Raw genomic sequence first — 72089 nt, 5'->3', positions numbered from 1 at the left:
ATGTGAATTACAGAGTTTTGTGATACAGGAGCAGCAAAGTAACTTGTTTTCCAAATTTGTACAAAATTATAATCAAATAAATGACAAAAAAATACTTGCTTCCTCAGCATACCACCTGTCACTTTCCTTCAATGTTAAAACCTGCATTTTTATTGATACAGCTACATGGCAAATACAGCTAGGAGGAGAATCAGAGAAATTTAGGATTACACACCATCAACACAAGTGGATATCATAGCACTGCACTTTAGTCTGTCAGTTATTTTACTCATTGTGTAAGAAGCAAAGCAGCAGGAAAGGATAAGTGACTCAGAAAACCAGTACTTTTTAGAACAAATGATTTGTAAAGAAAAGAAATAGTATCTGTAGCCTTAGACATTCGTATGAAGGCAAGCAGTTCAACAACTTTATACCAAATCATTAAAAAAAAAAAAAAGAAGAAATTATTTACACAGTCTTAATTTTTCGGTGTTAGATATAATTTCATTTCATGGTAACAAATTGCAACTACACCCAAACCCTTTTAATAATTTGTGATTCCTGACTGCAGTTGAAGGCTGGAACTGTGCTAGCTCCTGTGGTCCGTATTCCCAAGGATGAGGCTACAGCTGAAGCTTAATCTAGTATTTGGAAAGCATGTTTCAGAGTCAGCTGCCTGAAACATATGCACCTTTCTACCTCAGTCCAACCATCCAGCAATCTTGTGTGCCTTTGCTGGAGCGCTTTGTTCCTAAAACTTGGCAGTGAGCATCTTAGCAGTAGGAGAGAGGTTGACATTTTCTCATCAAGGGAACGATTCTTCCATCCATGAGTGTCTTTTACGTGTCAGACTTTCTAAAGAAGTCACTGCTTTAGGAACTAAAAAATGTAACCAGTGCATGCTAAAGAAGTCAGCAGCTTTTAAAGAAATCAGATTATCAAAGGGTACAGCTGAATCATGAAAATCTGATCTTTAGAAGTACTTAAATGGATGCTGACTTCTTACAAATCTTTTCCAGTTAGGGGTGCTACACATATAAAATTCTGGCATTCTTCTTTATTGAAAGTGTAACACAGCAGCACCATGCGGCACTACATGGATGCACAGAAAACCTTTCTTTTGGACCCACTCCAAATCCATGCAGAAGGGAAAAGCAGTAAACGCCCATTTGAAGAACTACCTGTACTGAACATATGTCTGCATACTTCTTAGAGTAATTTATTGAATTTAATATAACAGGTGAACTGGTGCTACTTGCTGTAATAAAGGTTTAAGAGGGATTATTCTAGGAGATATCTGCTAGTTTATTAGTGGATTTTATTGGGGCCTGGTCTGCACCTAATACATTACCTGAAAGCTTACCTGGTGCAAGCATTACTTAAAACCTACAGAAAGATTGCTGGCTTCACCGTGACTATGACCAGCTAGCTACAAAGTGTATGGAGACAAAAAACATAAATTAAAATATCCTTAATAAATATGAACAACAAATCAGCAAGGTACATCTTGTATTCTTTATACTGATATGAAATTCAATTCATGTTATAGTAGTCTGTGCATGTGTGTCGAAAATGCGTAACCATAGTCTAGGAATGGGGAAATAGTTCAGCTTTTCAAAAAATATAAAGCCAGCAAGGATTTATTTTTTTATTATTTAGAATTAAGCTTTGTTTTCCTTTGAGGCAGACAGGTTTGAAAGGACTGTGGAGAATCTTTAAAATAGTATTTGACCATCAAAACAACCCTGAACAGTTCCTGCCTTGTCCTTAGCTAATAACTCCCTCTACCCACACTGATACCAATAGATGTGTAAGCAACTGTCCTATGATATTTCAGCATTGAATTAACCCTCATACCAGAACAGAAGGGCTAATTTTGAATAAAACTCAGGTATTGGTAGCAAAATAAAAGACCAAATTCTGTACTGTACATCAGTGTCTGGACCCTGAATGCTAAACAAGAGAAATCGATACTGTTCATTTATGAAATGAGTTTGTCTTAGTTGGCCTGAAACCTGATGGGAATGGATACACATGATTGGATTATTAAAATGAATGTTGTAACCTCCTTAGGAAAAATGTAAAGCAGGTAAGCAGAATTAAGAAGGTAATCAAACAACTGCATTTTAGGCACTTCCTTAGATACTTATGAATGACATGGTCTCTTTAGGTTTCTTAAATTGTTAGATAAGACAGGAGATTTATGTTGATGCTTTGAATCCCTGTAGTGTCTTTTGTTTGAGTATAGGAAATGAGACAAACTAGCCTTCAAAATTGAAGACTTATTTTGGCCAATCTGTGCTATAACTACCCCACTGAGTAGAAGAATGGCATCATCTGTTTCCAAGTCATGACAAATTGCAAACAAACAAACACTAATGCAGGAATGTCCTAGTGGAGGAACAGGGGGTGTCCACTGCAGAATACTAAATCATATCACTTAGCAGTACCTTAAGCACATATCTGTAGCAATGGAGAGAGAAAGATTGTGTTAAAATGAGGAAGTTCAACCCCAGCTTAATAAAATGGGATTTAACATTGTAATTTCTAAATAAAAAAAAAAATAATGCAACAGAATTTAAAGGGAGGGTTACTCTTGTCAATGATAATTTTCTAACTCAGATAGTTGCATCTACCATAAAACGGAATTAGGGGACAGTGTCATATGAGGAAAAGGTGATCATAGAATTAAAACCTACAAAGATAAAGCAGAATTTGATCATAGCACATGATGAATAAACAATTTTCCATTTTAGAGCAACAAGAGGACAATAAGCAGCAGTTACGAAAGCTAGAGATTTTAAAATAAATAGGCATAGATAATTGATATTCAAGAGTCTTAAAAGAGTGGAATGAGCTTTTGCTTTACTGTCAATATAGATTTCCAATAAATCTGAGAAAACAAAGGAAGTTCCAAAAGAATGGAAGAATGCAAAAGCTCTAACTGTATTTCTAAGTGGTAAACAGGACAGCATGGATAGGCTTGTCAATCTGATATCAGTCTCAAACAATGAATGGAACACAGGCTAAAGTGATACATGGGGAAAAGGAATGCCAAGTGTGCACAGGGTATTTGCTGGGAGGGACTGAGGGTGAGACAAAGGGCCTATGTTGGAAAAAAACAGCACTTCTGAAAACCCATAGGCATCACTAAAGAGAATCAACCGAACAAAATCCTTGCTCAGGCCTGAGTGCAAGGCTGTGATCAGAAGGAATGTATGCTCACAGTTCCAGAGAGATGATTAAAACTTGGAAAAGGCTAACGGAGGAGTAACATGAATTCAAATGAATTTAAAAACATATATCACAATATCTACAAACCAAAAATTGGTAATAGAGGGCTCTTCACTGTAGCAGGCAACGTGTAAGAGATTCCGAAGGACAGCATCTGCAATGAGACAAGGAGCACAGAGGAACACAGTGAGACTGTTCTGGAACAATTTCTTACATGCTGTCAGGGGTTCCCTATAACAATAAATTTTTAAAGCAAGTGCGGATTTTTTGTTACGAATATACTACCGTTAAAATAAAAATTAATACAGGAAAAATTCATAGCCTGGGTGGTGTAGTAGTTAAGGATCCATGATTACAATAGCCAGGTCTGGGTTTCTAATCTACGAGCAGTGTTGACATTACAATTGTCATCACCAGGTATTTAACACCCCATGAAGATAAACGGTACCATCCACACCATTCCTTACCTTGCTGTTTCAAGCAGCTTAAAAATTCAAGAACACTGCTGTATTGGATTGCATGTGGGAAGATGTATTCATAAACAGAAAGGAAATATTACTAAAGGAAATGTGTTATTAATATTTAAGATTTCTATTTCAATAGCAGTTAACACCTGCAAGTTGAGGACTCTGTTCTACCATGCACTGTACAAAATCTATGTTGGTTAGTTTACAATGTATCTCACAGAACAATCTGAAGTCAACAGTAATTTGTAGCCAGGGAACAGACATAGCCATAGCTGTTGAGGGCACGCATCCTATTACTCTGAAACACTGTTCCACTAATTCGTGTGGCATCCATCACTTTATTACAGCATGGAAAAATTCTGGGTTCAAAGCTTAGCTGGATTCTGTCATGTAATTATTCTTGATTTTTTATTAATGTGCTGAGGCAAGTGTGAAAACACGAGTATGAAAGTAGTGACAGCACATTTACAAATATTTTGTGGTTTGTTTTGTTAAACAATAGTCAAAGATGTAAAATTTACAGTGTTTGGTAGTCCACAAAATATCTGTGTAGCAATAGTACTGTTATTTTCTTATTTGACTTCTCTGTTACATCGCACATGAGAGGCAAATTTTACAATGAAACAAAGGATCTCGCCTCTCTGGTAAAGTAAGAGATGTCCCTCACAAAATAGAACTGTTAGTATTAAACAAATGTACAATTCTTTTTCTTTTTTTTTTTTTTTTCTTTTCCTTCCCCCTCTCTTACAAATTTCGAGGGAAGACTCGAGTACTGTGTACAAAAATCTCAATTTGAACTAGCCTGAGCAATCTCTGTGTTCATCCTTTTCTTAATTGCTTTTCACCATCTTGTCCAAGGAACACTTCACAAGGCATAGCTGCATGGGCTATGATGTAATGAGATCTTGTTAGCTAAGCAAGACCAGACCTCAAGCTTAAGCAAAATAATTTTGGATAGGCTCTCTGCCCCTTGACCCAGCTGTTTTGCAGTCTTTGAACAGCAAAGAAACTCGGAATCTGGTCACAGATGCCAGTGTAAAATTTCCCCTGGCTGAAGGGAACTGTCAGGCAGTGTAAAACCAGAGGAGCTGGTTCCCACTGCTTTCTGTCTTGTCCAAAAAAGCGTGTTAAGCAAAAGAAAGGTTGGGAAACTCAGAGGGAAGAGGAACTGTATCTTTATTGTGATGATTTCTGGCCAGCATATGGTCCCTTAGGGACCAAAGCCAGCTTCAGAAATCAGAACCATATAGAGTTCACAAACTTATTTTATGTTGTAACTTCAGCTGAGGAGCAAAGCAAGACAGGACAGGGTAGGCTGAGAAAGAAGAAGCTGTAACTAGTTCTGACAGACCCTCCAACATTTCCCCTGAGCATATTTTTGGAGCGTATCAAATATGACCTTCTATAAAGCTTTTTGCAAACTCAGCATTGTTTGTCCCAAAAAACTACAATGATAAATGTATTTGCTTATAAACAATATGCAAATATTCAATATACATATATACAAATATATACTATAATACCTATATATAATAAATAAGAAATCTGAATAACACTGAAGAAAATAAGGATTCCAAAATAGAGGTAAATAAGCATTATCATGTATATAGTATTTCTAGTATGAAGTACAATTAAATTATCCTTTTCTGTCCACTGAAGATTTCTCTCTCTTCTCATTAATTAAAGCTTTTCACTAACAAATTTTTATTTGAGAGTAGTTGGAGGGACAGTGAGTCAGTGAAATCTTAAGATTATCTACAGCCAGATTACTTTAAAGATGGGACTGGGTATACTTACTCAGTATACCTGTAAAATCTGTAATTCTATGTAGGAATTGCTTAAATAGCATCTTTGGCTAAATATTTTTCTTTCAATAAAATGTTATAGCTTGGGAGTTTCAGGTTTTCTAAAAGAACTGAAAATTTTAGAGCTACTTGTCAATTAAAACTCATTTTATTATTAATTTATTTGGCTAAGAGGTGAGAAAGGATGTTCTAACCAATAGCTGGGATTCAGGAGGACTGATGTTCTCCCTGGCACTGATTGATGTTATGTAGCCTACTTTGCCAAAAAAGATAGTGTGAGGAGATTTAATTGGAATTTTTAGGATTGCAAAGATAATTTAAATCTATTTAACCCAGTCTTTGTATATGCTCTCATAATACACGTATTAATACAGTACTAGTGACAGGTTAATGTAGAACAAAGGAAAGACAATTAATCTTCACCCAAGTTCTTCAACTGTGCCGTTCAATACCAAAAGATGGTATTAAATACTTTTATTTTGAAAGGTCTGGATAGTTTCTCATCAATAGCAACTTGCAGATTTACAACTGGTGGAAGAAAGGTGATCACCTTCCTTATTCATCTCTGTGGGATTCAGAAATGCATTTTACCAACTTGTGGCTCAGAATTATACTGTTCTGATGGGAATGTGCTTTGAAAGAGGCTTCCTCCATCAGCTGAACCTTAATGCATTGACCATTGCCCCAGGTGGATCACCAGAGCTGGGCCATCAGTGCCCACATTTGAAAACAAAACAGTGACTGGAGGAATGGTCAGTGCAGAGACTCATCACCGACACCAAGTAACCAGATCACTTGAAAACAGTACTGAGATTACTATGGCAAATACATTTAGCATAACTAAAAATCCCAGAATTAACATTTCAGCCTGTAATTAGAGAGTGGATCCTCAGTTCTGGGAAGCACTGCTTCTCAAAAAGAGTTGGGGATCAGAGTTCATAGTCATTTGGGTATAATTTCCCAATGTGACACAGTGCACAAAATGTCTAATATGAGCTTAATAAATAGGCATCAGAGGAATAATGAATGAAGATAGGTGTCGAGAGTTATTACACTGTTGTTGTATTTAGCACTGATGAAATCATTACTGGAATATTTTGTTCAGTTCTGGGGTCCATGGTTCAGGAATATTGTTGCAGAAGTTCAGAGAAGAGTCACAAGCATGACTTGGGGACTGTTAATCATGCTTCAGGGTAAAAGACTCAAAGAGCTCCATCTGCTTAGTTTATCAGTTGAGAAGACTAAAGATTAATTTGGACCTAACCTCTAAGCAGTTACCATGGGGAAATATATAGGTGCGATTATGGACTCTTAAATCAAGAAAATACATGAAATTAACAATAATATAAGGAGATAAAATATAGGGAAATCTAGACAAATTCATGATAGAAATAAGGATTCATATTTTTGCCAACTGGAGTGAGCAACTTCCTAAGGTCTGTGGCAGATTCCTTCTCAATAGCAATTTTTAAATGTTTTTCTAAAAAATAGTTTGTAGCTCAAACAAGAACTAATGTAGGCAGCTCTAACAGCTTGCTCTATACAACAGTGCTTCTGGTTTTATCATCTGCAAAACTATGAAAAAAAAAGGCTGAAATACTGTGCTTTGGGACCTTGCAGCCATCAAAACAGAGGCCTCCAAATGTATCAGTACAAAACCTATGAGTCGAAGGAATGAAAAGGGTCCTTATTGGTAGCATATATTTCTCTGAATAATGTTTTATAGAGATACTACTGTATGTTAAAAAAGAAAGACCTTCGGAGAAACTGTAGGTATACCATTGGAAGTTGTTTTACAAACATTAAACTAGTTTGTTAAGCGTATGCTAGTGTATAAAGTACTAATAACCGTATAATTAAAACCTGGCACTTTCATATTGCTTTCCAGCAAAAAGACCTCATAGACAACAATTAATGAGTCAAATCACTCAGAAAACCTTTGAAGTTAGTAACTATTATTATTTGCCTTATACAGAGGACAAACCGAGAGACAGAGTGCCCAAGATCAGAGAGGAATTCTGGGACTTGTCTGGAAATGAAAAAAAAGCCTTCTGAGAGCTGTTCCTGTGCTTTAACCAACATTTTTTTTTTTTTTTTTTAACCACACAAGCTGTAAAGATCCTGGCAGGTGACATTCCTGTTCTTGTGTCGGTATTGATCCAATCCTGTGTCCAGTGCCAAAAGACACTCTGATGCTGAAAGTGCTGTCTCTTTCCAATGACATATATAAAGTAAAGTCTTGAGCACTTACCCTGTGAATTATTCTCATTGCACTCTTATAAGGAAGAGGTGATATTGATTTTGGTGTCTTGTCAAAATTCCGACTTGGGTCGGAATTAGTTTATTCTTACTTAAACTCCTTGAATTTTCCCATTGATGATACTTTTCATATTCCCCCTTGCAGAAAAGAATACCTGTACTATTACAATAGAAAATTTGCAGTATTAAATGAACCAAACTAAAAAGCAATATAATATGTCTTGTCACATTACAAAATTTTTGTTAAAGGACTCTGCAGGAAAACCGATTAGTAGTGCACCACTCATATTAGGGTATAAGGGGTGTAAAGGCTATAAGTAAAAACAAATTTTAAAATTAAATTTTAATGCAAGACTGTCCTGAACCCCAAATCTAAAATATTTTTTTTATCTCTGTTTTTAGAAAATTTAGGAATTGCCCTCATGATACCATATGTCCATTCTTATATGTATGTTATGGGTGGAAGGCATGATACAAATTTAAGGATAAATGGTGAAAATGACACATATTAAGCAACAATCAGTTTACTGCACTTACAACAAGAAAAAAAATGGACTTCTAGCAAGAAAAAACCAAGACCCATCTGTTACTAGCATTGAACAAAACCAACATAAAATGAACTAACATTATTTTAGTCTTTGATCTCTTGGATGCTTTATGACAGAGGTCATAAATCACATAATTATTATCTGATATCAAGACAGCTTGAATTAACCTCTTACATTCCTAAGGCAATGAAAGCCCTCATCACAAGTCAAAATCTGCTTGTGTGGAATAACTAACCTTACCAAGGGAAACAAATCCTCTTTCTCCCACTTTAGTTTAATCTGAACTTTTGAAAACTTTTTAGTGGTTCAGAGGTAGAAAATACTGAAATTCATCAGATCAGAGACATTTCTTGTTTGCTTCTAGAAGCTGTGGTTATAATTTGTAAATCACATCATCACTTGGGTTCTGGCTTCTTTTAATTGTAGACTTCCTCCTTCCTTTTGCTCCTCTTCATCAGTGGAGGTCACCTCAAGATGCCTCTATGTTTTGGCTGCTGAGATCCAGGAAAATTTGGAAGGCCTTTAATTCTGACATTTCATTCCTGCCATTGATATGAAACAGCCTATATTTGATGAGCTTCAGAAAACACAGCAGAGAATAGTACACACTTAGATTTTCTTTTTTTCATATAGACAGAATTTAATAATACTGGGCTTTGGTTTTTTACCTCCTTGAATATAAAATTTTCAGGAATGCCAGTTCTTTTTTTTTAAAACATTTTAATATTTTTTAACTGTAAATTGGCCAGCAGGAATGATGGGCACATCATGATTAAAACACCTTATTTTTATGTATACAGCAGACAATCATTTGCAGCAGGCACCATACATATATATTGTGAAAAACAGGCACACAATAGAAGTTGTCTCACAAAAGAAATGTACTTTTTCAAAAGAGTGATGTACCCGAAATACTGTATAGCAAAAATATAGCAGCTAGACTAAGAACATCAGAACCAGGTCACACAGAACCATGACCAATAATTCAGCATTTCTAGTACAAGGACAAGAAAAGAAGACAATACATAAGATTCGTAATGAAAAACATAACAGAATAAACAGAGAAGGTTCTTTCACTGGCAACACTGGGAGCTGAAAGGCAGCCAAAAGGGAGATGGGCTGAGTTTTGTGTGCATCCTCACAGGAAGGGCACAGGATTAGGTAGCCCATGGAATGATCTGTGCTTGAAAAACAGTTATGTACTGCTGCTGCCCAGCCACATGGCAGGTCCAGTTTTCAGGCAGCCTTTGCACTTGTTTCCCCACTGCCGAAATAAGAAGCTAACAGTAAACACCAATTTGAGAATCAGGTGGTGTTTTCTAGTAGCATGCCACTGTCACTCTAATCAGTGTCTTTATGAGAGATTTAACCACTGCTACTACCAAAATTGGCCGGCCACTTCTTTGCTCCACTCCACTTTTTGCTCCAATTTTCACTACACCTTAATGGTGCAGCATTATTATTTCTCCACTTTTTTAAATTTTGGACTTGCAATAATGAAGACAACGGTTCAAATTTCTCAGTATTTGGCCAGAATTATATACAGATACTGTATTAAATGTTCCCATCATGAAAACCATTGGCTCCATGGGCTTATGTCCAGCTGGATGATAAAAACTAGACCCAGAGCTCAACCTAGTATGTAAACTGTGCAGGATGAGCTCCCACACAGACCAGAGCCTTGAGCTATCATGGCACTGCAGGGGTAACCAGAAGCTGAGGTGCTGTGCAGTCAGGGCCACACTGAAACAACCCTTCTCTTTTATGCAACTCCTATTGCCCTTTTGTCCTGCATACACGTGCAAAACATGGGGACAGACCCATCCAGTTCACAAAATAGCCTGCCTACGAGGCACTGCGTGTGAATAATACATCTGATAGCTTCTCTAGTGTATGTGCAGTAAAGTCTTGTGCAAGTGAGCAAGCACAGTTCATCGTTTTGATAACTGAGACAGCAAAAAGTTTGAAGACTTTCCATGATATTGAAAGCTTAGTTCCACTGATTTATATAGATAATTCTGACATTGGGATCATCATCACTACCTCATGACTCAGTGTTCCTTCCTCATAGCAAAGGACGGGAAAGACAATGTATAGTATGGCATAGGATCAGGCATCAATCTCATACAGAATATATCTCTATTTCATTATATAATTAAATTAAATAAAGACAAGCTATGCAAATAATGCTATATTATACAGGTTATTATAACCAGCACTTAAATGGACTCACAGAAAGAGTAGAATTGTTTAGCAGGAATGGAAGAAAAAGAAGATTTCTGAAAAGTTCTACCAGCACTATTGCCTAGACATGACTTACCTCTTTTTTGAGCTAAGTCCACATTTGATATATCACTATAAATTAGGGTGAAATCCCCCAAAAACAGGAGAGATATTCTTAAAATCCTATAAAAATATATTAAATCCTATGAAAATCTAGAAAAGACAGGAAAATATGATTTAGGAATACAGCCATGTGAGACTGTAGAAATAGCAGTTCTGTCATAGTGTTAAATGTTCTGAGCAGGCTAACGTTTACCAGTGCAACTTCTTCCTGAGTTCCCACAAATCTACAGAGGGGTCCTTAAAAGTTCTTAATTCTGCTATGCAATGTATGATAGAAAAAAAAAATAAGAAAAATAAATGTGTAGGCGTTCTGTATTTGAGTCTGTGTAATGGTAGATCTCAGTGTGGAGTGTGATGCACAAGAAGCACATGGCTTTATGCCAGATTTATGTTCTCTTGAAATTGGGGTTGACCCGAGCATCAAGTTAAAATAACTTATCCTTTATGTAAGTTGCATTTAGTCTAGCTATAAGTAAAAATGAGACTAAGGGAAAAATTGCTTTCTGAACAAAATATTTTAGACCAATATATATCTCCTCAAGTTGCAAATATTCAGGAATTTCAGATGATCTCAGACTCCTCTAAAGAAGATAAACCAGGGTAGGCAGTGTCTTATGATTAGAATAAATAATTACCTAAAATCCCAATGGAAGGCTCACAGAAATCAACAGCAATCTATTGACTTCAGGGAATTTTAGATCATGCTCTGGAAGAACTCAGGGAAATCACTCCTCCTGCACATCACTTCATTCATCTGCTCAGCAACTACAACATACCTACACATTCTGTGACAAGGGAGAGTCTGTCAAGTGACTCCCACTACATTTTCCCCTTTCATCCAGTAAACTCCTTCATGAGAGATAAGCCTCTGTGCCCTGGCATCCATGCACCAGCCCAGGGGAGGAACCTGTTTGTAAACCAGATGCTTTGACATAGCTGGAAATTGGAGGGGAAGCAGAAGTACTTGGCAAACAAACTTGTAATAAGTGCACTTTGCTTGAAATGTTTATAATTTGTCCTTGAAAAATATGCTGAGAAGATGGGCACTAGACATACTGCTCGACTTTGAAGTTCAAGTCTGAAGGTAGGGATCCTGAGTACCTCCCAAGGAGGGAACATTTGAAAAAAACAACCTGGTGCTCTGTAAAGTAAAGAATGTGCTTGAGGAGCGGGGGTAGGGAGAGTTTGAAGTCCCATTGCCATGTCATCTGCAGAGAAATGATCAAGGTCCAGAGAAAGGCAGCTTCATTATGAGCAGCAACATGGTCATACAAGGCCTTCCTAATTTACTCGTAGATCTTTAGTACGAAGAACCCAGGTATATCCAATATCACTTCCAAACCATGTTAATACTTTTTTAGCAACATACTCAAAAATTAGGCAATTACATAAGCACAAAAGTAGTTTCACTGGCTGCCTTACATTTTCTTAAAATAAGACACATGAAGAAGGAGTTACTTTTCTCAGCTGAGATGCATGTCATGTCTACCGATGAGCCACAAAATGCTGCTCCCAAGAAAAGAACAAGAACTAGATCTCCTCCTGGAGACAGTCTGATCAAGGAAGAAAAAAAAAAAAAAAAAAGACCTTAGGTGCTCAAAATCTGAAGACTAACCTGAAGGTTTCCTCCCTGTGACAGTCTCATTGGTCTGAGGACAGAGAAGAATGGCAGGTAGACGTGTTGAACAAGGATGGAGGATAATCTGAACTATTTTCTGAAATCAGGCTTGCCAAATTCATTGACATTCAGAATTTGATTAAATAAAAAGGGAGAAAGGTATGGCACTTTCAGGGTTTATATCTTTACAATCAAATACATTCAGCTCAGTTTGGATCTCAAGCTGGGAGGGGATGCTACCACATGAAGGGAAGCCGAGGGAGGGTCAAAGCCCTCAGGAATTTTCTGTCCAATTCCTCTCTTCTCAGCTCCTTTTCTTTTCCCTTCCTACTTCCCTTTCCTTCCTTGCTCTCACAGAAAATCCCACAGAAAAGGTAAAGGGCTGAACGGCAGAGGCTTGGAAACCACTGCCCTAGAGCCTAAATCAAAAGATAGGTAAGATGGAAAGAGCTAAGAAGAATACATAGTGATTAGTAGTTGCATAAAAAAGCAAAATAATAAATCTTACAAAATTTTGTCTGTGTTTAATTAAGCATGTGGATAGTTTTATTTAGTGGGAATACATGTGAGTAAAGATAAACACAAAATAGAAACCTGGAATAGGAAATGGTGCATAAAACCAGGAATAATTAAAATAATTAATAGGGAATAAGAAAGGCTGAGGTAAAAGATAAGTGGAGAAAGAAAAAAGCAAAAGTAATTTTTGAGAGAGAAGCAAATTAGATGCTGAAAAAAATTTATCAATTATTATCTGTTGATGATTTAAGTATATAAAAATATATGTACTACTGATACTGCTTTTAAAGGCTCAACTTATAATATATTAAAGAAAGTATATTCAGCTTCCTCGGATTAGTAAGCAGGCAAGATTTGCATTTAAAATAAGAGTCCAGATCATGCACCCTCTCAGACAGGGTTAAACCAGACCAGAAAAAATTGCAGGGTCAGGGCCAAGGCAGCTGCCTGCATGCCTGTTATGTCTGTCATTGTTTGTTTTGTCTTTTTGGACTTGTAAGCTCTTCAGGCTAGGAACACTCCCCATGGGGCCCATCCAACCTCCACTGCGTTCAGTGGGCACTGGGTAAGGCTTTGTTTGCCCAGCATTTGGCTCAGAAGAGTCAGGGCCTGATGAAGACTTGGAAGTTACGGACGTAACACCAGCAAAACATCATCTACAGTCACTGAGATATGGCCGTGCCTGAATGGTTTTTCTTGTATTGGGACTGCGCAGCCATCAAGTTGCACACACATAGAGCAAGACAGAGCTTTTGCATCTTTGACACCATTATGATTGCTGAATGTAGTGTAAAAAAAAAAAAAAAAAAAAAAAAAAAAACAAACAAAAACCCAGGACAGATGAAAAGGCAGTTTAAAAGCAGTCCTTAAAAGTGCATGTGCTTATTTTCCCACTGGTTGTAATGGAATGAGCTGTGCTGGCACCACCGCCACGGAGCAAAGAGCAGCACTCAGAGGAGGAGAGGCCCGGTGAATCTTTTGGTGGGTTGGGGTATCTTGCTGCCCCGTTTCCACCTGCCAAGAATAAACAAGTATTAAGAGGGCAGAGAAGAGCTAAAAAGGTGCGAGGGAAACCCTGCAAGCACAGACACCGCATCCCTGGCACGGGTAAACGCTCCACGGCCCCCTGCCCCAAGGGGGGGGGGGGTAAATGCCCCTCAGCCGCCCCTTCGCCTCACCCCAACCCGGTGAGCCCCGGGGCTTCACCGCCGACCCACCCGCGCCGCTTCGCCGCCCACCGCACCCCCCCCACCCCACACACACAGCGGGCGGGGAAGGGGGGGGGCAAGCGCGGAACGGGGGGCGCGGAGCGGTGCGCGGCGAGCGGAAGAGCGGCGCTTTGGTGCCACCGCGTGGCTCACGGCGGAGCAGAGCGCCCCCCCCCCCCCCCCCCCTTAATCCACCATCCGCGACCATTCCCGGAGTTTAATTACTCCTTGCCGTATGAACGCAGCGGAGCAAGGACGTGTTGTTTCCAGGATGAGGCAGTGCGAGACGCACAGGGGAAAATTCCAGGATTCAGTAACACTTGACAAGAAAAAAAAAAAAAAAATTTAAACTTATTTATTTTATTTATTTTTTTTTTTTCCCCCTATAGAATTACATAAAACCTTGAAGAGCAGGGCTTGCTAATGCCGGAGGAGGAGAGGTGCTGGCTGCCGGTAACGGCGTTGCAGCCTGGCTCGGGCTGTAGCTGACGCGCCGGCCGGGGTCACTGCGCGGCCCCGCGGTACCGCGCCGCGCACTCGGCGCAGGTGATCCCCCCCCCCCCCCCCGGCGGTCGCGGTTCCGGGTGGGAGGTTTTGGGCAGGCCGCGATGCCGGGAGCGCAGCAGGCTGAAGGCGTCTTCTTGGTCTGCTTTTCTTTTTGTGAAGTACAGAGGCTCGTTTTCTGCAAACTGTATGTTCTCGGAGTGCGTCTTTCAGAACTGCTGCGTGCAGCGTTTCTCTTCACGTTGTGACAGGGGTCAGGAATTGCTTCTAAAATGTAACAGAACTAGAGAACTGGGAAGAAATCTCAGGTGAATTTTGACTTCTGGAATTGGAAGAGTTTTGAGGTGGATCAGGTGTGTGCCACCTCATGTTTCATCTGCAAGCCCTGAGCCTAATTTGGAGAATGTGTTAAAGGTGGTGTAATTTGGGCTGTTTCTCTCAGTTTACTGCGATAAAAAATGTCTGAATGAAGTGTAACAGAGAAACTAGGAATAAGCATAATGCTTGCTGGGGAAAGAAGAGTGGCCACTGATTTTGTGATACATCTGTGCAGAGAGTAGCAAAAGCGTCTCATAGTGCAGCCGTTCACCTGTCTGGCCCAGCTCTTCCCCTTCCTTCCTTCATGGCAATTAGGGTCTGAGGAGCAGGATCAACCTTCTCTTCACAGTTAGGGCATATAGAAAATCCTGCAAGCAACTGGTTGAAGGACTCTGGGGGCCCTGAATACTCTTTCTTCCAGACTCTGTTCTTGGATCTTCAGAGCTGAAATTATGGGTTCCTACTGCTGAAAGTATATTTCAAGTGTTACTTGCTGTGTGCAAGTATGTAGAATGTTAAGTGTAACTCAAGGCTGCCTTTCCTGTTTTTTTAGGATTTTTTTTCTTTTTCCTTTTTTTTTTTATTTTTAAACTCCTTTGCTTCTGAGCCTTATTTTGCGACTATGATCTAAATTTCAGAAAACAGACTGTAAGCTAAATCCAACAGTACAAAGTAAAACTTCCTGTGAGTTCAGTGGCAAATTTTGTTTGCACCCAGGAAATCGTGGTTCCATTGAAGGCAATGGCAGAATTGCTAGTGTTTTCAAGTGCAAGAATTTCCTGCTATTCTTTGTTTATATAAAACTGCCCAGAGAGACTAACAAACATTGAAGAGTTTCAGAATTATTCCTGGAGATAAATTGACCAGAAATCCACAGGTGTTATGTATTGTGCCTGTGTATTATTTCTATGTATGAATCAGTTTTGGGATTGAAGAAAAAGGCTCTATATTACTGATCCTAAGGTTAATGTATAGTACTGTAAAGGCTATATAATATCTCAATCCATGTGTACATCTAGAACAAAGCCACTTGTTCATGGCAAGGGAAAAATGCATAAAAAGGTTCACATTGAAAAAAAATTCACTGCAAGCCAAGACACCAATGCCATGTATTGCCTCCAAGTGCAAGGCAAAGACTTGTATTCTGGAATTCAGCGATGACCCATCTTGTGTGTCTGAAGATCTCCACACTACTTAGAGTTGGCATTAGCTGAGTCACTTGCTACTTTCAGTTATAGCTCCCTCACAGAGAAGGTATATTAGAAAAATCAATAGAGAAATCAATACATTTTACCCAGGTTATCAGATGTGCTCCAGATGCTTAAGTTGCTAAATAGCATTTGATTCAAATAAAAAGTATCTCACATCCTTTATATTAAAGTGAGAGTGGTCATATATTTCTCTTCCCTCCCCCTCTGTTCCCAGTTGAGTAGCATTTGCACTTTGGCAGCAATTTATGTGAAATTTCAATGTGTTTTTGAAATAAAATCGATTAGCATTTTCTCTCCTGAAAAACTGTCTCAGCATCATCCCAACAATTATGGGAAATTAGGTTGTATAAAAATACTTTTTAGTTTTATTTCCCAAATAAAGAAATAATGCAGCATAATGAAGGGTTGTGCAAGAGAGCTCTATGAGTACTTTGAAAAAGCAACAGTCAGTGAGGTGGAAAAATGAGGGAACAAAGACTGGATTTCACAGTAAACTGTTTCTATTGGATTTAATCTCTAGATATTACATTGATATTTTATGTGCATGCAAATTATATTCCATGGGAACACTATGGGGTAAATTAACAGTGCAGTGCACATAGATTAGACATGCAAATGACAAAAATGGGTGGTAAGTATGTAGAAAAGATATCCTTAAATCAGCATGTACTTAACTCATTGACAAACAGGAACATCAGGAAAGCATTTTAGGACATACTACATTTTGCAGGAGGATGCATAGCTTTTGGTAAAGGTATTGGTAATGCTCTTCTCAAATTCTTTCACAACAGTGTTAGTCTTTAATGTGAGACTGATAAGCACTTTTTTTTTGACAAGCTAATTCTTACAGTATATATATGAAAAAAAGACAAATCCAGGGGCTGCATGGTTTCATGGTAGTAATGGGACACAGTGCCTCTCATCTGTAGGTTGGAATCACACTTCGGTATCCTGTTAGTGAACTTCCAGTCACATGGGAGTTTCAGTTATTGCCAAAGTTTAATAACCATGTCACCAAAGAAACCCACCACTGCGATTTGCAATGATGATAACCCTTGCTGACAGATCTAACCAAGTGGCCAACATCTGAAGGAATGGGAACACTGACACTATGAAGGTCTGAGGGAAAGGAGGAGGTTACCTGCATGTGTAGTTCACCCATGCAGTATGAATTGCATCTGTTTAAACAGGCTTGCATCCCTGCAATACAACTGCAGTGATGTAGCTAGCAGGTTACTCCGGTGGTTTTACTCCATTGGAGTCACCAGAGCTTTCACCTTACAGTAAGTTAGCTAGTACTGATTGTTTCTGAGGCTGGTAACCACTGTAAACTCTTGTCCTGTCTCGACCAGCTGGTCTGTTTACCTGAATGGTCTTTACTGCTTCATCATCATGGCTAGAAGTTAAATCTCATTAAGTGCTGGCTCATATCTGCATGTCATATCTATATTTGTGCTTCCAGTGAGAGCTCTGTGAGCATCTCGAAGCTTTTCAGTTTCTTTGTAAAAGTAGAGACAAGGAATTAATGGAGTTCAGACAGAATTGCTCCAACATTTTAGAAGAAGTTGCTAAGAAAACAGCAGTGCAGTCTTCATTGCAATGTCATATAGAGCACTGCTGATACCAAGGGTGTGAAGATGTTCTCAGAAAAAGCTAAGGACTCGTCATGTTTGAGCAGTTATTTAGACTTGCTGACACAGACTGCTAGCATCAGCCAGGATCTTGTTTCAGACACAGTCAATGCACAAAGGATTGAGTCTCCCATCTCTAGTCTCTTGTGTCAGTCTTGTGTCACTTGCCTCCATGAAGAAGACTGATATCAGGCACAACTTTGGATATCAGGATGCAGTTGATTCACCCAGACCCAACTGGGACCTCAGAGGGTTTGACCTAGCACCCTCCCTTCAGACCTATTACCAACCAGGCTTCTGCGTCTGAAAATATCTCATTTTGAGCTGAATATCACTGCTGAGAGGACTGAAGAGCATGATTGCACATGCTTTAATTAAAGGTCACAGATCTGACAGGCTGTGACGTTTTATCTAATATATAGCTTTTCCTTTAGAGCTGAAGATCACCGTTTTGTGAGACGGTACGTTTTCTGAGCACTGTCCCCAGTTCCCTGACTCACACCATTGACACAATGGACCCAAAGTAGTGATGAAACTTTGTGAGAATGCAGTAGCTGAGCTCCTACTTGTGCCAGATCACTGCCACTCTTTTCTTCTGTCCTTTTGAATGAACAAGGTTTTCGAGAGGCAGCTGGAGTCTGTGATAAGCCAGAGTGAGCAAACTCGCTGATTTGGGAACGGACAGACTTTCTGCCAGAGCGTATCCCTTTTTACCCCATTTTCTCTCTTCTCCCCACTTGAACAAGTGCCCTCATCCCTGCCACAATCTCAGTGTAGTGGCTCCATCTGTATAAAAGCCTGTTTGTCAGAAGTTCTGTTCCTGGTTCTCTCAATTCCCCTGACACTGACCACGCTGTACACCCATGTGATAACTGAAAAATATTAAAAAAGAAAAAAAAAAACAATAGAAGATCATGGAGGCTTCTGAATCCAAGTCTGAAGTGAAGAGATATTCTCAAAGACAACAGTTCAAAGAACGTAGAAGAAAGAGGAAGGAGGAAAGGCTTTTCCTCTTCCCAGGGCCTCTTTTTGTGTAGGTAGCTGCCAGGGAAAGGGTGCACTGCAGCCAGGACTGAAGTCTTGCTGTGGCACAGGAAAATGCTACAAATGGCCAGAAAGGTGCTAAGGCAGCTGATGAGATAAAAAACAGGGAATCTTTACTGAGGAACATGCAACCACATGATGATGTTGTCCTCTGCATCTCTTCACTTCAGCATCCCTGGAAAGTCACATCAACCTCAGCCCTCACCGGCTTCCATTCAACAAACTTGGGAGCGTTTCTTTTGTTATCAGCCTTCAGTGCATGTGCTGTCCTTACTTCTGTTTTCCTTACAATATGCCTCCTTTTGACTTCTCCAATCAATCAGTGTCATTCAGTGCCATTTCAAGATTCTGTCCAGATCTGAAATATTTCCAAGAGGCTGAGACAATAAACATCTGTGAGGTGATCTGCACTGAACCAGGCCTAAAGCATTCTGAATCCTTCTTTTATTCAAAATTATGGTGTTGGCACTTTTAGGAAAATGGAGATGGTTTGTTTCAAGTGTCAGATCATGTATTTGTCAAAAAGCCAGGTATGTTGAATATGTTGAATATGTTGAATATGTTGAATATGTTGAATACATCTCTGCCACACAGTTAAGAAAATACACAGTTCTACATAGCAGGTACAGCAAACCCTTCATTTAGTCTGTCTCCTCTTGTCACATAACGTAAACATTCATAGAAGTATATTTGAAACTAATGTCTTCACTCACATAGCCACAGAGGGCCAGATTTTGTCCATCATTGGCATACAACCTTCAGTAAAATCCCATACACCATTATCTTGCAGTAGGTTTGCATATGTACTTCGACTGGAAGAGTCATTCCCCAGTGTAGACAAGTCTTAGGTATTTTGTTAAGATACTATAGAGAAGTTTGCTATCCTGCAGACAAAGAGGTAATTTTTCTTTTCAGAGTAGCTGCTGTAGTAGTTTTCAGAAAAAATGAATTTGCTTTTAAAAAGCAGTTATGTTTTCCTGTAGAATTAAAATTTTGTTTCTTCTGTTAGTATTTGTCCCCTGTAAGGTACTATTTAAATCACAGCATCAATTCACAGAAACATCTGCTGGCCGTGTTAGGCCATATTTCTTCTTTGGTCTTTCAGGTGAGAGAATTCTATTGTAAGTACAGCTAGAAAAATTAGCCTTTCCAGTTGCTTTTCATATATATACATCAAACTGCCATTCTATGAAACAATTCATTAGCCTGGCATGCTGGATCTTGGAAACTTGTCTTTGCTTTTGTTTGCTAACAGATTACTTTGTTAATTCCAAGGGTTTAGCAAGCACCTTGTTTTTTTCCAGCAGAGTTTCATTCATCTATTCTTGTTCTATATGAATAGATGTCTTCTGGTCACTAAGAGATAGGACTTTGCTTTCACATTCATACATTTTCCCTTGTCTAATTGTTTGAAATGTCTGATATCCCTGATGTACAAGCAGTCATTGGCTTCTGTGGAGTTTGTCAGATGGCACTTTGGCAATGGATTTAAGAAATGCACTTAGACATGTTTTGAATCTGTAAAATGATGTATTCACTGTAGTACATTGGGCCTGTTCTCTGCTGCCTTTCACAGTCATTCACACTGTCACAGAAATCAGAGCTGACTTCCATGAGTTAAGGATCAGACTCTTAAGGAAAAAAATAAATCATAATATGTATTTGACAAATGGAATTCCAGTCTGTATTCTCAGAATTATCATGACCAAAGTGGGATGGGGATTTTTGGTTGGTTGGTTGTTTTGGTTTTTTTTTTTTTGTTTGTTTGTTTTTTTTTTTAATTTTCTGTTGCTTAGATTCTTTTCTTAACAAACTACAGCATTACTGGCTATCTCGACACTCACAAGGCAGGTCTCCAGAAGACCAGATGATTGTCTTGAATACAGTCCGATTTGATTGCACTCTGAAACAATCAAAGAGGAGACAATCAGAGAAGATAAAAGAGCAAGTGAGAATCTGGCTCTGTGAGTATGTTTATGAAGCTCCTTTGAGAGGCAGAGAAGATCTCTTATCCAAACCCTGACCTACTGTGTATTTGGAGTAATAATGAAGGATGTACTGCAGCAGGGATTGCATCTCAGACTTCCCTCCTTGCAGGAAGCTGCCCCTTACCACAGGGCTATGGGAACATATGATATCTAGTTAAGCTCTTGCTGACCAAGTGTTGCGTAACTTTGCAATGCAGAGAGGAACAGCTTCAGCAGGAAGATCAGCGTGCCTGGAAAATATCCCACAGCCTGTTGGGTGGTTTATGTTCCTCTAAACTGAGGTGCAAATCTTCTGGAGGTACTGGGAAAGCAGTTAAATGCTTTGAAATGGATAGAATCCAAATTTTGCTTTTTGAATTTAAATAAATACACACCAAAATTAACTTTTTGTTTTCCTCAGTTTTAAGGTACATCAGGTTCACCTAAGTCTCTACACTTGTGATGCACAGTAGTCATCAAGCTGGCTGCTGAATTATTTCCTTATAAGATCATTTAACTTCAAAACTTCATATTATACAGGTCACATGTTCTGGTAATATTCAGAAGGGAATTGTCACTTTCAGACAACTAATATCAGTCATTCTTCTATCTATATTTGGATTGCAGGCTTAGGAAAGTGTGATGGCAGTTATTAACTGCTCTCAAGAAATCTACTTGCAAGATGGATTTATTTCTTGATTAATGATGGAGGTTATTCAAGTATTAATTCCAGTTTTTTATGTTGCAAACTTGATATCATCCTTGTTCTCTCCACCCTTAAAATTACTATGATTACTCTAATTGTTAGAAAGCTATTATTTGATTCAGATTTGCAAAGTAATTATCAGCTAGTAGCACATCTGCCATTTCTTACTAAATTTTGGTATGTATTGTTGTATCTCAATTAACAAAAGATCTACTAACTGAAGCATTGCTGTATGAATTCTAGTAAGGCTTTCAAGCATGGCATAAATTTTGTCCTGATTGATTCTGACTCTTACTGTGCGCTGTTTAATTTGTTGCTTTGCATTTCAGAATTGTTCTGTGAACCCAGTGCTTGATGTTTTATACAATGATTTCTTCATCTGCAGCAATCAGATGTACATCTAGAGGTTTTAACTGATGGAGCATTCTTTATGACATTATTTTTACTTCTGCTTTGTGAGTTGTATTCTCATTACCTTTTTTCTTTGACTGTGTCACAGGCTACAGGGATTAAATAGAATTACAGTTTTTAATCTCATTTTTGAGATGGTACTGCTAACATAATGGGATAATTATCTCCACATGTCTAGCTTCTCTTTCATGAATATGAGGAGCAGTAAAGGCAGCAAACATACCAGCTATTAATACTGGAGCATCATTAATTTGCTTTTTACACCAGCTGTACTTCTTATATAAAGTTGTTCAACTTGTTGCAAAATTATAAACCATTTAAGAATGAGATTTTGAGCATTCATAAATATGGACAAGTGCTTCCATGCACACCCAGACACACACACACATACTGCAAAGGTCTGTGAAAATTTCTATATTAGATAAACAATTTTAAAAATTTACTACTGAGCTGTTTAAAATGTGTCTTGTACAGAAATATATTAATAGTCAGGTTCATGTGCAACGTTACTTTCTTAACACTGTAAACTCTTCTGAATTACGAAGTTCAGTTTATGTATGTTTTCTGTAAAAATACTTTCACGACCTTTTTTAGGAGCTATTATCAGACAAAATCCATTTCAAAGTGTCTGCAGGCTTTTCTCAAACTCCTTCTGCAGTCTCCAGATTTAGAACAGTCTCTGATTACAATATATTTTCCTTTACAACTTCTTTTTTACACATAACAATAGCCATGAGAATATTAATAGAAAGTTGAAAGTTAGAAAGAAAATTCATTTAATTTGTGGAATCCATATGTTTTTTTGTGAAGAGTGGAATATATGCTTTCAGTTGTATTTAATGGCTGCTTTACTTGCTTATTTAGATAATTTTATTGTCCTTGGTATTTGCATGCATTATTGTCATACCAGGAACCCTAGCATATTGCTTGTGTGTTAGAATGACTAAAGAATTCTGAAACCCTTGAAGAGAATGGATTGTGATCCACAGCTTCAGAATTTTTATGGAAGAGAAGCAAAGGAGGATAGTAAAATTTTCTTCTGTAGTGAAGCTGTATATCCCAGGCTATAGAGATATTGCTTTTTTTTTTAATTGGTATCTGACCTTTTTATAATTTCCTGGGTTTTGAAACAGTACAGTATTCTAGTTATATATTTTGATTTTTAATATCCAGTCTGAGCACATATGGTTAAGTCTAATCTGTTTACAGTACAGAAATACATACATATCTGTCAACATCAACAATAGAAGAGTGGAATTGCTTGGAGTAGAATGCTATAACACTATTTAATTTTAGACTTGCCGTGGAATTGGATTCTACAACAGCAAAATTCTTGAATTACATGTTAAACCAGTTTATTTAGGGTGAAATTCATTTGTTATCACATTGCTGGTTCTCATGACCAAAATTCTGGTGTGTAGCTGTTTGGAACTGTGCTGTCCTGGGCATGGGGACCCGGGCTCTCCCAGGGAAGGCCAGCACAGGGGAGAGCACTGAGGGTCACGAGTCTTCGATTTCATAATCCTGCACAACATTCAAGAGCTGCAGCTTCTGTTACAAGTCAGGTGGCCCTCTATTCCCTTCCCTCTCACGAGTTGGAAAATCAACTGTATACTAACTGATACATAGGGCTTTCCTAGTTTTTTATTTATTTTGGCTTCATTAAGTGTCATATATTTACTAAAGCTCTCTCTTACACCCATTTGGACAACATGGAAACATGAAAACACTTCCAGCAAGCAGATTAATGTCTTTTTTCTTACTAATGAAAGTGGGAAAGCTGTTCTGTTGGGAATTACTGCTTAAAAAGGTAAATGCCTCCTTCTCCAAGACAAAACCAGTGTTCTCTAAAAGAAGCCTATTCTTGGGCTATTTTTCACTACAAGTTCAAATTAATCTGATGCTTTTTCCTGGTGCTGAGGATTCCCACATTATTTTTCTACTCCTTCACGTGGAAAGAGACAGCCATTTATAAATCCAGCAGGCCTGGCACTTCGTCGTGTTTCTAACTGACCAGATGCTCATTCTCAGCTCCAGAAATACCAGACCTTAGCCACACTAATATGTTACAAGTGTAGTGTAAACCATGCACTGTCTTCAAAAGACACAAGTAAGATCTATGTGCTGAAAATGCAGTACTAAAATGAATGTTAAAACAGTTAAATAAAAATGCTAAGTGTTGAAAGCTCCAAAGGGTTTCTGAATATCTGACAATTCTATCTGGAGAGAAGAACTTCCCAGGAGCAGGTCCTTTAACTGAGACTTTGCTTGCTGAGCTATCAGGTTTACTCAAATCTACTACAGATTGTGCTGAGAAATCTGTCTGGAGCACAGGCAAATTAGCACAATATGGTCTTTTGATAGAAATAAAATCTACAAGCCTGAGTTTTACTAACTTCATGCTCCGTTGATTCCAATTAGATTAGTTATTGTTTCCATGGTTGTTGGTAGTGTCACAATCAGGGTCTATATCTTCTTTCTAAATTGTTCTTACAGTAGTTGTTAAAGTCTTATTCCAGGATGTTGACATAAACTTCATTCTATCTCTGATAAACTGGGAACTTGGGGATCCAGGGTTCTTCTTTGACAATATTGGCTGAGCCATACATAAGATAGCAGTGTAGGGCCACAGGAAATCTTGAAGTGGGCAACTCAGATTGGAACTGGAAGACAGCACAGTGAAGGCAGATACAGAAGGACAGAGTAAACACTGGAGAAGGAGGAAGAGAGCATGAAATAGTTAATGCAGCTGGCCAGGTCCTCAGTTGTACTGGAACAGGTAAGATGCAGAGAAACCATTCATGGACTTCATATCCAACTTCCGACCTAAACATAGTGTGAACACAGACTGTAACAGCCTTGAAAGATCACAGGAGAGTCTGACCTCCAGCTTTCAGCTGCATCCCCTGTGCCAAAGTATGGCTGAAACAAGGTGGTGAGGTGCCATGGTGGCTTTCAGCCATTTGAGGTGGTCCTTCCAGGACATTTCTCAGGTGCTTGGATGCACCTGGTCAGGAGCGTGTGTTGGCTAAAAAGATTTAAAACTTGGTTTATGGTACAAAAATTGTGTATTTTGACCCATTTCTGTATGATCCATTCGGCACAGCACTAGACCTTACTAACAGAGACGGAATTAAATTTGTAAGCAATCATCACTTAACCATAGATTAAGGATATGATCACTTAATCATAGGTTAAGGATGATACAATTGTTTAATTGTTTTAACATACACAAGCCAGATAATACAAACCTGGAAAGGTCTTGGTTAAAATTATGCTTCAAAGAAATTCAAAGGTTTAGGTGCAGGGGGGCACATTTCAATTGATCAGTCATAGCTGTGTTCTAGAGTGATGATATATTGCTCTTGTGTGATTGTGGATGGGGCATTTTAATTTTCATAATCCTGATTATACCAACTCTCAAAGAGGTTTTGTGTTTCTTCTTTTTTCTTTTTTTCCCTTATGGTGTAACTTCAGGCCAAACCTGACATACCCTCCTACATCCAGGTACACTAGCCTCACCATGCTGGAAGAGGTATTTGTGCTGTGCTGACTCCAAAGGGGACATTTGTCTTCCATGACCTGTTGCCAGGAGTACAGGAAGTGGATAACTGTTGGGTTAGCATAAATTAGTGTGCATAGGTTTGAGTGGCTATACAGCTTGGAGGCATATTTTTCTGCAAAGCTTTTATTTGTGCCCCTGGAGAGTGGTTATTTTCAATACAAAAAAAGATAAGTCTCAGAGACAGAAGTTGAGCCAGGCAGCAAATGTATCAGAAATTAAACTATGTACTAACTTTCTGGGCTTTATAGGCTGAGGTATTTTATTGAACTTTTAAAATAAATATTTGTATAAACTGGTGAAGGTCAACTGCAAAGGCAATATTATTATCTGTCTTAAAGTTATTACCTGTAAAGTGTTGTTAATAAAAGGTTCTCATGTTCAGGCCTAGTTCTCTTACTGCTCATCATTAAGGTACAGTTTACTGAAAGTGTTAGCTAATGTATGGTTCAAACATAATTTCATTATGCAGAAGTCATTTTCTTTAGTGCAAAAAGAAGAGGAGAGCAATTGGCAGTATTTATTTATGAGAGCATACGTGACCTCCATTCCAGCTATTTATGTCATATGCTGGCATTTCATCTGTGTACTCCCAAAGTAGATCTGCTGTAAAAAGATGACCTCTGTCTTATTTATGGGCAGAACAGAGGTGACAGTGGTCAAAATGCTGATATTCTGACTTCCTGACATTTTTATCAACCCCAGTAATGCATTTCAGATGGAAAATGCTGAAGTTGTCAACATGCAGTTTTTGGATATTGTGTTCATGTCATATTTTCTGTAATTCAGCATTTGTAACTGTTGTTTTTACTTCTAAGGGAGTCTCTTACACCACATGTACTGCCTCAGACATTCCTGTACAAGCATGTAATTCATCTGCTTAATTTTCAAGAACCTTTCTGTCTACTCATTAAATGGTAATTTCCTGTATCAGAAATTTAATGTCCTCTCTAATTGTAGGATGATATTTCAAGATCAGAAAATTATTTATTTTTATATGCTAAGTGGATTTGGGAGTTTGGAATTCAGGTAAAATACATAACATGATTTTTTTCTTACTTCTTTTAAATTTCTACTTGAGGTTGTTTGCAAATTAGTACCTTGACATTTTCATCACAAAATGACATACTAACCCTACCCCTTCAGGTGTAATGAAAAACATTATTAAGATTGCAATGTCAAGCTTTCAGAAGTTAGGGCGGGGAAAAATGGCATCTTGTCTAAATTGTTCATTCCTAACTTGGCCCTTACCTCAGTTCAGAGTATTATAATATATTGCCTTTAAGTATATGAAAGAGTCTCTTTTTCCTTTGTCTTATTTAATATCCAAAGTAGACCTGTTTTGTAGATTAATTAGAATTGCATAGTGAAGAAATGCTGCGTTTTGTTGCAGAAGTGGGAAGGTATTTAGAAAACTCCGTTGGGGTAATAGGAGGTGAAAGGTTTGTCCATATTATGGCAATTGAAGTTTGCCTTGAAGAGGTGGATTCCTCTCTTTCACCTGCTGCAATATTTCTGGACAAGTTATTAAAATCAAGCTTTTCAGAGATGATCACTGGCTTCTTTGTTGCTCAATATCATTGCAAATGTTCTGAACACAGAGCTGAAAGCCAGGGCCATGGGAGCTGGGCTTTGAGCACATAAAATGCTACAAAATGATTTCACAAACGTGATGTCCAAAGTGAGTGTGTACATTTGACCTCAGACCTTTAAAGTCTATGTTTCAAGATGTTTCTTATCTCACAGGATATTTTGAAAGTAAAATATATTATGGCTTACAAGGATAACAGTGAAATAGTGATTGAGTAATTTTGTCTTCAGAGCAGTGTTTGAACTATATGCACAGTAAGTAAGCTATGGATACATGCTGAATGCTGAAGACAAAATAGTTACATGAAAAGAATCCTTCTCCACTGTGGCATGCAGGTGCTATACAAACAAACAAAAAGTTGCAGCACACTGGAAAAAAGCGTAAGAAAACATACTAACAGCTATGTAATCAGACTGGCAATATCTAAGATGGGAGTTCTCAAGCTATGGTATGTGTACCACTAGTGGCATGAAAACTGTTTCAGAGTGGTCTTCAAATAAAATCTGAGCATCTGAGCAGAAGAATGTCTCGTCCTGCATGTGAGTTCCTCTTATCGCATTCCTGCAGGAAACTAGGACGAAAATCTGGAAGCATGCATATGGTTTGGTACATGCCACATTTCCACCACTGTCACTAGTGTGGTGAAGTGCAATTCTTTTTTCCAGACCAAATTAAAATGGTTACTCCAGGGTTAAAGGATGTCCTGTTAAGCGATCGGTCACATTAGCTCAAGCAAAGTGCCCTGTTATACACTTACTCCCCTCCTCCAACTCTTATTCAGCAGGGAAGACAAGTCAAATGGCATTGTGTCCTTCTAGGAATATCATCAGGTGCACTTCACAAGCTTTTGCCAAGTAAGCTAATGGAGACAGTGAGAACAAACAGGAGTAACTTGATGTCTTGTGTAATTTTAGAGTAATTTGCTGACAGCTAAAGAGCTGCATTAAATTCTGTCCCAGGCATTCTAGTACATAAACTATAGCAGGCAGAGATTTTCCCCACCTGCTACTCCTCAAGCTTGCCCTGATTATCTTATCCCTAGCTTTCATTCCCATCTGATTACAATTGCCTGTCGTTTGCAGTTCGTATTCCTCAGGCTTCTCATAGGTCCTTGCTCAGCACATCTGGGCTCCTTGTCCCAGCTCCAGTTACATCTGTCATTTCCTCAAGCCGGTCTCCCCATCCGCCCAGCCCCTGAACCCCACCTTCCCCCATCTTTGTCCAAGTCTCAAGTTTTGTCTGCACACTAGGGCTCTTCGTGACTAAGGCACAGCAGAAATTCTAGGGCTTTACTACTCAAATCTATATTTTCAGTGAGCAAATATTTCAAAGCAAGTTTTTCTGAAAGTTTATAACTCAGCAAAAGCTGGGTGTTTTCACCATAATGCTTGCTATGCTTTCCTGATGAGAAGTTCCTGTTACAATGAGATTGCTGGATAGATACATACATTTAATATGTATATTTGAGTACTTTATATCATCATATACTCTATAGCTATGTAAGCAATCATGATATAAGCCAAAGCAATTTTGTGTAGGTGACATTATCTGAAAAATGCAAATTTCTTAAATGGATTATACCCAACTAATGGATAAACTTGTAATTAGTCATACTGTCATTAACTTATCATTTAAGTAGGTTAATTAATATATGGCTGTGCATTTAAGAACCAGATTTGAACTCAAAACCATATTAAAGTTAATATTGCAATCCTGTTTCACTTGGAATATTTATTTGTCTGAACATTTATTCAGAGAAACAAGTATCCACTTAACTGCCAAAGATACATAAATGTACAGTGATTTTTGGATCAACACAGTGCATCAGAATGAATAGTTCCAAGTGAGTCCTAACCAATGTATAAAATTAAATAAGTCGAAGAATAACTCACTCAGGATTTCCAACAATGTGAGAGGTGACAAGTAGTATATCAAAGACATTCACAGTTGACAAGGAAAAATGTATTAATGCTTCCTACTCTATATAATATAAAAGTAAATAGATGGGTGTACATGTTTGAATACATGGTTGTAAATGCAGATACACGTGTATTAATTTGAATCTAATAGAGCAGTAATATACAGTAATATGATTAATAGAGGACAATTAAAAAATAATTTAATTGGGCAGTCAGTGCTAATGGATTTACTCTTGTAATAAGTGATCTACGCACGGCCATTGACTAGTAGAATTATTAAAAGCAGTATTCATTGTTATCATTTCAAAGCTAATACACTTAGGTAATAATCACTGGTAATCACTGGCTTACGTAAGTAAGCTCTTTTGCTGTCTTATAGAAATGCTGTCATACAGAAATGTTTGAAACCATGCAATATATATTAATATATTGTATCTTGACAGAGTCCTAAATAAAGCTGACTGCAAAGTTTCTGCACTTCAAGTACTTTCTAGTACTTACAGATCTTCCTGAATGCTTCACTTTGCTGCTGCTTTTGGGAAGAGAAGAAAAGAGAATTAGGGAACACCTGTTGAATATTTAGGAAAATATTCTGCTGCATAACTGAAGTAGCAGGAGATCCATGAAACCAGTCCACAGAAATGCTCTGTGGTTTATCAGTCTGTAGTGGAGGCGAAAACTTCCCCATGGTTAAATCACTGTTTACATTCCATTTTTGGTATTCATTCACGAATTGCAGTCTGTCAGCATACAGCATTTTCCACAGAGGATCCGTAAAATAATGTGTTTGGTAAAGCCAGTTTGGTACTGGGTAGGAAGGATAGTGTCTCCATGGCATGAAATAATGCACAGCAAGGCAATGCTCTAGCTCCTTTTGACGCCCTCGCTTTCGTGACCTTCGATGTTGCCTGAAGTCCCCATGAACAAAGTCATCCAAGTTTGATGGGTGGATACTCCAGTAGTTTCCTTTGCCATCCTCACATCTTCCCACCTTGATGAAACAATCATTTAGTGAAAGGTTGTGCCTTACACTGTTCCTCCAGCCTTGACCTTTGTTCCTGTAGAAAGGAAAATTATCTTCAATATATTTGTAGATAGCAGCTAAATTCAGTTTATTTGTAGGGGAAGAAAGAATTGCCTTTGCAATTAAGGCTATGTAAGATAGGGGTGGCTTTTCCAGAAATCTTGCTTCATCCACACTCATAGAAAGACCCTTTTTGATATGTATGTGACAGCTAGGAATTCGGGGTGGAATCCTGTGAAGCAGATTTCTTTCTTCTCCTACTGTATGGATGTCTGCACTTCCTTCAATGTTTTTGGAAAAATCTTCACTCATTATAGCAGCATGAAGTATAGCATTTATTTTAAATGTCCTGGTATTTTACCAGAAGTAGTCAGTTGAATAATTGGTTTGCTGAATATAACCAGCAGGAGAAATGAAAGTTGGACTTTAAATGTGCTTCTCTCATGTACCTAGATTCCTATTTTATACTCTGTTAAGTCAACATCCTTAACAATGAAAACTGAACTGCCTATGTTTACAAAAGTCAAGGTGCAAGTCCTAGCTGAATGAAAAAAAATCCAAAATAATTATACTGTGTTAAGTATGAAGATAAACAGACTATGACGCTAGCCTCCTACTTCATTACAGTCTGAGAAAACACCCTTCAGTGTTCCCCATTGAAACGTAATGATTAATGAAAAATTGATGGTGGCAAGATAGCGTTGTGAAAGGATTAAACCCTCCAGTGATATGCAGAACAAATTGAAACCAACGTGTTGGTTCCTGTGTCCTACACTCAGTCAAACATGTTGTATTTAGTACAATAAACATTTGTTTTACACGCTAAAAGAAAGTACTGTGTGAAATGAAACTTGCTATCAAATTTTGCAGCTGCAGGGTATCTATTCTTGGTGAAATTGAATTAAAGCTCCTTGTTTTTATTCTTAACTTACTGATCCCAATTGTGCAACTTGTTTTCATGCCAAGTGTGCATGTGACTGGGCCTGCTGACCCAGGAAACCACTTGAGGGAGCAAGTACCACTCAGAGCAAGTGAGTGCTGTGCTCTGGGACCAACCCTCAAGTACAAACTGTTGCTTGAACTTTGATGCTGCCCTCAGCCTCCGGAGGTCTGACACGATTAAGGACAAGATACCTCATGTGATTAGTCAAGGAAGGTAATTTAACATTTAAATATGTTCTAAAGAAAACTAAAACAAAATAGTAAAAGCTTTGAAAGAAGACACGTTGTTTTCTTTTGAGTGCTTTTGATGTTCAAAATATGTATTCCCAACTGAGATCCATGTTTCATTCCAGCTGAGATCCATCAACAACAATTTAGAGGATTCAATCTTACAAGGTAGAAGTTGATGTTGTTTGGGCTCTGATGGATTCTGAAAATAACCCTTGGTTGTTTTCTTCAGATGCTAGTTCTGGTATAGAGGAAAGAGAAAAAGAGGAACTATGGCACCCCTTAAACTGATCCCTTTCCTTCTGAGCTTGAAGTTCACATTCCAGGTGATCATGATCTTTCACTTTCACTGCACTTTCAAGCCTTTTCTCAGGCTTTCAAATCCACCAGCCCACATTTCAGTTGATACCCACAATGTTTTTAGATCAAGAGACAGGACTTATAATGTAATGCTATAAATCACATAGGTAGCTTGTTAGTTATCCAGCATTTCTGTGTCACAACAGAATTTCCATCTACTCACTTGCAAGATTTAGTAGAGGACTTTTCCACTAAACATTCTGAATGGGAAGTACCTGATATTGTAATAGCCTTGGCTCTTCAAAATTCAAGTGGTGACTTGAAGAGCTACTAATTGTTTTTCCTGGGTCTGAAGTCTCAGAAATGACTTATTTTGAATGCATTCATTTGACCTGCTCTATCCTTACCAGAAATTCTCTGCCTGGCACATCCCAAAGTTGACATCATCTTTCTCGTACTGGTGGCTTTTCATAACCTGATGACTGATTTACCCAGTTTGTCCTTCTCCTCTCTTATTTGCAGCTGAACAGTTGCCAGATCATAGCAGAAATTGTTGAGATTAGCTCTGAAGTGTGTGATCTGGCACTTCAGACTGTTTATTACAAATCACCCCATTTCTGCTGCTGCAACTGTAAGCAGGTCATACCTAAAAGGATTCCTACAATAGTAACATCAAAAGTTTGATTTCAATTCAAAATACTGGATTTGCTATAGATTATTAGGTTATTTCTACTGAGATTTGTGTTTTTATGGAACACTGCAGTTGCAGACTGGAGAACAAATGATGCTCACTGTGACAAGGACTATATATTCCTTCTCCCATGTCTCCAACAAAGAATCAACTACATGTTCTGCTATTTTAGTACTGAATTTATAAATGGAGAGGATTTAAAAGAAGGACTAGGCACAGAGACTAGACTTTGTGTGCCTACAAATATGCAAATTAAATCAAGAATAAGCAAAACCACCCTATTAAGGCTTTCAATTTTAAGGTCAGATTTTCAGAAACTGAGGAAACTGGGCTTACGAAAGGAAGCCTGACTGAAGAGTTCAGAAATTTAAATGTAGTAAAGGCCCAAAAGTTGAAAGCCCAAAACTTAAATCCTAAGCAAGAATAAAAAACGTGTAGGAAAGAACTCCATACTAGAACAGATGAACAATCCTTTCGGTAAGGAAAATAAGATTCTTCAGGGAACGAAAGATAAAAAGGTGAGCAAGAGAGCTACATTTGGAAGGGCCAAAAGCCCTTATCTCTAAGATAAAGCTGGGGGTTTTTTCAGATATGTCCTCAAGGAAAATATTCATCCCATGCTTCTGGGCATATTGCTTGTTTCTCCTTTATCCACTTTATTTCTGGAGTTAACTTTTGTTTTCCTCTGAGTCATATCTTTAGAGATGAAAGGATAAAATCTCTCCCCAAATCAAGGTTCTAAAAAACATAAGAAAAGTTCCCTGTTTTATCCTTATTTTTTGTGGGAATCTTCTTGTCACTTCCTGAAATGACTGCAAAGTTTTCACGTTAGAGATACAACCACTTTCACTGGTTAAATGTCCAGTTTTATCTGAAAAGAAGAATCAGAGGAAGGGAAAGCATACTAGCTACTCTTACTATACAGAGTTTTCCAAACTGGGGAAGCAGATTCTTCTTCAAATATCCATACACACCTTATTATAGCAGTATTTTTTGTTACTGTATTTTCTACAGTGCTGTTAAAACATTGGATGGTTAGTAATTTGAGATTTCCCATGAAACACCACAACAAAAATGGAGCTAGCTTTATCAGCCTGACTAGTTAAATTCTTTATAATTTTGATTTGTCAATAAATAAAATGTTCTTGAAAATATGAATGGGGAAACCAGAGTATTTGGAAATTATGTTACAGTAATGTAATCTGTTCTCAATTTTCACTATGCAAACATTGTCTTTTTCTCTGTCAGTGTTTGGCTCTCTGTCATCAATTTAGGTTAAAGAGAGTTTTGTCAGTGACTTAGCTGTAACTGCATCATTGTAGGCTTTCCCCTTACAATAATATTATTTTTTTTCTTTTTTTATATTTACAGACTGCAATTTTTCTAATTGGCACTGTGAAAACAGCACAAATTTTGAAGAGTGAGCTGGTTTCTATTCTGGGTCGCAGAGTAGACCAGTTGCGGTCACATGACAAAATTTTGTAAAAAAATTCTGACTGTGCGTACAATCTGTTACTAAAAGCAGAAAACAACCAAGGGCAGCTTTTCTCCTCACTCAGTCTATATTACTGATATTTAAATTCAGTCACATGGAATTTAGAGAGACTAGCTTTCTTAAGTGAAATGCTGTGCTTTCTTCCTTAACCCTACATACTTTGAGAATGAATTGCTGTTTCAAAATACTTCTCGCAATATGCCAGCACTGTTTTTTTTTAAAGGATATAACCTTTAAAATCTTCCTTCTATCTCTTGTTCAGCGATTTTGACCATTCAACAGTCAGCTAGAGTAGTGTTCTCTGCAAGGAGAAAGTGTTTTTATGCCTTATCCTAATAGATTTATTTAATAGCATCTCATACTCTCAGCTGAAGAAGCGCAGTTTTCTAGAGCGCTAGGGAATACGCTGTTAGGAAGCCAAGTGGAACCAGATTTTATACTGCTTATCTTTAGTCCATGCTTAAGACATAACTGGTTTTCAGTTGACACAGAAAAGTATATTCTCTCTCCTTCCAGTTAAGGCCAAGAAAGATCAGCTGGCCAGTGCTAATAATAGATATGCCAAAAGCATAGGCAGATGCAAGTATTTTTTAATTAAAGGTCAATATCGCTATTGCTTTTGTTGCTCTGCTGTGTGTTTAATTAACTCCCAAGCCTGCTAACTTTGTGATATTCTTCCCTGTAATGTTTACTATGCTTTCAGCAGAGCAGCTATCCCATATAGAGCTGTCTTATTTTGTACACAGGCTTCCTCAATTCTACCCATTGTTTCCACTGTCACTTAAACAGTGTTTAAGAACACCTGAAAACCACTTGTCTTGATTCAACATTTGAATTTTGTGTGTTCAAAAATGGTAAGGAAGATGAGGTTTTAGAAAAGAAGTGATTAGAGTTGTCTCCCTATTAAAATGTTCTAAAATTACCTGTTACTGTTCCAGTCTGAAAGGAAATGGTTACTCCGTTGTCTCATTTAGGTATTTTTGGGCACTGTTTTGCAAGATGCAGAGAACAAACAATATTTTTCATTAAAATATTTTCACAGTGTTAGTGCATTTCTTACATGTATAACTATGCTTGCTCTAGTGTAACTCTATATACACTTTTGATAAAACACTTGCACTGTCATGAAAAGTTGAACCCAGCACAAACTGTCCAAGCAACTCCTAGATCAGGTGAACAGACATAAACCTCTACCCCTCTGCGCTGAAGAAGATGAAGCATATGGATAGGAAATTTCTTTCCACAACAGTGTGAGACCTTCCTCTGTTCTCAGCTATGCTTATTGGTTTCCACCCTTATAACCTCTGATATTTCTTTCTTGTGCGAAGGCAGAATCTTTTCCGTCTTTTATATTGTTGATTTCTTATACAACATTGTCGGGGCTTAACCCCAGCCAGCTGCTTGCTCACTCCTCCCCGCTGCCTCCCAGCGGGATGAGGAGGAGAATTGGAAGCAAGTAAAACTCCTGGGTTAAGGTAAGAACAGTTTAATAATGGAAAATAATATTATTATTAACAATAATAATAATGAAAATTAAGATAACAAAAAGAAGACCATGAAATAAAACACAGGAAGGACAAGTAATGCACAGTGCCATTCCTTACCACCCACTGACCAATGCTCAGCCAGTCCCTGAGCAGTGCTCCACCCCTCCTGGCCAACTAGCTCCAGTTTATGTACTGGGAATGATGTCATATGGTATGGAATATTCCTTTGGCCAGTTTGGGTCAGATGTCCTGGCTGTTTGCCCTCCCAACTACTTGTTCCCCTCCAGCCTTCTCACTGGCAGGGCAGGAGAAGCTGAGAAGTCCTTGACTTAGTGTAAACACTACTTAGCAACAACTAAAAACATCAGTGTGATATCAACATTATTCTCATACTAAATCCAAAACACAACACTGTACCAGCTACTACAAAGAAAATTAACTCTATCCCAGACAATACCAGGACAAATATTTTTCTTTTTCTTATTTTAACTACCTTACCAAGTACATACTGCTTCTCCCTAGGTAATGGAGCAAGACTGAAGACTTTGTCACTCAGTGGTAGCTCTTAGGCTAAACTGCTAAATAACCCTTTGGTTCCCAGCTCCCATGTTTCTTTATATCCAGGACAGAAGTAAAGGATTTGAACTCGGTGAATGGCAAGACAGTTACAGGTGCATAGAATAATCTGAGTCAGTTAAAGTCACTGAAATGACTTGGCTTAAAAAATAAATATTGGAATACATTTTAGTTTTCAGAACATCCTGCAGCCATTGTCATGGTACGTAGTGATTCGTTAGATGGCTTGGGCAGAATATCTAACCTAGTACCTGCTGAACCCAATGGAAAGGGTCTCTTTGACTGAACTGATGCTGTTCTGGACCAAGACAAAGCACTGTTTGGTTTCAGAACATAAAATAATTTTTAGAACATAAAATAATCAACAGATCAAAGCCCTCTTTAGCTGAACTTTAATATATTTTCATACAGTCTAGCAGCAATACTAGTTTCCATGTGTTTTCTTTTTCTGCTTTTGTCCTTCCATTTTCAACTAGTAATTAACCCATTCTCAAAGCACTCCTCAGTCTGAGATACACCCATCCTTTCCCTGAGCCCTGTCAGTGGGCAGCCCACCTCCTTCCTACACCTCTTACCTCTGTGACCCACCAGAGAGTCCACTAGGAAAGTTACCTTCCCATTTACATTTGCCTGCAGCTTTTTGGAAAGAAACATACAGAACGAAATGGGGAAATCACTTTTCACAGAAATAAGTATAACTATTAGGGTAACAGCATCATAAGTAAATCCTCCTTGTTTGTATAATTATTGCAATAATATTTTCTTAGATTATGTTGACAGAAGAAATTGAGTTGCCATTAGAGCAGGAAGCCTCATTTCCCAAACTGTACTTAATTCACATGATACAAAGCTAAAACGTGCATGCAGCAAATCATCTCTGCAGCTATGTGCAGGGCAGTAAATGGGAGCAGGTGGAAGTGGTGCTTCTGGGATCTCACTGAGTGAGGGACACTGGACTCTTCTGTGGGGGGATCTCTGGGGTTCTTACTCCTTTCTTACACAATTGTGAATACGTGGATGGACAGCATGAGCATTTATCTTTAAACAAGAAATCCTGAATGCTTTTACAGTTGGCCCTTGTTGAAAAATACAGCATTGTACAGTATTGGTTCAAAATCATTAATATCCCAGAGTTTATGGGCTGTGGTAGGGGTTGTGTAGTTTGTAGTAGAAAGCTATTTTATGAATCTCTCCTTATATGCCATTGTCTCAAAGTATGATGGTGCTAGGGAAGTGTGAATGTTTTTACAATAGCAAGTGGGTTGTCTACTGAGAGGTTAAGATGGAGAAGCATTGGAAAGACCTGGAGATGCTCTCATGGTGTGGGAGGATGCCTCATTAGAAAAGGGCATTCATGGTAAGATGTGGTTTACCTTGTCTGGTCATAGTTATACCCAAGTCAGTTTTAAAGTTACCAGTGACACTGTAACAAGAGGCAGAAGGATTCGAAGTGGCCTGCAAGATCTAAGCCATTTGAAAATGTGAATGAGGAATTAGGTTTCTAGTCTGTGCTGAGATCTGTGATGATGCCACCAATGCTGTCAGTCTCTGACATAGCTAATTCCAGACAAGTCCTATTATATTTCTGAGCTTGTACTGCACCATTAGATTACAGTGTAGGCTTACCCTTTGAGACAGATACAGGGGAAATAGGAGAGGTTAAATAATATGAAGAAAAAGGTGACATTTTGAGTTCATGACCTTTGTCCCATAAAGACTGCATATTTCTACACGTGGAATGCCATAAAAGTAAAAGCCAAATGCTAACTGATTAAGTTAATTGAGAAGCCACCATTTCATTTCATATCACACAAAGGTTGAAACACAAAGGCTGAAAACCCTTCAGACAATGCAGTATATTTCTTCCTCCTGTTTATAGCTGTGTGGCACAGGGTTTGTGTTTCAGGGTTGGCTGCACAAGTTAATTCTGCAAGTTGCTTTTCTCTCCGTTTGGCTGGATGATGCTAAATGCAGTCTAGCACTTGATGATTTCATAATCTAATTAGGGGTAAATTCAGGCATATTTACAATGGTACATTACAAGTTCATCTCCAGTGTACTCACTTCAATACTTTATAGCACTCCTGATTCATTTAAGTTGTGATGGCTAATCCTTACCTAGAAAAAGCTGGCATCATCCTAGGATCTGGGCCACTGAGTTATCATGGTATAAAGCCAGGGCAGAATGTGACATTGCACTACTGTATCTGAAAACATTGTAAAAAATGGCCTTGAAAATATATGCAGGAATAGTTTACAATATGGAAACTATTTACCTGGCGAAGTGTACTTCCTAATCAGAGATGAATAGCTCCTCAGTTTTGCAATGTAATGTATTTGTTGTGCAACATAAATTGATAATCTAAAAATAACTCCATTTCTGCAATTTAACAATGCAAAGAAGTTAGTTTTTAAATACTGTGTTTCCTCTTAACACATAGAGCCACATAAAAATAAGGAATGCAATTGAAATGTATCGTTGAAATTATAACACCTAATACTGCCAGATGGAGAACAGGCCAACATAGTTCACACACCATAGCATCTATTAATAGGCCTGACTCCCTTTTGCAATGTCAACGGTAACATTAATCCTTGTTTTAAATCACAGTGTCTCAAATATCAGCTGCTACTAGTTGTACAGTTCTCTTTCAGTTTATATCAGAGAGCCCAATGGAGTCTTTTGAAGGACCTAGTCGGGTTAGCAGGGCTAACTTATTAGAAGTCCCCACTGTAACTGATTTCTCTTCCGAGGATGAAGATGTTAAACCCGACATTAAACTTCGTTTCTCTCCACTTCCCCGAAGGAGGAATTCTGCTTCTTCAGAGGAAGAGGAGTCAGATACCCCCACCACCATTGCAAGAAAAGTTTCATTTGCTGATGCATTTGGGTTTGATCTTGTGTCTGTTAAAGAGTTCGATACCTGGGAAGTTCCAAATACAGGACAAAATGATGACATAGAAGATGAAGCTTTTCCTCAGGAGGAATATTTTTTCTCTCAAATGTTTACGTTACCTGCTTCACAAGAAGAACTTTTGCAAAAAGTGAGAGAGCAGAAAGTACTGTTGGAGTCAATCGTGTTCGTGCCTGGGATTACCTGTATGAACGGCGTTATACGAGTCCTCAATGTATCCTTTGAAAAAATGGTATATGTTCGAATGACACTGAATAACTGGCTCAGTTATTATGATATCCTCGCAGAATTCATGCCTAATTCTTGTGGTAGTGAAACCGATCAGTTCTGCTTTAAGATTTCTTTGGTGCCTCCTTACCAGCAAGATGGAGCTAAGGTGGAGTTCTGTATACGCTATGAGACGTCGCTTGGTACCTTCTGGGCAAACAATGATGACAAAAATTACACACTGATTTGTCACAAGAAAGAAACTGTGCCCAAGGTGGATAATAAACCACACAGAGAGGTTACTGACAGACATCTTAAAGGCTGCTTAAAGATGACACAAAACAGGTGAGGTTACACCTTAATTTTTGGTAATTTACAATATAGCTGGCTAGTTTTAACTTTCTAAGTGTGCTTGATGGAGCTAAGACTGCCCATGCTGTTTTCTTCTCTTGTTATTTTTTTTTTTTTTTAATGATAACTTAGACCAATACTAGTTTTCAGTAAAGCTATTGCATATATCAGCCAGTAGTTTTCTGCAGACAGTTTCATTGGGATCATGGTTTTAATATATGGGATGCATGCCACTCATTTGAAAAGTAGTATGAGGGTCTGTAAATTATGGGCTGTGTACCAAGTTTGATCTCTATAGGATATAAATTGAGCTGACGTCAGTGAGAGCTTTGCTCCAGACTGAGGTAGCCATACAGTTAAAACACTTTACATCCACTTCCTTGGTAAGTTGACAAAAATTTAAAAGCAAAACAAATCCTGGGTTTTCACGTGATTTATTTCATGGTTCATTCTCTACATGCAATTACTAAAACCAGAAAAGTCACTGGTGGTTCAGGAAGCTGATAACTCAGGGAAGGATCCTATTGCAATTAGAATAGTTGTTACAAAGTTTTCTGCAGGTGGTTGGCCTATTCTGCAAGTTACACGTCAGGGTAATAATTCCCTTTTCCTGCCACTGGTTGGTTGGTTCTGTTTCACAAATGGTGAAATTAATAAGGATTTATAGGGCAGAATTGGTAACATATTAAAGAAAAAAGACATGTAGAATTTATCTCTTCTATATTATTCTAATTAAATGTTGGCAAGTACTATGTTAGTTATAAAGTGGCAGTGATTAACTTACAACTTAACCCCACATAAAAAGAGACACTCAGGAATAGTAGCTTTTTGCTTCCTACTCTGTTTTTAACTTCTTTCTGTAAGCAAAACAGTGTTGACTGTGAAAATCTGATTCTCAATTTTTTACTCACCCAATTTACTATAAATCAGTTGGAGTTCTGAAGAACTGAATCTGTATTTTACTTGCAGTGTCTTTTGCAGTACTTAGATTTCAGAACTGAATTCATGTTAAGTTTCTAGTTCCTATACTCTTTCCAAGTAAGGCAGTGCTGTTTGATTTCCCTGGTGCTCTTCCACTGGACTGAACTAGTGGGGAAGGGGGAACAAAACTGCATCAGTGGTGGGAGTTTAAGGAGAAGGAAGACATCCAGGACTGCTTCCCCTGTGCAGAACCTCCCTTCCCCAAACCCAGACTTGCTCTGCTGAGGGCTTCTGCCAGACCTAATCTCATGTCAGTTCTGTGAGGAGAGGTGCACAATACGGCTTAGTGCCTGCATCAACACCATGGTGCAAGAGCAGCCCCGGGGCTAAGCTGAGGCCCAATTTATATCCAGTCCATAAAGCTCTCCTGGTAAGTGTCCTTTGGGCCAGCTCTGGGGCTACCACGATGATGCTTCTGTGACGGAACATCCTGGTACGTCAAAGCAGAGGGAGTGATGCCTTTACCTACCATGTGGTCAGATCCTGACATTTGTGCCTGGTTCTGTACGTCGTTTCTGTCCTTCAAAAAGTGTCACACGACCCATTCTGGGTAAATAAGATAGCCTGAGACACCCTGCCGAAGGGCTGTGATATCAAATACCACAGGCATATTCAGGCATTGTGACTTCAGCCTGAGTTCAGGTAGCCCACATGGAGCAGATAATGGACACGGAGAGCTGAGTTAATTTAGTGAGCCCTGGGCCTCCAGATGCTTTCAGGACTGACCTGCAAATTTAGATACAAGTGGGCTTGTGGGTAAGATACAAGGTTGAATGACTTCTAAGAGTTTAATTCTCTGAAGTCCTCTGTGACATGCCTAGTGCTAGCATAAGTTGTAGAAAAGTTTCTTCTGGGGGATCCTCTTTTACATGTATATGCTAAAGGTATTATATATAAGATAGACAGAGAGGTATTTAAAAAAAATGGGAAAGAAGATAATGTCTATTCCTTAACATAAAATTACCTTGTCTCTAATCAGAGTGCAAAGTTGTCTCCTTCCATATCAGGCTATAGAGGAACGGATATATGTATATATGTGTGTCTGTGTGTATACATATATTTATATACACAGATATATATGTGTGTATTTGTTCATATATCCACATACACACATTTATATTTGCGATATTAAAACCAGCGTGGTCAGATTCTTGTTTATATTAAGATCAGTTATACATATTTGGCAAACAGTTAACTAATGTACACTTTCAAGACCCTCTTTAGTGACAGAAGGATGTAAAGAGACCTTACAGAAAATGCAAAAATGAGCTGAAAGTATTTTTGGAATATGGTTTCAGTGGTCGCCAAGGCTTCTGAAAGACAGTTCTGGCAGATTGTAATCCGGGACCAATTTTATGCTACAGGGACTTCATTGACTTCACAGGAGTTACAGCTTCCACCAGTGTAAATGAGGTCAGCATCAGGGCCTTTCGTTTCAAAAGAACTAAGATGCCATCCTCCATTGCTCACTTGTTTTTCAAAGTGTCTTTGTACATGTTGCCCCTTTGAGTGAGGAGGAACACCCTGCAGACATCTGCAAAAGTACCTCATTATTCTCCTTCAGCCCCTCATTAAAACTCCTTTGCTTTGATGTCTAGAAAAAAGCACAAGAAAAACAAACCCCCCAAAATTGGCAAAGTGAGGCAGCTGATGTGCTGTGACTCCTTCATATCATGTTGAACAGTGCTGCCTGTTTCCCAGCTCTCCTCCACCAGCCCATCTCTCTCACCTCTTGTTTTATGTTCAGGTGATAAACTCTGCAGCATTTATGTATGCTGTGCTGGCTGTTCATAGAACATTTAGCAAAGTGGGGGTCCTGGACCATGACTAGCTTGTCTTAAGAGCTGCAGAATGAAAACAGATACACACAGAAGTAATAACAATTTTACCTATGGTTCACACAATAAATATGCAGGTAAGGAATAATTCTATCCATGCCCACAAGCTGGACGTCTTAAATTAAAGATTTCTTTATAGCAATCTGTATAGAAGGATGTCTTAACAGGACACTTATTTAGGCCCCTGCTTCAAATTTAGAAACCTGTTATAACTTTTTCTTTTTTAATCTTGGCTCTGAGATATTTATACTTTCTCTTAAAATGTGCAATTTACCTCTTCAGTTAAAAAATAAGACTGTTAAAGAATTGTTTTTTAAGCAGAGTCTGATCCACTCTAGGGCATACTCGTGTGGCTCATTAAATGTCATTAGTGAGGATTAGTTGCGTTAGTTAAGTGAAAGGAATAATATGCACTTTCAGAGGAAGTTACTGAGGAAACACAATATGCCTGTATCATGTTACCCTTAAGACTATGAGCCAGGACAAAGTTGTGTGAATGAGAGTAATGAGGTGGCTTCTAACACCAATATTAAGAAATAAAATAAAAATGGACTTAGCCCTCAAAAGTTGCACCTGAAAAAAAATGATAGTGAAAAGCAAAACTGCATGGAATAATTAATGCTGAAAGCTGTCTAGATTTAGATATTCAGAACCATATGACTTTAAATCCTACCCATTCATTCCATGTTTCATTTGCTTTTGCTTCTATGTCCAGGCATGAACAAATAGTCTTCTCTTAAAGTTTCATAAAATCTTTGCTTCTAACTGTATTTTTACAGGCTAAAATTCTTTCTAACTTAAATTTCAACAGTATTTGTGTTTTTCAAAAATCTTGAAAAGTTTCATAGGCACAAAATATAGTTTGAAAAAATGACTTTTTAATTAATTTATGTTTTAGTCTATCTGAAAGTATGCATTTAACTTACACAAACTCACAAATATACTTTGGGGAAAAAAAATGACTCCTGAAATTCTGTCAGTAAACAACCCTGATTTTTATCATATCTATAGATATATGTAAGCTTTCTGAAAAAATTGAATTAATTGAATCAGCTCCACTCTCTTCTCTTTTTGTTTGACTCTCATGCTTTTGGAACATGGATAGTGATTCTGAACACAAATTTCTCCTGGTCCTCAGGTTTGGACCCCATGATTTTGTTGTGGACCCCAGGTTCCTGCATCGGTCTGAGCAGACAGGGATTGATTGTGTGTTGCATGAGGCAAATTCCTGTAGATATGCTGCATGGCGCAGTGATAACAATCTGCAAACCATTTCCCCCCATCCCTGGTGAAGCTGCACCCCATTTCTCTGCTTTGTCCTGGTTTGCAATCTCTCAAGAGAGCAGCAGGAGCAAGAGCACAAGGAAAATGGCTGATAAGCATGAGAATTTTACAAAATGGTAAAATGAGTATTTGGACTCCTGTCCCCTGACAAGGAAGGAGGAGGCTTGTATTTTTATAATAATTGTTAGAGTTATTCCCCTCTTAGTTTGCCGGGCCCACAAGTGTATCAGTCTGATTTGATGTTGGTCCTGTGTTTTTTTACATAATTGCCACAGTGTGCCTTTCTTTGAATGAAAGTGCATCAATTAATTTCCCTCCGTGATGCCACTTTAAAATGGAGCACAAAATAGGGCAATGACTAGTACAAGAGCTGCTCTGGGTACAATGTGCAATGAGAAGGCAGAGATTAAAAATCCTGGGTCTGTGGGCCACCAGTGCCAACTTTGGCAGCATAAATACTGAATGGCCGTAAAGCAATTGCCAGGAAGAATATTTCTTCTGTGCATGAGTACTCTCCCGCCTTCAACTGCTGTCTCATCCCCTTTCTGATGGAAGGCAAAGGAAGGAAGCTGCTGAAGGTCCATCCTGGCAGGACTGCACTGTGCTCCATCAGTCTTCCCCGCGTAGATGGCAGAGCAGTGCCTAGGTTGCCCTGAGAAATGTTGTTCTGCAACAGCTCCTCTCGGCAAATCCGCAATGTGATTATCAAAAACAAAGGTTTTTGAGGAAGATGTTTGGAAATAGCTTTGCATGTACTTTGTTGTGAGGAACAACTGTATTATTCTCAGCCTTTGCTGTGAGGAACAACTATATTATTCCCAGCTGGTCCATTTAAAATATGGCATTTCAATTATGTTCCCTTTTAATCCTTGTTCTTTTGATTATTGCACAAAATAATCGGAAAGGGAAGAAGAAGGGGAGAGCAGAAAAGGTGTTAAAACACACTTCTTTGTGTACTGCTATTTAATCTCAAGGTTGTTTCTGGCATCTCAAGTCACAAGTTACACCTTGATCAGCGTACAGATATGGGATTTGACTAAAGTTTATTACTATTATTAGGAGGTGACTGCAGTCACTGTTTTTACCAGGAGAGCAGCTGCTAGAGAAGTTATCCATTCACAGGGAGCCAGCTAAAAGCAGCACTCCTCTCCTGTTCAATCTGACCTAGTATTCCCAGCCCTTCTCTTGCCTCCTGGTCAGTGCCAGTCTTTGCCAGTTGTAGAAGTAAGTAACACTGGCACCAAAATAAGACTTCTCTGGGTACTTGAAGACTGTGATTATTGGGGACACAGGATAATTATTTAAGGTGATCTAAAATATATTATTCAGACAAGTGGGGTAAAAGCAAGCTGTGGAACGGAGGCTGTTAGGAATGCTTCTTAATAGTGACTGTAGAGTTATCTTTAAACAAAATTGCTGTAGCCTCACTCTCCAAAGTCATTTAAAATAAGCTAAGATAAACCACTTGAAAAATGTTCTACAGGGAACAATCTTACTTGGCCAGGAACTATGCTTAATGGGCTTTTTTCTATCTGTCTAGTCACAGTATTTCAAAATCTGGGCATGCTTACTATTTGAACTATGAAATATATTAAAGACCCTAAAGATAGATGTCTAAGTTAATGGCATAAGGCTTTGAATGCTATCATAGAAATGCCAAAGAAAGAGTTATGTTGATGTTATGGATGAGAATGGCATGCACAGAGCAAATAGACACCTGCTAACCATAGCTGTGGTCTCCTAATTGGAGAGTACCTGAAGCTTGAAAAACTCTCTCAGTTTTGCTTTTGATAATTGTGAGCTGTTCTACCCATGTGCCATCCACTTATTGCACTGGACATATTCAAAGAAGCTTCTAAACATTTAAGTAGCAACATATGAAAACAGCATGTTGCTTTACTAGAAATCTTAGTGTAATATTTACTCTGAAACTTATCACTGGTTTCTCATTCACTTCCATGATCTACCATTAGAAACTGCTCTCACCAATGTTACAGAACAGAAACTGGTGCTCTAATGTATGGGAAATATTGGTTGTTATAAAGCTTTTTCATTTGTTTGCATCAAAACATATAAAACCGATTCTTTATAATTTCTCAACCATATGATAAGTAAGTACTTACACATGCATTGCTTGGCTTTACACTTGCAAGATTTTTTTTGTAGTTGCTACAATTTCATCAGCTTATTTAAATATTCCAATACTGTAACACTGTTACAACTAACGCTTGGAGCTCTTTAATGCAGCAACTGGCTTGATCCTACAATAGGCACAATAAATAATTTAATGAGTATCAGGAGTCTGACTGAACTTTGTAGGACACTGCATATGTTAAAACTACCTTTGAATGTTAATATTTACAGTACCAGAGCTAATTTCTACACTCTTTCAGATTACCGATTACGGACCTTCAGACATATAGAAATATATTGCTAAATGAACTCCTGTATTCCATTGTTCAGTGACTCTTTTGTTTAGGGAGATGTCCGTTTTGCAAATTGAACCCAACTGGTAATGACCATTTCAATACTCTGTCTCCTGTCCACTGTTCAGGTATTGCAGTTCATAAATGTTCAGTTGGAAAAAAATTGTTCCATTACATTCACCTTGACTTGGCTAAATGTTAGTCTTGAAAAGATGTTTAAAGTCAGTGAAACATTAACTGAGAGCACTGGAGTCATATTTAATCAATGCATTCACTACCAGTGTCATTTGAGCTGTTTATTCTGATTATGAACTTTAAGCCATGATCCAGCCACAGCACTGCAGCTCTGAAATGGAAGAAATTGATTCAGCTACAGTGTAAGTCCAGAGAACCAACCGCCCATCATATTTTTAACATAAAATGTGGATTATCTTCTCAGTTATGAAAAGTAGAAAAAATGGTCCAAACAAATACTTCACAAGTTAAATGCAGTCCCTGCCTTAGGGCAAATGAAGAGATAAGACCTTTTAAACACCATGGAAGCATGTTAGAAGTGGCTATTTGATCCCTAGGCCTTCAGTGACATGCAAGGAAATATTAGTTGATATGCCAAAGCATAGTGGGGGGCTGGTTTTCTGACTGTCTTTCCAATCTCCTCCTGATGTGTGGAACCAGCTGATACTCTGACACTAAACCCAAAGATTTATTACTGCTGGTTACTAACAATTCTAAAGAACATTGAAGAACACTGAGCTATACAATTGAATGTGAACTAGGCAGGTTTTTCTTACCTTGCACTTAGGTGCACTGAGTGGATTTACATTTACATTTTGCTTTGATGCATAATTATTGTTCCTGCAATAAACTTTAGGGCTGCTGGATGATAAACATAAGATGTTCAAGCCTGGATCACTTCATGTTGTGGTAGAGGACTGGGGAGTTTGCTAGTCTTTCTCCTCAGCTACCCTAGTAAACCTGGCCCAGTGTCTTCTAGGTTGTATTGCAGGTCTTCTTGATAGAAATATTGATAGCTATCACACAGCTGCCTTCTTGATGTGTGGTAATAAGACAGCATGTGAAAAAAAAATGTTATAAAAGTCTCTTCTTGTCAGAATGACACCTGTGAATTTTATCCTCTTGAGATACTTACTGAATTTACAATTGCTTTCCAAGATTTAGATTATGGTTGTCCTCTTTCAGGAATGACTAGCTTAGGCTTTTTGTGGTCCCCCACTCTGTTCTCCTTCCCAGGGGTGGTAGTGTCTTAGTCTCACCTGACTGCCATCTATCTACAGTCTCTCTAAGGCATCTGCCACCTTCTTGCGTACGCGCCTCAGCATGCTGCAGCTTCTAGGAAATTGCTCTCTTCTGACATGCCAGCAGGGGACTGCTCCTTCTCTATTTTTTCCATGTGAGATCCAGGGAAAGACCAGGTGCCACACAGGCTAAGATCTTTTTCCTCTTAGTTGCATCCAAGTTAGACACAACTTGAGAGAAGTGCAAGACCCGTTGATGGTACTTGCTTTTCTCTCCTTCCATCTTTTAAAACAGTGGGAGAAAGAATCAAGAGAAGAACAGAGGGGCTCTACTTGCAACTCCTTTTTACAGCACCATTTTGATATTTGATCATGACCCTTTCAGACAAAATAGCAACCTAAGAAGCATATCCTCTGACCTTAGGTGAAGCCTAGCCCTCAGGAAGCTTGACTCCTGACTCACCTTTTCCTCTTTTTCAACAGCTTGGCCCTGAAGATAGGCACCCCAATAGTAAAGTCCTGCTTTACTAATTCCAATGGAGCTATCAATAGATCTTCTAACTCTATTCAGAGGAATCTTTCCTAAAGAAATTCTTGGTTTCTGAAGTAGTTAGCCCATTCTGTCGAAGGAATTATGCAATTTTCTGACCAATCCACATATAAAACAGCTGTGTAATAAGACTCCTGAACTGGTTGCTTTTCAACATTGTTATGTGGATATCGTAGTAACATAAAACAATCATGACAGAGCTATAAAAGAAACCGAAGAAAGTTGCAATCTTCCCGTACATAATGGCTGTACTTTAAGTTGAGGTATAACCAACTTATTATGCATGTTTTTTTCTGCAGTCTTCATATGTATAGTCATAAGATTTGGGGATATGCAAGGCTGTATTAAAGGTTTGAGCCTGGCACCAAATTGGTGTTAGGCTCCTAGTTCAGACTGTATGGCACTAAAATCTTCAAATGTACAGATATACATCTATATTTTTTTTAAAAATTGTACGAATGTTTTGCTATTAAAACTCAAGGTCTTTTTTAATGAGCTAGAAAATAAAGACTAATTTCTTGGGACTCTGTTTGCTTTGAGGCTATGATTATTCTCATCCCAAACCAGGCCAATGCATTTTGTTCTGTGCCACCTATGTCCCTGCTTCAATCATAAACTAAGACTGAAAAATGAAAATATTAGTAATTGGAAAATATAATCCCCTGGATAGCACCAATCCAATAATCTTAATAAAAATTGGTTTATTACAAACATTGCCTGAACCCTACTGGGAATTATCTTTTCAGAAAAAAACACTCAAATTCCCTTAAAGCTGCTCTCTTGATCAGTTGTCCCCCTCGATACTATTAATCATCATACTATATACTGCTTATTCTGAGCATCTTTTTCCACTTCACTTTCTGAACTTCCTTTCCCATTTCTTCCTGCTTAGAAGCTACTGAAAGTCCTTTATTGTCCTTTTGCAGGCCCATCTCTTCTCTTTTTGTGTCAGCCCCTTTTCTTAGATGAGATGACCAAAACTAAGGGTTTTTTCCTCAAGGTGGGGAAATACCACAGATTAATATTCTCTTCCTCAGATTTCATACATTTAATTAGAGGTTCTTTGTGTCTCTGTTTTCACGCAGAATGCTTGTGAAGGTTGCCAGACTGACTTTACTGATAATGCAGTCTTCTATTCACAGAGGAGTTTCAAAATGGTAGCTGCAGTGCAAGCCTCCATTGCCATGCCAGCGTGCAAACATCCTCACCTACCGCTCTAATGATGAGTGGGTCACTCCGTCTCCCTGCCTCTATCTTCTGTGTCCTGACTATCAACAGGGGAGCTAATTAGTGTCAGTCCTGTTTGCTTGGTGACAACTATTTACTAAGAACTAGATCGAGCCTTCTCTAACATCACTGGTAGTTGAAGGTCATATAAGAAAATCAATCTTGCCTAGATTTGTGATAAGGGCTCTGATTTTTCCTACAGCTTCATTCTAATAGGATCACTTGTAATGGCATAGTATTTTAAAATATTATTCAATAATTTCTACTTAATGTTCACACACCTATTCATTTTATGGATGTTGATTTTCTTTGTAGTTTTTACTTTAATTTCTGAACCATTTCCTGTGTGGTCTCAATCAGATTGGAATCTAACAATGTAGTTTAAATTATTGTTTTCTGCATTGTTTAAATTAAATTATTTTTCTGTTCTGGTTCTATTTTTTAAATACCTCCTGAAAAAATGGAACATAGAAGACAATGACACTGCCACACATGACATGTAATAACAATATCGTTGTTCAGGCACACATAACATGACATCCCCAGAAGGAGGGATTATTTGAAATGGAAATGCTCTAAGGTAGGAAGTGGCCATATTTTCAGGTAAAGCCATCTGGCAAGTAGAAATTCAGGTCTGTGCATTAGGAGCCCAGAACTGAAGAATAGTGCTCACTGAGCTTCGGTTGCCCTCTGCTTTGCTGTCAGCACGGAGAGGAGCAGTGCTCCACGCTGCGCTCACACCGCTCTGTGCAGTCTTGGTCTGTCTGTAATTTGTGCAGCTGTTCGTTTCTGCTCTACCTAAGGTCTAGTTCCCAGGACTCTACCGCGAGTTTTCGGAAGAGGCAGTTATTTCAGCCTGAGGACACAGCCAGCTACCCAGGCCCACAGCCCAGCCACCTCCCAGGCTCTGCTCCCCAGCACCCCCCTGAACTTCAGCCCGGCGCCATCAGTTTCCAACACAGCTGTGATGCCCTTACCTAGCATTAAGCTCAGCCTGAGAACAAATTAGAGCATTTCCCTGAAAGGTGGTACAGCTGAGTACTTAGTTTCCTTGCAACTTTCTTTGAAAGCCACTTTACTGTTCTCCCTCCTCCCCACCCCCGCCACTAATCGATTTGGTGCTTCAGAGCTCACACATACTGCAGTGTTGACACAGACTGCTTTTTGCTGGTTGCTGCCTTTGCTCTGCTGCTTACTTTGTCCTCTCCATGCAAACCCTGGGCAGACTCTCTCCAGTTCTGATTTTATGTACCCAGTACCTCTGCCTTCTTAGCCAGTCATAATTCTAGTATCCAATTGTTTAGTGCTCTCCCTAGGGTCTGATATTTGAATTTGATTTCATTGGGGTTTATATCTATGTACTATCTTAAAAGAGCAGAGGATCATTTAATTTTCCCATGCAGTAATGCCACTTTTCTTGTATTTCCCTCATATCTACCATAGTCTATCACAACATGTCTTCTTGTAGGGTGCACGTCTTTTTTTATGTACCCTAATCTTCATATGCTCAAAACTGGTTTGAATGATTGAAATTCTTTAGCAATCGTAAAACCCCTTATTCAGTATTTAGATGATTCCTAAGGAAAAAATTTATTCCCTTAATTTCTAGCAAATTCTTATCAATATCTTTATATACAAATTGTTATAAAGATAAGCTATTCCTATATAATGGTTTCTAGTAGTTTTAAGACTGTCTCAGCAGGAGTTGCTGAGGGATGAAACTTCTAATGATGATTTAAAGCAGTGAAGTGTGTAGGCTGAAACTGAAATAATTATTACAGTAACCCTCTAAGCACTCTAAGTTCCTCAAGAGAAAATACTTTGTTCAGAACAGACCCTGAACAACAAAATGCTAAAAAAGTAAAATAATAAAAAAAAAAAAAAAAACCAAACCCTTGGAGCAGGATGATAATTTAGAACTAGAATCAGTGTAATGTGAGGATGTTCTCAACAACTGCGCACAAATGCATCAGACATCACAATTAAAAAGGAATAATAATTATGGCCCCATTCTAAAGTATGTAATATTCTATTCCATTCAATAAGCCATGAACACTTTAAAACCATCAGTGTAATCCACAAACCTATATTTACAACATTAAACTGGATGTTCTGCCTTTTCAATAACTGTCATCTCATCTCTATTATTTTCACCTCAGACTCTAATTGTTTCTTTTATAGAAGCTAACCTACCAGTGTCCTTGGCAGTACAGTTTATGGCTCATGCATTTACAGTAATTGTTTGGGCAATTTGCCACACAGTATAACAATCTTCACATCACAATCAGTTTTTATAATAAACAGCATTAGTTGTGAAAAATACAAGTGATGCATGATTCTTATGGTAGATAAAGGGCACTGAAGATGCCCTTTAGAAAAAGAAAGGAAAATGCTCAAGCCTTGAACTGCTTGAGAAAAATACTGATGTCACAATAGAGCTAATTAATTTGATGGTACAAACAAGAGGGGGAAAGGGCCTTGCATTCATTAGTGTCAATTCCAAATAAGAGCATACCGTTCATAAAAATAATATTCTGCCTTCGTTTAGACAAAATGTGCAGGTAAATAAATCAGAAATAAGCACCAATTCCTGCAATAACAATGATTTCTCTCCTTAGCTTTACCAAGGCTCTTTCTCTTCTTTAGCCACAGGGAACTCAGAGCCCGGGTAGGTACAACTTGCAGGTAGACCTCTGGACGAGGCCGGATCCTGCTGCCCACCAGCCTGGCTGCCAGGCGCTGCTGGGCACTGGAGCCTCTGCACATGGTACCCATCTGCTCTTGGGAAGCTGAGCACTTCAGTTAACGGCTTCTCTCCTCAGCACATAGGTGGTTGCACATAAAGACCTCCCGCTGCCTGTGGCTGCTCTGCAGACATTTTGTAGCCTCTCAGTTTTCAAGCACCCAGAAATAAGATGTCAAGCGTTGTTTGGTGAGGAGGCTGTTTGACACACTTCCAGCAGGCACAGTCCCCCCACATTAGAAATTCTCCGGAGGAGAAATAAGGTATATGCCCTCCTAATCCAGTGCACAGGCAGGTAATCCTCGGCCTCCTTATCATGGAGACCATGCCACCTTCTGGACCCTGGCTTGTGCCGAGTCACAGTGAGGGAAGGCCCCAGGAAACACAAAGGTGGCTTCAAGCCAAGGTTGTACCTCCCCTTCTTGAGCTAGGTTGTGAATTCTCTGGCAGCATCAGTGCTTGAGACTAATATTTATAAGGTGCTGGAACCATATATGATAAGAAATTGTGGAGTGATTGTACTGTAAGACTATAACTTCAACAGCTGATAACACGGACATCAATGTAAATCAGTGGGAGACTTGCCCCTGTAGTGAGGTTTGGACTGAGCTCTGTGAAGGCAAGGAATTAATTTATCTTTTTAAATATTTAGTTCCTATATTCAGTGAGGGAGATAGAATACAATTAACTACAGAGACCCCATCTCAAGAGAAGCCAAAGTCTGCACTTTGGAGATCCACACACCAGGATCCTTGGAGGCTTCTGAACCTCCTTCATGAGTTGTACAAAGGCAGAGAGTCCAGGACATGATTTGGATCTAGATCCCAGAGGGTAGGTGGGATATATCTTCAGTGGTAGTTGCACCATGATAACGAGACCAGAATCTAGCTTACGTTTTTAATAGTACCAGCTTTTTTTCCCTTTTTACGTTTTCTTCTCTCCATGAATTGCTTTTGCTAATATTTTCTCCCCTGTCCCACTGGTATTTCAAGACCAGTATAAACAGAGCAATATTTTAAATGTAATTTTCCAGTAAGCCAACTGATCAGGGAGGATTATGTTAGTTAAAAAAATGTATTGCATTCTTACTCTACTGTGTGTTAGAAACAATTTAATAGAACTTTAAAACTGTTTAGAACTTTATACATATACATTCTTTCCTTCTGTTTTCCAAAATTCCTTCTTCCTTAGAAATTTATTTTTGTTATACGTTCATGGGTTTTGAATAACATTGCATCTGATACTACTGAAGTTCAGAATTACATGTGGAAAATCCTTTATTCAGTTTCTCATCAGCATTCTTTTAACCCAGCACCTCCAGATGTTTTACAGGCTTTCTATTTCCAATGTGCACATAAAATTTTTAAAATAATTTTTGTTATTACTTGGGTTTTCTTAAATAAATGTAGCTATTTCCTCCTCTGCTTCCTTTTGACATGACATCTGCTGCTAATGATACAAAAATAACCAAAGAAAACTACCAGCCCTTCCCTCTCCACATGCCCCTACTCTCCCCAGCTCTGTGGGGTTACAGTTCTGTGCAGGATCTGCATTTGGCTCCAGTGACACCTCAAACTCAAGCACTTACCTGCACTAATTTACTTTGTGCTCTTCTGTTTCTCAGTGAAACATTACTGAGACATTCAACTACTTCTTTTCAAGGATCTCAGATGTTGTTTACATCGCAGTGACATCGTTCTTCACCAAGGCTGGCTATTTTCAGCAGTAGATCCAAAAGCACTAGTTGTATTGAAGGTTGATGCTGTATTAGGCTCCTCTTAGGTTTAGCAACCTGAACTGAAATTAAAATAGAATTACTGTTTGGTTAGCAGTTTCAATCTTGCCAGCTCTTTTCATGAGGACATTTTGGCTTCATCTCAACTTCAGGGTAGAAAAGAATCATTTTGATTTTGAATCCACAGTAAAACACAGTAAAACCCAGAAGCATGGAATGTTCTGTGAGAGCCTAATCCTATCTGGATTTTTAAATAAAATTGTATTGGAAACTTTATTCCTTCTTACATGTTTTTACTAAATATTTGAGAAATATATTCTTTAAATACTTCAATGTTCCCATACCTCTTTAAATTTCAGACTAAATAATATATTCCCACATTTTCTGTTAAATATGAGATAGTATAAAATTGTTCAAGTTGCATTAATTTAAAGAGGTTTACAGATACATTTTTATCTTTCCATACTCTGTACTCTGACAATTTTATCCTGTTCCCACATTCTGTAAAAGAAATATATTGCATTTAGGTATTAAGATCTAGCATAGGTGCATATAACAGAGAACAAAGTGAACAGTGCTGTGGGTTATACAAACATACAGACACAACTTCTGCCAAATATTAGTGTGTGAATTAAAACCACAACAAGCTATAGCAATCTCACCCATTATGAAGAGATTAGTAACTCCTGGCTATAGTCCCAAATGTATTTCAGATCAGACCAAAGCACCTGCTGTTCCACAGTGCAATGTGTGCTCCTGAAAGCATAACTCTCAGGGCATATAGCTGTGTAGGAGCATTTGAGATCGGGCTGGACTGGGACTAGGGGACCATAAAGTCTTATCCCTTGCTAAACATGTTGCATAATCCTGTTCACAAAAACATATACCTGTTTCCATACCGAGACCGTTTCAATTTCTTGCTCCTGGTACTTGCACAGAAAAATTACAGGATATAGTTTTCTAATGCTTACAGATCTTTTAGGTTTTCACAACAAATGTCTTTGTGAACTCTGTCTTTTAATACACTATCAGAGTCTTGCTGCTTAATATCTTTTCTGCCTTCTCAGTATTTACCCCTTTCCTATATTCATAGAGGGTATTTATTTCTCCTCTCAGACTTTATTTTGCTAGGCTGAAAATAGAAGTACTCTGTTTGTCTCCCTGGTTAATACCGATTTTTCATCCTGCCAGTCTTCTTGTAGTCCTCTTCTGCACCTGTTCCAGTTTGAATTAATCTTTCTTGTACATCATATACAAATGTTCCAGACTAGTTCTTACTAGTGCCTGGTGCTGTGACAAGAATATTTTTTGGAAATCTTTCATTACTGGGAATACCTTTTCTGGCACATTACTGAAGACCTCTGTTTGCCTTGTTGCCACGGCCATCTCACACCAGTGGCTTGGAAATGTTTTCTGCCAAAAACACTCAGATTTTTTTTGTTTGCCTGTTTCTTCCAATTTCTGAGCCCTCATTTTGTGGCAGAAACTCTTTCTAGTCCCTAAATGTATAACCTGGCACTTCATAATTTTGAATTTTGTCCCTTATCTATTATTCCGATCCTCCAGGCCACCCATTTCTTTCAATCCTCCTCTGTGTTGGTGATGTCTCCCAACTTCCTATCTGCTTCAGATTTAATTTAACTTTGACTTTTTGTGCCTTGGTCTGTAATAACATGACTGAGTAAGTCTGATTACACAACCGGTCCTCTCCAATTCCCCGGTGACGTCTGCCAGCTCGGCACAGCCCAGCTCACGGGGCCTCGCTTGGCACCGGGCCCCTCTCCCACCGCCCAGCTCTTGTACTCATCTCCCTCTTCTCCAGTTTAATTAATAAATTTCCCATGTGGCTGCACAACAAATGCTTTAATGAAGTCCAGATAGATTAGATAGCTGATTTTTAGACAAGGGAAATATAGTAATCTTATCAAAGACAGATATTATCAGGTGATTCTGGCGTTTTTATGTCATTTTCCATTATCTGTATTTATTCTCTCATTTTTGTTCTAAATCTGTTGTGAAAACTTTTTGAAGACATGTGGGCCTGTGGTTGCCCTGACACTACTTTTCTTTATCCTAAATATTGCTACTACTTTTCCTACTTTTCTGATACTTTTACAGTAGTATCAGGACCAATTTGATAGATTTGAATAGCAAAGATTTTAAAACGATGTGTGATTTCCTCTGTTGGGTGTCACAGTATTTTGGGTTGGAGGTTATCTCCTCTTAATTGAAGCATATTTAAACACCAAATTCTGCTCCCAGTCTGGATGAAATAGTATAATTTTCTAAATCTCTGTTCCTATCAGTTATGCCCCATAAGATTTCTGTTCCTATAAGGTTCTGCCCCACTGGTAACACTATGGTAGAAAAGTTTAGAAGTCTTTTGATTGTGGGATTATACATAGATTATCTGAAATCTTGATGAAACCTCACTTCTAGAAAAAAAAAAAATCCTATTTAACTTGAAAAGACTAATTTCAAAGCCTTGTCATGTCTTACTTTATCCCAACCCTGTCTGAAGTCAAATAAATATTTTTTAATGGCTAATTTATTTTTTTTTACTCATCACTTATATGTTGTCTATCTACTCCTCACATCTTTAGGGTTCAAGTTTTACAGTTTTTATCTGTTTGGGATGCAAGTTCCACATAACTTTGGGACTTCTAAACTCCTTTGCATAATGTCCATCAAATTTTCAGTCCTACTAACTCGTCCCTGAACTTCCCATTTATTTTTTCTACATGCAAAATTACAGTGATGACCTGTTTTCATTCCTGCTTTCTTTTTATCACTCAGTCCAAGTGAATCATAATTCCATCAAGAATTAATCATATGATCATAGTTTTTTTGAAGCTGGCAGAAGTTCTTAAGTTCCTGATGTATTTGATGAAGATGTGCCCCATTCAGCTGAAGGACAAAAATCAACTGAGTTTCTGCAGATATAAAGGCACTTATGCTGGAGGGGAACTGCATCAGCTGGTATCGTGGATTTTTCTAGCTCATGTTGTCAGAATGCCTGGATCACTGAAAATTAAAGTAAATGTTTTTAAACAGAACACAAATTTTGTGTCTCTCACTACAAAATGTAGGCATATTTAGACAGACCACCCTGCACAACACAGTGAGATAATTAATTTATAAAGCAAAAGCTTAATTAATATTATAATAAAAAAAATCTGCTCATGGAATTCTGATATTGAGCTAGGAACTTTTGAGAGAAATATGGAGAAAAAAATGTCAGTCAACCTTATTAACTAGACAAACACCTTCTAATTGCCACTGTTTGATGAAGGGGCTAATTTTTATTGGCTTTTGGGAAGTGTTTCAGTCTTTAGGGTGTACATATATGTTTGAGATTGTTCTGTAGTTGTATGCACCTGTAGTCTCAGCATCTTCATTAAACTTCTTACATTGAAGCATTGCTGTTAAATTACTGTCGTTTTATGCTCCTTGTGATCCTCAAAGACTGCAGTATCAATATCCTCAATTTAGGCTAATTTAGGTTTCCCACTGGAATAATTATATGAGAACAGATATTTCTGATGTAGAAGTAAAATAAGGAAAACAGCTGTTACATTAACTTTCCCTGTACTCGCGTATTTGCAGGACAGGTGTGCACAAATAATGTTCTATAAGCCAGCAATCTTTATAAAATCCAGTGCAACATGCAAGAAGCTATGTTACAAGCCCTGCCGTGTGGATCCAGGCTATGAGACTGTATTATCATTGCTATTTATTACCTATCTTGGAGTTGTGAAAAGAAACTTGTGAATCAGGGCTCCAGATGCTACTAGAACAAGAGTTAAGGAAAATTCTACTCTAATCACAACAAAAGTAAAACTGAGGGGCTCAGGTCACACACTGTGTGTTACAGCCCCAGCCACTAAAACTCACTAGCTATGTTCCGGTTCGAATTTACATTTACAAGATGAGATTCACTCAGCTAATTTCAGTTATCTAAAATTTATGGTTCCAGCTTAAGGTGGTCACTGTAAATTCCCTTTATGGTTAGTCTCTTCCAGAGGCAGAGAAGATCCTCTGAAGGATATGTCACACCATCTCACTCATGGAGTCCCTGACAGAGGGAACAAATCTCCCTTTGGAAGTGTGAATCTCTCACCGCTGATGATAGGGGTGGTGTACACAACTGCCTGAGCCCAGATGCTTAGAAAACTAGGGCTAGGTAAGGTAAAGCCCATCCTGGCACTTGCCCATAAGCATCCAGCTTGAAGTAGCTTTATGCTTGTTCATTTAATGGTTCAGAAAATAGGTACTCCTCCTTAACATCCTTATTCAAAGGCTGTGTCTATATTTTACACTGAAAAGTTGGTAATCAAAACCAGAAATAATCAGTGGATAGGAAACACAGGGAACAGGAGACAGAATCCAGTTTCTCTTTTCTCCAAGGAATGAAAAGTAAGCTAAAGGGTAAGGGTCCTGTTCGTACATCCAACTTCGAGAGCAATAGGCAAATCTGCCCTCCAGTTTCTCCTAAAACAATCTGTGTCCTGGTAATTTGGGTACTTTTTGGTGGTGTGTGCAGTGTGGTTTTTTGTTCTCATCAGGGTATGATAGAAGCTGAAAACATCACTACATCTTGGGTACAAGCTCTGGCTGCTAGTGGACTATTACGTTAGATATGGGCATCAACATTTCCCCTTCTTCTGGGAATGCTTCTTGACAGAAAAATTTGTGTCAAACTCCATTCATTTAAGAAGGAGATGAGGGCCCCTTCTAGCAGCAAAAGATTCTATTCCTGCTTCTCAAGAGTTGCATCCACATAGCTGAACACTGCAGGTAGCCAGCTACATTCAATAGAAGTTTTGAGACACTCTTTTTACCCCCAGTGGATAGCAGTAGAAGGTTCCCTGCTGTTCCCCCGTGGTTTGGCGATCATTATTTTGGGGTGACTGACTCAGATGATGTGTTATACCTGCCTTGGCTCCTAATCTGGGGCTTTTGCAGGCACCCTATTAGCACCTAAATGCCCAACCTACACAGTGTATAGGCTTATGGAAGCAAATAGGTGATAAAGATGCAAAAGGGCAGAATAAAAATGGGAATAAGATGTAAAAATAAGACAAGCATTTGAACAGTAAAAAGAAAAAAATAATAATGATGTCTAAATAATAAGCAGTAATGATTTACCCTAAAACCCCACAGATTACTGAAAACAAGGTCCTGGCTCTACCATCCCTTTCAGGATGAAATGGAGATTATAGCAACTGCTGGCAGGAGAAAGTACAACTCGGTGTGAGTAGGGGAGTGAGAAACGTGCAGATGCTATGCATGTATCAGAATTCAAGAGTGATGTGACATTCATATAGATAGCAAGAATATTCAGTATTATTACAATTAATGGTGAAAAAGAATTGTTGAGAGAGCATTAAATTTTGTACTTCAAAGACAGTTTCTAACAACAAAAGGCCAAGAGGAAATTTAATAGGGCAGTGCAAAATACTCCAAGTATTTTTCTACAAGAACTTTACATCTTCTCCTGAAGTGTCTGTTGGTGACCAGTGTCAGAGATCACATGCTAGACTGGCAAGATCTTCTGTCTTCTTTAGTCTGGCAATCGCTATAAAGGCTGGATTTTAAAAAGTTGGTGACAGTCGATGTCTAGGTTCTTTTAACAGAGTATAAATTTAGCATCCTCCTTCTGAATTAAGCATTTAGGTGGCAGAGTTAATGTTATATCAATTCAAATGAAAGACGCTAGGAGAAAATAGAAGGGGAAAAGATTAATATTTGAAAATTAGAAAGTAATTTTCTGTAACAGAGGTCGACGACTGGTTGAAAAACGCATAAATTAAGACCTACAGAAAAAAAATTGCTCCTCATAGAGAAGTCATTAGGAGTGATATAATAATTTACATCTTACATAAGTGACATTCTTTTTACATTTTCTTCCCTCTTCCACTAAAGGTTACATCCCTATAAGCACACAATTCAAACTGCTATCACTTTTCATTGATATTGATGAGGCACCCAGCATCTCTCTGTAGGTGTTTGTCGTGTTGGACCTGGCCTTTGTTTTCACAGCCAGCAAAGCAACAGCAAAAATTGCACCGGCTGCAGGGAAGCAGAATTCGTTCCTGTCGGCCAGGCATAGCTTAGCAACAGGATTTATACTGTATACACGCAGGGAGAATCTTTTGATTTATTTCAGGTAACAAAGATGTCTTTTTCCAATGATCTCTGTGTACATACAAATATTTGAAAAATATAAGCAAGAGAGAGTCTTGGTCTCCTGAACACATATATCCTTCCAGACCCTTGCCTGACCCCAAAGTTACGTTTTCCTGTCACTGACCCATCTAATCACCTTTGTGCTGCTTTCTCAGAAAAGGCCTGGGAAAACCCATCAGCTTTGCAATGTAATCTGAAGGTCAACACATTTTCATTTTCTTGGCCAATTTTTTCTTTGACCAAGACTTAATATCAGGTCAAACAAACAAACAAAAAAAAAGCTACATTTGATAAAGCTGTTGTTTTCAGAATTTCAAATGGCATTCAGAATTTTGTGTAATTAGCTAACAGTCTTTATATCTGGGTCTAAGAGGAATTAGAACAGTAATTTTTGCATAATAACACAGGATTTTTTTTTTTTATTTAACAGCAAAGAAGAAATATTGGCAATGTCTGACGATGACACATGGAATAATTCAAGGACTTCAGGTACAACACCTCATTTAATTAGTTCTTCCTTACTGCACATGTTAATTAAAAAATAGTGTAACAAGCAACCTCATGGAAATAATTCAAGTATGTTCTTGTTAACTCTTCAGACACAAACATCCCTGAGATTGTTTATTCACAAGCAGAAGACAAAGACACCAAACCAGCTAATGAAAATATAAAAGATAAAAATGCAGACTACAACCAGAGTGATCACGAAGATGATGAAAAAGAATTAGAGTTGCTGGTAAGTGTTATACAATTATATCTACAGTATTAAATGATTTGAATCCATTTACGCTTCAAAGCTGGTGAAATGCCCCCTTTTAACAGAGCTGACTGATGTACTAATTTACAAATGTAAAGCCTTGGTCTGTACTTTCATTGAATCTCTAACTGATTCAATAATAGAAGGTGCTTTGATTTCAGTATAGTGCATCAACTTTTTCTGGTCTTAAATTAATGACTTCTCCCTTTTACTTCTTTACCAGAGGCTCTAAATGACAGTTTGAAGGAATTGGAAGAGTAGCATTTAAAAAAATCTCCCCTCCTAGTCTCTAGGATGGCAATATTCTTAAATAAATGCTTTATATATAGTAAAATTATATTTATGGCACTGTTTGCTTTTGGGATTTTCAAAGGATAACTATGTAACATGCTATATGAGCAAATATATACATATATATTCTATATATATTTGCAGATTTTTCTTTATCACTATTTTTTATAGTAAATTTCACACCCAGTAAACATTCAATCTATTTGGATTTGTGTGTGTGCATGTGTGTGTGTGATTTGGCTTGCATTTTTCAGTATGAAAGAAAAAATGGCAATAAATGAGACACGTACAGCAATCTATTATTCTCAGTGTCTGTTCTCAGCTCATATCATTTGGGTGCATAGATTCATAATCATAGATTATAATAGCTATCACCTGTGAAAATGTGAATGCTGAATCAGACAGGAGAGGAAGATGAGAACCATTCTTTTTTTTTCTTATTGATAGAGAGAGAATAAATTCCCCTTATTTGAATGTAAATTTTTCTTGTCTTTACTCAAAAAAAGTTGAAAATTGTTGCCTATTGTGGGACCTTTCACTGCCTGAAAGTCAGCATCTCCTTTTTTTTTTTTTTTTTTTTTTGTGAAACATAAAAAAGGAGGACCTTTAAAATCCCTTGTTGTTCTCAGTTCACCCTATTACAAAAATCAGGATCAAATTTAACCGTTTGTTTATCAATTGCCAGGATTGTCCATACAATAAATGAAGGGGGATCTATAATTTAGATGTTAATTTGCACTATGCTCTCTTTAATGAATTAAACAATGAAGGCTTATAATGGATGGAAATACAACCAAATCTTTGAAACGCACAGGCATTGGCTCACAAGACAGCTGTGCAGTTGACAAGTAACATGAGCCTTATGTGAGAAGAAGGGGAAATCGTAAGATTTGCATATAATTATTGAGATCATGCAAATGTCAGTTATGAGGAGGGGAAAAAAACACAGGCATCTCACTGTTAAATCCTGACAGTTGGCATCACCGAAGAACTCAAATACACTTGAGCACTGGTTGGCAGAGGGTCATTAAAACAGAATTTGCAGAGACATTAGCTCCCTCACTTTTCTTTGAGTGACGTTTTACTATTAATAGTTTGCAGAGGCTTTGCAGAAAACATATTAATAAGAGAAACTGTAATGGGTGTATCTACAGCAAGTGCAAATGCATAAAGGGGTGCCCAAGTAGCTAGCCTCTAATTGATCAGCTAGTGCTATCAGTGTGACTATGCTAAAGTGAGAAGAGAGTGCAATGACAAGCAGGCATAGCTGAATAATACAATATGATATTTGGGAGCTAGGAGGAAGAGTGATTAGTTTCTGGCCTTTTACTTCACTAATCTCATTTCCAACTCATGTCTTACCAGATTGTCTAAAACCAGGCTGGTCTGAAGACTATAAAATGGTCCCTGAGAGAAATGAAGCCCAGATAATCCTTACAGTATTTGTCAGTGTGAAATGTGTCTTTGTTTTACTGGACAATACTGTACATTACCAGGCTTTGATGTACTGTATCAATGCCCTCATTTAAGCACCAATCCTACCCCTTTGCCCCACACCTCCCTCTCTCCAAACCTAGAACCAAATGTATAGAGAATGAATTAGCCTCCCTTTAAGGGAATATCCTCTTCAGATTTAATTTGTATAAAATGCACTAGCAGCTTACTGAACTCATGAATAAAGAGAGTGGGTTCTGAATGCTGTTTTATTTCCCGCTCCTTTCAGCACCACCATAAAGCTCATTACCTATGTTAAAAAATACATACAATGCAAATTTTGCAAATGGTTTGGAACACGTTTCCATAAAAGCTTTGTTACTGAAAACAAAACTTTTCATAACAAAATTCTGCCTCCTCCATTTGGAGTATTTTTACAAAGTGCTTTTTGATTATTCTTTTCTATTCTATTGTTTCAGCTAAATCAGCACTTCACAGGAGCTAGAGGTACCTCTTCCAGAGATGAAAGGAATTTATACACAACAGAACCAGTTAATTTTCCAAGTGAAACTGAAAGATTGGAGAAAAAGCTAACCTGTATAGAAGGAAGCAGTGACTTGTACCCTGTGCCTATCAGTTCCTCATCTGAAAACACTTCAGAAGAGATAGAAGGAAAATTAAAAGAGAAAGTTAAGTGTTCCCTAAGAGATTATAATAGTCAGCCATCAGGGAAGGAAGTTGCTGCTGGCCTGGAAAACAGTGGTGAACGGTGTTTGGAAAATACTGGTACCAGTGAAAGCCTTTTATTAAGAAAATATTTTCCTGGGACAAAGCAGAATGACGCTATCAATATTACAGCTACTGTCTCAAGCCGACAAGGAGAGAGCCACACAGATATTTCAAAAGGTGAAACAGATAGTGCCTTGGGAAGTAAGATGATGGAGAAGTTATTCATCAGTAAGGATGATGCTGATAACTCAAAAGGGGCTTGTGAGATGAGACCAGAAACCATTTTTCCGGAGCATGATGAATCCATGCAATTAAATGCATGCAGAGCAGGGACGCTGGATGGCAATGCTAATCCAGCTCCGGAGCACCAGGCACTGCAAATGTCTCACCAAACTCTGGATTCATTATTGTCAGAAGCTGACAAAAATGAAGGAAAAATCAAGATGATTGAAAGCAAAGTTCGGGTACATTTAAGAGGAGATTTATATGCCGACACTTTTGAACATGCTAATGTCTCAATAGATTCCACAAAAAGCCAATGTACGCAAAAAAAAGGAGTTGGTGAAATGTCAGGAAAGAACTATAACACTGATGCAGGGAAGGAGAAGAAAGTCATCGAAGTAGCAGACTTAGCACTAATCGGTGAGGAGGAAGCACCCAAGCCTTTCAAGTCACACAGAAAACATGCCGCCAAAGCGTTGAACACAACGCCTCTGTCAGCCGAAGACAACAAACAGGCACCCGGGCCTACACAGGCAGATCCCCCGGCATCCTCTCCGGGGGATGAAAGGAGAGCTGAAGACACTTGGGAACACAGAGGATTCACGAGGTTAAAAGACAGAGGAAAGTCAGACAACACAAACAAAGGAAGACTGATAGGGAAGGAAAGCGAAGCAAACCCTGCGGAGCAGAGGTGTCAAGAAATGGTTAGTGAGGTTCGGTGGGGAGTGAGGGGAAACACGGGGCCTTGGAGTACGGCTTCCACAAAGGAGTTGTTTACCTGCCAGGAGGCAGAGAGTTGTGAAAAGTCTTCTGTCTCCGAGCAGGGTATTACAGAGGAAGCAGAAGCAGGTACAGCTTATATAATTAAAACAACATCAGAAAGTGCTCCAGAAAAAATGTCTGCCAGTGAAAAAGCAGTAATTGCTAAGCTACCTCAAGAGACTGCACTAAGTGACAGGCCCACAGAGGAAAAGGAAACAGCGTTTGATACACATGAAGGGAGAAATGATGGTTCACATTATGCTCTTTGTCAACTCAACACAGTGGGTGTATTATATGACACTGAATTTGAAAAGGAATCAGTTTTAGGTATTTATAATGCATGCGTACATGAAACACTGCAAGGAGAAACGATGTCTGTATGCAATAGCAGGGAAAAACGTGCTAAAGCACAGCCAGATATCGTCAATATTCTACCTGTAGGAGAAGCAGTAAAGGCTTCTGCTACAGGAAAGAAAGAAGATTTGCAGCAGGGTTTATATTCAGAAGTATCGAAATGTCCCCTGAGCACCCAGAAGCATCTATACAGTGAAGAAGCAGAAGAGCTCTATAAGGAAGAAAGCCATGTTGGTACCCTTTCCTATTTACATGCTAAAGCTGAAACAAAAATGCCACCTTCTGGTACAAATGCTGTGACCAGTTACCATTATAAAAGCTCTTCAGTGGAATCTTCTGAAGGGTCCACTGTGGCAGGAAATGTGGAGCATCTATATAGACGCTTTGAATTCAAAGTCATTGACAAGGTTGCTGCTGAGTCAGGGTACGATTTAAACCTATCGAATGAAATGACACGTATTAATAAAAACCTCTCTCCTGAAGCTGAAAGAAAAGAAGTACCTTCCCCTTCAGACATAGCAATTTCTAGACAAGGAAGAGGAAGAAATATAGATCAATGTTTCCATCAAGCAGAGTTCAAACAAGAGAAGTCATCAGGGCTAGAGGTTTTAATTAGTAAGTCTACTGAAGAAGTTGGAGGGACAGGCTCTCAATCTGACCGTTTAATAACTGAGGGGAAAACACTAAAGTGGCTTGATGATTCACAGAAGGAAAGCCAGCACATTTCTGATTCTGCAGATATTTCTAACCAGAAGAGTGAAGCACTTAAGTTACCTAGTGAATCTCCAGGTTTAAAACATATTGCTTGCAAAATATTTTATTTCTTCTTCTTTCTTCTATTCGCTGCAACACTCTACCACTATGATTTGATGGTTTGTCTTGCACTCTACCTGTTCTCCTTGTATTGGCTATACTGTGAAGGAAGAAGAAACAAAGAGTCTGTCAAGAAGGAATAACACTCATTGTCAACTGTGCTCAAGATCCATGGTCAATAGTCTCTAACCCCTCCAAAGCATTTTCATTGTTGAAGAGCTTATTTATTGTTAGAACCAAAGCAAGTTTTCCACCGAAGCATCTTTTTTAAAAGATTACATATGAAGTTGAGCCTTTATATAAGTAATTATACTACATAGGACCATTATGTTTGGATCATTAAATACCTATATGAATATGAGTTCTGAAGCACGTCAAGTTAAAATGAAGTACAGCTGTTGCTCCTTAGTAAGCTACAAAGAAGCAATGCTTCATATCTCTTTAGTACTTAAAACCACCATTTTGTTGCATAAATTTCTTCTGCAGTAAATCTTCATATTTTTCTGGGAATTTTCTTCTAAGATTTTGTGTAGTACATAACAACACAAGGAACAATATAAAAGCTAACTCAGTATTTTGGTACTGACATCGCAGTTGATAATCTGCTAGTGTAACTAGTGCTCTAAGAAATATGGTATCTGTTGATAGGTTAATATTTTTTTCCAAATTTTTATTTTCTTGTTTTGACTTAGAGCCCCAGTGGTACCCCTGTTTGAAAAATGTAAGGCTTTGACTTCAGTAACATCATGTAACTTTCGGGATATAACTGCATAGCAGAATAGGTGTGCTGTTTCCACCCTGAAGATAATGAAGGCCACAGCCACAGGCCTCTTACCATTCACTCACATGCACAAATGTTTTTGGTTTTTGTAAATGAGGACTATGTAACAAAACTGAGAATTTCACTGGACTGTTATTCCAGACAAAGCCTTAGAATGACATTTTTTCATCAGTGTTGCTTAAACATATCTACAAAACATTAAATAAATTTTACAAAGGAGTGCTATAACTGTGTTGAGCATGTCTGAATTAGGTTTACTGCTTTTTCCTGTGGCTTATTACCTAGAGCTAATCATACATGAAGAGAAAACACAGCATATAGCTGAGGTTGCTTTGTATGGTTTGGGTGAGGCAGAAAAACCTGGTATCTGCCCTAAGGAGAGCCCAGATTGATCCCACACAGCAGGAGTCCCATGGGGCAGGCATGATGATGGCTCCACTGCTCCAACGTTGTGGGTCTCCTACGTAGGGTTATGGCCAAAGTTTGTCCAGACAGAAAAGTATGGACAGATTTTGTTGCACTTCAGCCATTTCCCAGATGATGGTCACAAATGCCATCATAAATACTATGTTAAAAGCAGCAACACGACTACCTAATGTTGCTGGAGCTCTAGAATTTAAGAAGGAAAAAGCTGGTTTTAAGCCGTGTTTGTTTCTCTCTCCTTACTGCCACTGTGAAATACTACATAGCCTGTGAAAGGCTTGGTTGCAATATATGGCTGAAGCTACATAATAGTAAGCTGTTATCTTAGCTCTGAAATAAATATTTTAAAGTCCATTTAAAACTAATTCACATGTTTCAGGATGTTAGGAGACTCTGCTACAAGAGGCATCTTGGCGTTCCTCTTCTCCAGGGGGCAAAAGTTTGGAACAATATGGGAGCAGTACATTTAGTGGGGTGAGCAAGTGTGTGGGTCATCTATTGCTGATGTGTGTGCTGATGGCTGCATACCTGGACAACTATTGGCAGCAATCCATGAATGAGTTGTAGTGATGGGCGAGAGGCATTAAGGAGTGACACAGAAGACTGTATCCAGATCTTCAAAGGTATACAGGAGCAAAATGTTCATTGAGATAAAGAAATTAATTCAACAGGCATTAGGAGCTAGATCCAATAAAAAGCTTAGGCTTAGACTTAAAGCAGGATTGAGGTTGAATATGTGTAAGTCCAAAATAATGATTGCAAACCCTTCATCTGAAGACCACAAATGCTGAAAGAACCTAGCCTTTTCATGATGTTTATAGACACTTTTTAAAAAAGCATGACATTTCCTTGGTTTTGGTGGTTCTCTCTGCAGTGTGACAAGCCCCTGGTCTAAGTGGTTCAGAATTTCAGCCTCACTGGGATGAAGATGTCAAGTATTGCTTTGCTTCCCAGTACAGTGGAAGCTCTCAAGTAGTGTATGCTATATTCTTACAGGATCAAGGTCCTCAGAGAGCTAAAAAGGTGAAGAAAGCACTCTGCATCTGTCCTGCTGAAACTGTCACCATACAGTCAAGTACCAGGCTCCAGGGGTGAGAGGGAACAAGCACGTAAGACACATTTTAGTCTAACAGTTAACACCACCATGCCAGAAAGAAGAATCTTTAGATTCGGTTCCCAGTTCAAAACCTGCTTAATCTAACTTACTCTGTAACCGTTTAAAGCAAAATTCTTAACATTCAGAGCAAGGACCAAAACCCAGGTTCTTGTCCCGTTAGGTAAGTGCTCTATGGTCTAAATCACAGGATTGAAACTCATGTTAGAATATGTTCAGCTTTACCAAACCTGAGCCTTCCATTCTGCAGGATGCACTTTAATCATTGGACTGCTATTATTGTCAGGAGGTTTCTTGTTCACAGGATTTGGAATTACCTCTGTGCCTAGGTAGCTTACTACTTTCTCAACTGAATTAAGCTGAAAGTGGTTCTCTACTCAAAATAATAGCCACTTTGCTTTCCGTTTGAGCCTAGAACTATGGGTGGAAGAAAGACGCTGGATTGAATCAACCTCTGGAGAATGACAGAAAAACATTATGGAGAGTCCAGGAGAGTCAATATGACCTGCAAAAAGAATGCAGGGCATAAATAGGGAGGATCTATTAATACAGACATTTGTTAAAAATTAGTGGGCTTTTAGTCTGTGTCATATTTAAACCAACTGCTAAATATCAGCTAAAATTTGTCTAAGTTACTTCAGTGTCTACAGAAAGCTAGCTCCAAACAGCTGTATTTCTGTGTCCAACAGGCTAAACATCTGGGTCTGCCATTTTAATGTGTACAGACATTCAGAGTTGGAATTTAGGGTAAATATTTGAATGTTAGAATAAGCATATTTCATCTACATACAAGTGGAATACTGTTAGCATTTCTTAGATTTAGAATGGGATTTTATGTTCTATATTTAAGATATTTAGTCAGCATATCGTACCTTATGATTGCAAAACAGAACTCTAGACTGATCTGTGAACACAGGTGCCTGAACTTTTAAATACTTAAAACAACAAAGCAAGTAATTTTATCTTTTGTGTTTATCATTTGATAAGCTATCTTTTAAAAATCCTCTTACTTTTGTTTGTAGTATGGAAGTAACACCTTTATAACATTGGCAAAATATTCAGCTTTTCCTTGCTTCAGGGAATAAGTGATGTCTAGCATTTTTGCAATGATTCATATTTAGTGTGCCTAGTAGGCCTCAGTAACATATTTCTAGTTAATATTTTGATTTCTAGTAGTTTCTAGTTATTTCTTCAGGCTACTCAACAGAAGGAAGGTATGATCCTATGTGGCAGACCTGCGGTCATGAAAGACTCAACTCTGTGATATAATACAAAGATTAAAAATAATATAATAGAAAAAGGCTTGCTTGCATTACTACAGCTATATGAGGTATATACATCCTATACTATAAGAGGTAGGTGTGTCCCATGGCTATTATCAGAACTGTACATGTAAGAAATAAGTTAATTTTCATACTAAGGCATCTATCATCTGTTGAATTTTTTTAAATCTGTATTCAGGGCAGCAGGGAGAGGAATGGGAAGAAGTTCTGTATCCAGATAACTTGCTAGGAGATAGTGAGAACAAGCTATATCATTAATCTCCCAAATATTTGTTGTTGCTAATTGCTTGCTGCTTCTTATCCATCAGTGACTATTGGGTCAACAATAGATAGGCTACAGAAACAAGGTGCAGCCTTTAAAGGTTTATTTAATATTGTAAATGAAAAATAAGGAGGACAGAGTATGAACTAGATCTCTAAAGGAAGGTTAATATGGTAATGTTTGGAGTCACTATACTAAATTTTAGTTGTTTAGTGGTATCTACATCCCTGAATAAAACACTTAGTCATTGAACCTATGAATGAGAATCAAAATAGACAATGTGTTAAATAGTTGCCAAAGTTATGTAATAGGAAACGCTGATGGCAGAGTTGGGTCTTATACCCTTGCCCTGTCAGAGGGATTAAATACTTAATGCTGGGTTGCAGGGACACGTTTTTATTAGATCAGGTTTCATATCCTGCAGCCCTCTTGTGCACTGAGGTACCTAAACTGCTGCTTTCAGAAACAGAACACTTTTCGGAAAACGATCCTGGAGGTTTGGGACTGCAGAAAGGAAAAGTTTTACCCCTTAAAGCATAGATTGGGACATTCATCTAAGGGGATATTTGGATATAAACCCTGTTCCAAGAACAATTTGTGCATTTTATGTGAAATTCTAGTTAGATAAAATAAAAAACTGACACCAAGACCTCCATGTCTCCTCAGTGAGGTCAACTTCTTCCTTAGTGTATAAAGTCACTCTTCCACGCCTACACCAGTGCCTCATGAACCAGGACTGTAGAATTGTTCTAGCCATGAAGGATAGTATCACAGGAAAAGAGGCAACCTCTTAAATGGCTGATCCCACTGTGCTCTTTGAAGAGCTTGATCTTGTAATTATACTCTGAGGTCAGGCCCCTCCTGATCAAACAGTCAGGATTGCTCTGCTCAATTACATGGCCTGGACCAAGGAACTGGACTGGTAAAATGTGTAAATGTCTAGAGATAAATGGAATTTGTGGATTTCTGTCTTAGACCTACAAAGGTGCTTAGATCCCAGCACAGTCCCACTTCAGGCAACCATGCCCTTTTGAGAGTCTCAGCTGAGCTTTCTATGACTTGTAACTCTTCTGAGAGCACTGTCTGCAAAGGAGTCCATAGAGGTACATGGATAATGATGGGACTCAGGATGCTTTTCTGATCTACAAGGTCCAGATGCTGCTGAGGATTCAGAATTGAGGTGGTAATCCAGAGCTCTGGTCTTCTTTGGGTATCAGGGGAGGTTTTTTGTCCAAAACTACATATGCCTGAGTGAGGACAACATTTGTGAAACAGGGTGGGTAGGTTGAAGGGAACTGATAATTTCTGCATTCTGAGCAGGCATGAATTAGGTGATCTGAGTCATTTAACAAGTGAGGTATGTGTGACTTGGTGGTACATACGAGATATGTGTGTGCAAAGGTATGTGGGTGGTATGGGACAAGTGGGTGGAAAGGTGAGAACTAAATTTCATGGGTGAATGGAGAAGAAATAATAAACAGAATGGCTAATTGGAAAGTTTCTGAACAGTCTCTCTAGAGATGTGAAAGTTTAATAAGTTCTGAGTAGGTTGGACAGATAACACAAATACAGTATTAGCTATATAAAGTAGTAAAAATTAAAGTATATGCTAACTTCTTTTTGTAACTTATCAATTACCACTTAATGGAATTATAGGGGAGGATGTCTTGCCCTTGACCTTAATATTCAGTGATTTAAGATTAGAGTGTAGCTCTGAGGGCCAGAAACACAGGCTCCTTCTCAGGGTGCTATAGCCCTCCAGGTAGGGACAGCCTCCAGCTGGAGCCCCAATCCTGCCCTGTGCCCATTTATGCAGGTCAGCCCCCAATGACATGAAGCTATCTGCATCAGGAGAAAACAAGAGAACATGTCAGCCTGTGGTTATTAGTGCAGAAATAGAAAACTATCTGTAAATAGTTAAGCTCCTGCAATCCCTGTGTTGTCTAGTATAGTTCAGAGCACCTAGGAGCTTCTTTAATTTATTTTTAGTATACATGGCTGCAGACAGACATTCAGATACCCATGAGCATGCCTTGCATATGTGTGATGGCAGGGAGGTCATAGGACATATAGACTCATATGAGCCACTCTACTGGTTGTATGTATGTGGAAATGTTTTTACCTCTCCACAGAAGATCTTTCTGGGGCTGAGTGTGCCAACTGCTTGTGCTCCTGGCACTGCCTTCTCCAGAGGAGGACAGAAGACAGCTCCATACTGCCATACTTCCCCAGTGTCTCTGAAGGGAGAATGAGAACTGCCAAGGGATAGACAGTGAAAGAGTCAGCTTGCTAATTAAGGCCCCTTTATTAGGGAGGAATACTTTCTACTCCCAGGGCAATCAGGGACAATTAGGAGCAGGCTGAACTCTTTAAATACAACAGTGACCTGTTTGGGGGAAAGTCCTGATTAAGCTCCTCAGAAACTCCTTATTTCTTCACACAAGCTACATGCCAGTTTGTCCCTCTATGCTATGGATGAGCTAAGGTTCATGATTAATAGATGACAAGGGAAGGAGGCCTCTTGTGTGGGTTTCTTACCTCCTTGAATGATCTAGTCTGTTGAGTGGCTTGGGGCAGTTAGACACACTCAGCAACGCCGTGACCATTCTCAGAATTGGGCAAACCTATGGGAAATGAGTCAGCAGTCACAGGGGCACTTATCCTGTACACATCATAATTTCATGTTATGGGGGACAGAAGTCAGACTTTTATAAGAGATTATGTGTGAAAGAGAAATACCAGTTTATAAACTACTGGTTTATCCATATCAAAGTATTTGCCTAATAAAAGGACTTTCTAAGTACTAACTAGAAGTCTTTTACACATTTTTGTGATGTAATTTTAGTGTCTTATCCTTTTATATAATACAGTATTTTTGTAGAATTATGACAATTACTAATAAAACTTACAAAACAGAGGGAAGAAAGGAAGAGAGAGAGAGAGAGCTGGAAAAGAGAGAGAAAAAGCAGGCAAGCAAGCATGTGTCTGAATTGTTTCATAGTAGGCAAGAGATTCAGAAATAAGAGAATTATCTTCTTTTAAGTTCAGGTTGAGCTTGTGATTAACACATCACTGTTCTCTAAGACATGCAGCACTTCAGTAAAGGGCACAAACTCAAACAAGCTTTTTCATTTCCCCCTCTTGTATATTAGTAATAACAAAATCATCAGTAACAGAAAGCCAATTAATGAAGGCTTTGTTCCTGGGGGCAAAGGCATTGCCTCTGTTAGCCTTGCAGGTGAAGTGGGCAGGCTGCTGTAAATGCAGAGTGTTTGGATGGTGTGCCCCGGACATGCTAACAGCCCATATTGCTGGGACTCTGCTTCCACGTTTCATGTACTCGAGCCACCTATGTCCTGGAGCACGGACACTTCCCTTCAATCTTATGCTAATGTGCATGGTAAACTGCACATATAGTAATGCATTGTTTTATTCATTACAAGATATATAATTTGGTATAAAGAAATGTTTAAGTAAACTGTTGTTACCTTGAAATTCTCAAATATTACAAGACATATAGTGCAAGAAACTCAACACTAACAACTGCAGCTGCGACCTTTTAGACTAGCTGATCT

General features: G+C 38.5%; 1 protein-coding gene across 1 annotated transcript; it reads left to right on the top strand.

The window, feature by feature from the left end:
* The first annotated feature begins 38260 nt into the window (after positions 1 to 38260).
* Positions 38261 to 64794, top strand: PPP1R3A (protein phosphatase 1 regulatory subunit 3A). The gene is made up of 4 exons (XM_009976025.3): positions 38261 to 39054; positions 59720 to 59778; positions 59889 to 60025; positions 62251 to 64794. The coding sequence occupies exons 1-4, from the start codon at positions 38261 to 38263 to the stop codon at positions 64792 to 64794; spliced, it is 3534 nt and encodes a 1177-aa protein (XP_009974327.3).
* Positions 64795 to 72089: the final 7295 nt, after the last annotated feature.

Source organism: Tyto alba, unplaced genomic scaffold (assembly GCF_018691265.1).
Source record: "Tyto alba isolate M040663 unplaced genomic scaffold, T.alba_DEE_v4.0 Super-Scaffold_2, whole genome shotgun sequence".
Lineage (NCBI taxonomy): Eukaryota > Metazoa > Chordata > Aves > Strigiformes > Tytonidae > Tyto > Tyto alba.
Note: the sequence above shows the minus strand (reverse complement) of the source record. Positions and strands in the feature narration are given on the sequence as shown.

Bases quoted from the DNA above. Each gene is read 5' to 3' on its own strand.
- PPP1R3A (XM_009976025.3), top strand. From the start codon at position 38,261: ATGGAGTCTTTTGAAGGACCTAGTCGGGTTAGCAGGGCTAACTTATTA. The intron at 39,055-59,719 runs GTGAGGTTACAC...TTTATTTAACAG, and splicing joins TTAAAGATGACACAAAACAG to CAAAGAAGAAATATTGGCAA. The intron at 59,779-59,888 runs GTACAACACCTC...TTAACTCTTCAG, and splicing joins GAATAATTCAAGGACTTCAG to ACACAAACATCCCTGAGATT.